A 72,089-nucleotide genomic window follows, 5' to 3' on the forward strand; every position below is an offset into this window, starting at 1 on the left:
CACGGCAGCATCTGAGCACTCTCCTTGTCAAATCTGTCGCATTAGGAAAATAAATCTCCTGTGAACCACACAGTTGCAGCTGCTTTTCTTTCTCCTTGCTTTGAAGTTTTGATAGCATATACTTTATATCTTTGCTAGCTTTTGGTGATGACTTGCACGTTTCCTGGGGCTTGAAAAATAAGTCTTCATAGCCCAAGAATGCCTACAATAGTTCAAAGCGGCAGACCATACACATCTTTGGAAATAGCCAAAGAAATTCTTCCAAGAACTTCTTAGATAGATGAAATAACCTTGGAGACATGATCTTTTCTGAATTCCACCTAGATAACAGTGCTCCTAAAGCATCAGGGTGTGTATCTTTGATCTTTTTTAGCCTTTCCAATGTCATTACCATGGTTCTATTATTCATAAAAATTACAAGCCTTACCATGACTCCTTGGAAGCTCTTGGTTTCTACAAGAAAGAGCTAGACAGATCTGTTCAAACAGAGAGAATAAATTCTAACCTCCACAAAAGCTTTCCAAAAGAATTTTGCTAAGGTTCAAGTACAGATCAAAAATGTAATCTTAACTTTTTTAATAGACCTTAGTATAATGAATAGTGTAAGACAGCATTAGAAATAGTCGGAGATAACAATATCAGTATCAGCTTAGCAAAGCATGAGTAGGAATTGTAAACAGTGTGTGCCTAGCTTAGCTTTATCATGGTAACGGCAAATATGTCTGGAAAGCATCAGTAGTGAGAACACTCAGATTTTTAAAGCTGAATGAGAGCTTTCAATGGGTGAAGGTCAGAATGCAGCTCTGATTGTAAACAAAGCAGAGTTCTGTCCCCTCTGGCACTGAACCTGTATTCATTATTAGATTCCCATCTGCAAAGGCCCTAAAACCTTCTCGAAACTCTGATGCTGAACTGAGGTTACATTAGGTAGAATGCATCCTAAATGTCACACACCTGCAGCAATTTCTAGAATAAATATGCGTCCTTTTTGTTTCTTATTCACACAATTACAAATCTAATACGTTCCTTATTACTGTTATATATGCTAATAACAACTAGCCTCCACTGCATTGCTATTTATTTGCTTATTTAATCATGCACTCGAGATTTTGGACAAAATTATTTTAATCTCTTACTACGTTTCATCCACGACGGATTCTTTGAAACATCTTTGTTTCCAGTTATATCTAGGGTTCAGCACAAGCACTCTCTTGTATCAGTGCAAGACTTTGAGACTGGCTAACACTGCCTCTTGAAAGAGATTTTATCTGCAGTAATGCTCTATATTTCAAATCAGTTTAATAAATTAGAGACGGAACACTAACTCTTCAGTCCTCCAAAACACATTCAATGTGATGATGGCACAGAAAAGTGATAAACAACCCAAGATTTAAGAGTCACTACATCCAACGGAAAAAATGCCTTCGTATTTGAGTTACCCTCACATAAACATTAGCACAAGACAGACATTGAAAAATAGGTACAAAGTAGATGCAGAAATAGTCGTTAAAAAAAATTATTTACAGTGGTTCAAATAGTTACAGACTAATTACTTGGTTTAAATTCAAACTGAAAGAAATAAAGGGGGAATAAAGGCCATATATGTGTGTATTTTAGATCCACTCAGACATATTTCTTCTTCTTTGCTTCAAATACTGCTAAGATGCTCCCATACACACTATTCTTAGGATGAAACTATTATCTTTTGCTATCAGAAAACAATGTAGTTGAAGGCAAAGATCACGTGTACTCGGATTCCCGTGGAGGTCAGCATTGTGGTTCAGCCCCAGTCAGCAGCAAAGCACCACGCAGCCGCTGGCTCACTCCTGCCCTCGGTGGTGGGGTAGGGAGAAGAATCGGAAGAAGAAAAGCAAAACTCATGGACTGGGATAATGGCAGTTTAACATAACAGAAAACAAAGAGAAAAATAGCAATAACAATACTGATAAAACAATATACAAAGCAAGTGATATGCGATGCGATTTCTCACCACCCAGACGTGATGTCCAGCCCGCTCCCGATCAGCGATCCCCCTGCCCTGGCCGGCTCCTCCAGTTATACACCGAGCACGGCATCACACAGTATTGAATATCGCCCTGACCAGCCCGGGTCTGCCATCTGCCTGTGTCCCCTCCCAGCTTCCTGTGAAAACTAACTCTACCCCAGTTGAAACCAGGACAGTCACAGTCAAACTCAAACCTTTACCCCATCACAGATGTCTATGATCTGCGATTTAATCAGATGGATAATTTTGACACTTCTCCTGCAGGGTTATTGGCCCTCCCCATCTAACTTTGAGACTCATTAATGTCCCTTTCAGTTAGCAAGGTGGAGTCATCTCCCAGTAAACAGAAACTTGCTAGGCGTTATTTCTGTATTTAATATAAACAAATCATTAAAACACTGGGGAGACAATGTTCTCTCCTACCTGGTGTTCAAAGAATTCGGCTCTTGGCGTATATATTCTTTACAAATAAAACTCTGTATCTCATGTAAACATCTAAGCTGGCAGCTGTATTTTATATAAGCATATAAATTATAGTGTGAGGTGGCTCATTACATGTTGTTGATTGAGGGTGGACATAACACTAGACAAAGGACTATTAAGAGACAGCAGGTTTGAAGGTTTTCTTAATCTGGATTTTGGAGAATATCATACTGTACTTCACGTTCTCCTATGCCAAGCACTCACGGCTACGGTGATGAGCACTTCTTTCATTCCAAGCCTGGAGAATGTTCTTTATTATATATTTTCTAAGTACAGATTAGCCAGGTGTAACAAATAAGGCCCACAAGCTCCCACAGCAGAATTGCTTCTTTGTTAAAGCTGGATCCCAGGAAAGGCTGAACTGTTCCCAGCTGGCACCGGTTCTCGATTTATATGATCAAAGCTGAAAACACTGCTGTCACCTTGATGTCCTTAGCCTTTTGTTGTCACTGTAAAAATTTGTACTTAGATCAGCAGTTAGAAGTTCTGCTTCATCTGTTGCTGAACTTTACCTGGCTGTGTTCACTGTAGCCTTTACTGAAAACAAAAACTAAATCCATGTAACTTAGACATTCGTTACCTCTAATGGCAAAGCGGTGTAAAATAGTTTATCGCTCCCCTGTTCCCGGACAGTCAGTTCCCTCCTGTGCACACTCCCCCGGCTCCCAGCTCTGCCCACCACGAGGGCTGCCAGGGTGCTCGGGGCTGCTTGGGGCTGGGCGCTGATCACAAGTACCAGAAGGATCAGAGCGATGGGGAACTTTTTCCAAACTACTTTTGAAGAGGGCTTTTGATCATTTCAATGATCCGGTTTGCAACACAGCTCTGCAAACAGTTGTATCAGCACAGCTAAGAAAGTAGTAGGAGAAACACGGCAGAGAGTGGGAACAGGTACAGCAATAGCAAAAATCAGAACCTCTTTATCTGATTTTGCTAATGGGACAAATGTTGCTGGAAAAATGTTACCAGATGAAGTTTTCGGGGTATGGCTTTGATCAGCAGGATGAGCCAAATAATTGTTTTGCTGCAGGAAAAGAGAGAGCCTGCACTGTCTCGCCACGTCTGGGCACCCACGGCTGTCGCTTAGCTTGTGCCAGCTGCGCTCTTTGTCCAGTAGCACGGTGAGACAACCAAGCAGTTTAGGGAATTCAGTTCACTAAAATAATCCTAAAACTCAGTGAAACAAAATAAGTAGGGTTGTTGTGTTTGGGTTGGGTTTTTTTTTCCAAGGGAGTTAGCTTAAAGAGGAAGAGAATGGAATTATGCTTACAAATGGGAAAAGAAAAGAGCAGATGTGGGAAAGACTCAGGGCAGGAAAAGAAAGAAGTGGAGAAGGAAAAGGGTGGAATGAGGTCTGCCCCTTCAGGGGTAGCATTTATTTATTTGGCTTAGCTGTGTCAGGAAAATTTGGCATTACTTTTTGAAAAAATAGGAGCACTAATAAGAAGATAAACATTGCAGCCACGAAAAATCATTCACTTGCAGTCAGGCTTCTTGTTATAAAGACAGAAATGGAGTGTCATTACTGAGCAAAACTCCTCTGTGTAATGTTATTTTCACAGACGTGTGTGTTCACATCGCTGGCACTTCAGCAGGTGGAGACGAGCGGCTGCACCCCACCCTGGCCAGGCAGGACTCTGGAGCGCAGGATAAAACAAAGCTGTAAATGTATTAATTATCTGACATGGTTTTTAAATCCGTCCGAGACGCAACTTTATGTCACTGAGCCACCCTTCAGGGACTCCTCTTTCCCCCAGAACTTCCCAGCATACAACCTACACTGCCTTCAATTCCTCCTAACCCTTGTTTAAGCTAACAGTATTTGTTGCACATGGCTCTGAAGCAAGAGCAAATAGCAGGATGCCATTGCCAGAAATCACTGCAATGCTGCTGTTCAGACAGGTTTTGTCTCCTTTGCATTACCTACACTATTCAAAATACAGGTAGACCAGGCTCTTTCCTTTGCAGTAGTAACAGTCTTGCATAGGACGAAGCAGTAAGAAGCCTGAAGTCACTGACTGCTCACTGCTAAAATGGTGTTATCATTGATAAGTTACTAAAATTCCTGTCTGATACATCCCTACCATTATACGAAAAAACTTTTTTTTCTGATTTTTGCCATTTTCATAGAACAGATTTTTTCTTTATTGGCTTGCTCCATTTCTGCACTGTGTTGCACTGGAGTTAACCCCTGATGGAGCAAACCGTAGTCAAACACACGGTAATTTAGCAGGGCATCTAGAAACCCAAAACAGATGACAGAATCCAGGCAGCTTGAGAAATGAAACCGAAGCTTTGTTTCCACAAAGAAGCAAGGTAGACAGCAGTAGGGCCAGCAAATTACTGTGTCTTTTACTATGACTGTGCAAAATAGCTTTGCCTCTTGGCAAAATTGAGCATGGGTCTGGAGTTCCTTGCCTACAGCTTATTAATGATAAATCCGGGAGTCATTCTCTTAAACACTGCCTCATCCTGCCATTGGGCTTGATTCTGAGAGCATCATCTAATTTTCTACTGACCTCTTTGAACTTGGGGTACTCAGCATTTTTCCGAGCAGGGCCATAAGCTGGATAATGTTCAATGGTTTTACTGCAAACAAGTCTGCCTTCTGGTGGATTATTATTACTATAATTATTATTGTTGTTGTTGTTATTATTATTGTTGTTATTATTAAGATCAGCCTGCATCCTTTAAAAAGATAATTTTCTTCCTGGAAAAAGTAAACAAACCCCAATAATTTCCTTTGTTAGGAAAAATTTCTTTACTCTCTTTTGTCAGCACGCACCTGACTACTGCTGTGGCTGACACCAATAGCATTTATTCTGTTTACTTTAAAGAATAAGCCACCACTGTTTGATTTAGTTTTTAATATTTAATGCATAAGCTCTCTCTTGATCCTGCATTCCAGAGAAAAGGAACAACAATTTCTTTAAATATCATGCAGGGTGCCTCTGAAGCCAGACGTGTGGATGTAAATCTCCCTAGTAAATTTATATAACCGAGATTTATAGGTGGGGAAAAAAAAAAACCAAACATGTAAGCACCAAGTTCCCCTGGGAGCACTAATGTGACAGGTGTACCTCAGCCCAGCCAGTCACTTTTCATTTAACTGTCAGTGCACTTGTTTAACGCTTCTAGCTGCATTGCACCAGTATAGCTTTTTACTCTAAAGGTCAGTCACCTATGCCAAAGTTCAAAAAGACATTCAATGCAAACTAAAAATTAAATCAAGGATGGCTTTCATCAGACCTGACTGGAACTAGCTAGGTAAGATGAGGTTTGTTAATACACACATTCCAAATTTTAAAGAAAAAAATTCTTGTCGGGACTGTATGAATTGCACCATGAGCAAGATATAAAGAGCTATGTTCTTCCTTATGCTTGTATCTGTTTAAAGTACTCTAGCTATCAAAGTTACACAGGAGTGATTTGTATATTTGTATATGGAAAGAAAAAACACTGAAGAATGGGACTTAACATTTCATTCTTAAGGGAGAAATAAAGATCCTGATCTTCTCTCGGGAAACTCAGTGTGGTTGATTAGGGCAGCCAGAAACTGGTTTTAAATTATCAGTTATGAACCTGCAATCCCAGGTCCCCAGTCTTGACGGCACTCTCCAAGGCATCAAACTGGAGATGCCTAATGAAGCCATGATGGCCGCTTCAGCATTTATTATCAAGAGAGTAATGATCAATCCAGAGCCCTGCTATCTGAGGCTGCCAGATCCTTCCCCCACGTCACTGAGAGAGCCAGAAAATGAGCTGGAATGACTAAGTTCGGCATCAATAGAAGATGTCTCTATATGGCTCATATAAATATAGAATCACAGAATGGTTTGCATTGGAAGGGACTTTCAAGATTATCTCATTCCAACCCCCAGCCATGGGCAGGGACACCTTCCACTAGACCAGGCTGCTCAGAGCTCCATCCAACCTGGCCTTGAACACTTCCAGGGAGGGGGCAGCCACAGCTTCTCTGGGCAACCCGTTCCAGTGCCTCGTCACCCTCATAGTGAAGAATTTCTTTCTTCTATCTAATCTAAATCTACTCCCTAATAACGCCAGTCTGGAAGGAAAAAATATCCCTTCCCCTTCTCTCTTCTCTCCTTTCTCATCTGTGGAAGGAGGTGGCTGAGGAAACACAACAGCACTCTCCAAAACCTGGGGATCCCTCTAGGTGGGAATATTCCTTCTCTGGCCAAATTGTCTCATTTTTGTGCTGCCAAATGAACAAAGCAGCCACTATACCCAATAGGATTTGAAACAGGGTAACAAATGTAAAATTAATGAGGTTTTGGGTTTGGTTTGGTTTTGTACAGGACCAAAATGCAGCAAGAGCTGTTCAAGACATAAACACAGTCTTCTTTAGGATGGAGACCACTTATACAAGTTGTTTAAATTGGTGGATCCTCAGCAAGGGAAAGAAGATGCTTCTATAAATCCTACACTTCATCCCAGATAACAACACAGCGACATCTTAATACAAATGACACTGGGCCTAATCTTTCAGAATCTTTGTGTGAAGACTTCCTGATGAATTCCCTGCATCAGAAATAGGTTACTCATCTATTTCTAAGTGCATTCGCCTAATGCAAATATTTACAGATCTTTGTTGGGCAGCTCCAGTCCTTGGGGCCTCTTAACCAATTTCATGATATCCTGCCCATGTGCTGATCCTGGAAACACCTCCAGGGATGTACAGCAATCCCTGACATGTATTTGACTATGCCAAGGTAAAAGGAACAGGTTTTCAGGTGGACTTTAAAGCTTATGCAGTCGTTTACAGTTGCAGAAAGCAGGGACTGCAAACTGTCCTTCCAAAGAAGAACAGTGTGAAAAAACATGAATATTGAACTCAACCACACTGAACACGGGGAATTGGACTCTGTCTCGGCAGTCACCACATCTAATCTTCAAACCATTCAGGCTGGTTTATACACCACAAAGCAGGAAAAACAAACAAACAAAAACTCAACAGATTTTTTTTCCTCTTCATTTTCATGTCATTTTTCAGTTTAGACCTAGGGTCAATTGTCGTCTTTTTTTTTTTTTTTATCCCTAGGTACAAAAAGAGTTCAACTGTAATTTGCTTAATTTTTCATGTTTATTGAGAAAGAAAAAAAATCTTCCAGTTGGAAGCTTGGCTTTGAGGAGTTTCTTGGTTTTCTTCTTGTAGAATGTCAAATGATGTGAAATTTTGCTATCAGTTGAAAAGCCATTTCAAGTGAAAAGCAACATTTGGTGTAAAAATTTCATCAGCTCCCTTTTGAATGCAAATCTTCAGAATGTTTATACAAAAAATTCTGTGCATTTCAAGGTACATTCATACTTCTTCACCTCCTTCAATGCGGCTATGCAGAGGCTTAACCTTAAGTGTTTGTTCAAGTGTTTTGCTGCAGAGGAGCCTCTGAGACCTTGATGGCAGAAGGCTTTGTTGTGGTGATTTCAGACCTCGAGGCAGGAAGCAAATTGCACATGTGGCATCTTGCGAAGGGCAGAAAATAACACTGGCTTTTTCGGAAAACATAAAAGCAGGCTTTTCCTTGGAATCTAAATGCACAAATTAATGGTCATCAGCAAAAGCAAGGAAAGAACAAGAAAAATGATAGAGAAAGCGAATAGCAGAATAATAGATGTCTTTCTTCCTACAGGCTTTACTGAAATGCTTTCAAACAATTGCCTTTGGATCAAGAAGAATTCCTGAATGATTTTGCAAAACAAAGTAGAACTGCAAATGAAAGCAACAGTCTGACAACCAAAGGAGACGTTTCCCACTCAAATACAGTAAAACAAAAGGTCAGGGGGTGGAAGGGGAATGGGGGGGGGGGCAGAGGTGTGGAGTGTGTGACTATAAAAGAAAAGAAATAGAAAGAGGTTTTTAGACGGATGGAAATGGCTGTAAAGATGGGAAAGCACTTTTACTTCCGGACGTTTCAGTGGTACACCTATATTCATGATGTTTCATAACCCTAACATTGACTAGTGTGGTTTCTAAGAGAATTGATATTTTCATCCTACTGCAGCTATTTTGCCTACCAATAAAAGTGTTTTCCTCCAAGTGAAGATATCCATACATCTATCTTATGGAACAAAGCCGGAGGACAAAACCACCCTCCCATTGCTGTACAATCCACCTAAAGTTGTTTACAAAAACCCAAGATCATTTGCAATGCCTTCAAACATCTCCCCTCCATGCACCTGAGATGCCTGCACCTCAGCTGAGCTCCACTGGGCTACCATCCCACCCATCACCCAGCCCGGTTTTGTTGAGAGCTTCTGCCAGCTATGCACTTGTGAACAGGGACTCACTCCTTTGTTATTTTCTTACGCCCTTACCCAGCCCGTATAAAACCCATGGTCCATCCCTAGAGGTAGGGCGTCTGGATTGTTTTTTCATTTGGGATTTCTGAGTGAGCAATTGTGTAATGTTTGGAAGACTTCAATTTTTTGTGCCGAACTGCACATATTTCCACTGAGCACTGGCCATCCTGGACCTTGCCTCATACACGGTTACCTCACTCAGAGGCATTGTGCAAGCAGCTCTAGTCTAACAGTGTGGGGCAAAAGCTGTGCTCTTCCTGCACGTAAACACCATTTACACCAGTAAAGTCAGCGAGTGTCTGAATTGTAACCACCCAAGTACCTGACAAAACCGCCTGTTAATGTGGACCCTTACATTAACCTCATTTTCCTTTTGGAGTGGAAGACCGTGAGAAGAACCACTCAGAGCAGGGCAGCAGGCAGAGCGCCTTTCAGAAGGGCAGTCGTTTCTGCCGCTCTCCGGTTGTCTCCTGCTCACTATGCACGCATAAGTGCACCACGCCGTAGGCTTCGCGCTGGGAAATACCCAAGACCCCAGCAGCCATCACTGCAGGGCACTATGGATTCACTGGGACAATGACGGTCCCAAAATATGTGCCAAAAGATATGCACTGGTCTGTAATATCTCAGTTTGGAGTGCAAGAAAACAGCGTGCAGCCTGACTCAGGCTGGAAAAGACTTGCTGCAATCAAGCATTATTGTACAAACTTCCACAAAAACAATAAAAAAGGCATATATTTATTGCCTGTATTCCAGGAACCTGACTGAATAAGCAATGGACATTTCTTACCGTAGGCCAGAGAACATTCTCTGCCAGATTTTATTCATGGTTTAACTACATTAATTCAAGAGATCCAGACCTGGCACTCAGAGGCTTAAGTTCCACAAACACTTTGGTTTGGCCAAAAGAAGCAGTCCCATTCTCCCATCGCCTTCATTTTCTTCTGACTCAACATTGCCCTCTCCCCTCTTCTGGCATCAGAAGGTGTGTGTGGATGCGGTGGACCAGAGTGGGCAATGGACCCACCGTTGAGCTCGCCAAACCCCTTTTCCTGGCAAGGTTTTCTCCTGGATGGGTTCCCCCACCCAACGCGCTGTGCAGCTGCGCAAAACCTCGCGGTGGCACCAAGGATGGCATGGCGGAGGGTCAAGGGGGAAAGATGGACGGGAGCAAGGAGGAAGCAGGGCTGCTTATTCCAGCGGCAGTGCTGTCTGTTGGCCTAACTTGGTGTGAAGGGCTGCGGAGTCAGAGTCATTATTTCTTGCTGGAGCCTCCAAATTCACTGACCTGTTTTGGAAGTGCATCCTCCACAGTGCCTTGCTGTAAATGGGTAAGAGGAGGTTACTTACACAGGATATTTATTAAAGTGACTGCATACAGCTTACACAAAGAAAATACACAGAACATGCAGAGAGTATGCAGCGTACATATTACACAAGTTTATAAATGGTTTTAACTATGTTAATGCTGAATATCCAAATCTGGAACTCAAAAGCATGCATTTTACAAACACCGGCATAACAGCGTGTGATCCAGAATGGGAATGGGCCTAGGTTGAGACTGAGCATTTAGTTCTCCCATAATCTATGGCTACCAACAGATATAGCAGAACCACTGTTGAAAAAGACCTAGGGAAAAATACATGCCAAAATAATTAATCTGATTTCAACAAAACAGTTAAAATAAAGAATATTTGTTTTTCTCAGCTAAGTTCTGGGTAGTCTTTAATAAGAGGGGGAGAAAAAAAAGAAGCAATATTTTTCTGGGACCAAAAAGCAGCAGTTTGGCTGCTGGCAAGTGTCCCTGTAGAGTACACAGAAGAAGAGTGAGGCATTAGGCTGAGCTATTTTAAAAGGCTGCTTTCATTGACTGGAACTTTATTCACTGGACCGCAGCGCATTAACACCAGGAGACTATTTGACATTTTTTTGCAGTTCTTAGAACTTTCATATTTCCTAGTACTAGTCAGACTAAATATTAAGTATTTCCTCTGTGATGCTGATTGTTCTTCTGTGCTTCTTCCTCTGCCCAGAACAGACTGATCTGGTGACAACCAACTACCTGGGCATACCCTTGGGTTTACACATTGCCATTTGAAACTTTCATGATACAGATACTACCAAATGCCAATGTTGCAGGTGGCCCCAGGTAAGAACAAGGGTACGGTTTCTCCTCATTAATAACTGTTTCCTAGAACATGGGACTTCCCTGGCAGACTTTACTCTGGAGTAGAGACTGAAGGAAGGTAACACCATGAGACCTGCACGTCCAGTGATTTCTCTTCTCCCTGTCTCCTTCTGTTTTGTCCCCACACCTCTTTCTTTCTCTGTCTCACCCCATGGCTTACTGAACTCCCCTCTTCAACCTGGCCTTCTGCTTTTGTCCTTCTACTGGAAGCATGGCCTACCTTACCCCCACCAGTCCCTCTGTGCCTATAGCCCTGGTCCCCATCAAGACTCGTTCTAGCACCCCACAAGACCCTCCTGGAGACCCGTGACAGGGCTGGGGGACAAGTAAGGCCACTCATTTCCAGTTGATCCCCATCATGATGGCGAGGCAGAGGACTGTGCAGGACACGTCTTACACACTCAAAGGTGTAAGACCAAAGGGGATAAGGGTGGGGAGAGAGACACTGAGGGTGGGCCACGTGGCTGGCACACCACAGAGCAGTACACTGGTGTTGCAAAGGCAACACAAGCATCAGCACCTAATAATTTCAGTACTACTTGATACCATGTATGTTTAGAGCTGCAGCATGCTGCCTACCACTTCTGGAAATGGGGGGGGGGGGGAGCATTGTTGCCATTGTTTTTTTATTTTCCCTTGTAGTGAGCAAGTAGAGTGGTTACTGTACAACATAAGGCTGACTATTAACTGACAAGTAGGCACACTAAATCTGCTTCTTGTCCCCTCAGGCAGTAGTCCCTAACTCTTGGCTCAGAGACAACATGTTGAGCACCAGATTCCTCAGCATTACTTGCAGCCATCAGGGAAAGCGGAGCACAGCATCAGACATTACTTGCGGTGCATCACTTCTACAGTACATTAGTGGAAGTTGGGGTTCTCTGCTTGGGCTTAGACATTGGACAAAAGACATCAGAAAGAAAAAAGTAGCAAAACATAGAAGAGGAGTTTGGTGATCACAAAAATAATTTTGCCCAGTACCTGAAAGCTGGTCTTTTCACTGCAGCAAGCCCCAAAAAGAAGACCAGGCAATTCTTTGCTTTCAGTGCCTTCCAAAGACTCCTTCCTTAGGTTCCTGAGCAGAGAGATATCGTCTCTGCACTAGTTACGGGCTCCTGGTGCCACACTGCATTTCGTGGGGTAGCCAGGAAAGCCACGTCTTTGTTTATAACAAAAAGCCCCCAGCCAAAAAAAAAAAAAGTCTGGTAACGTAAGAAAGCAATTCAGATCACACAGAGATATTAACTTGGTTTGGGATGATGATTGTTTTCTTCAGTTTATAAAGAATTGTTTAAAACATTCTGGAGTTCGGACTGGCCCCGCATGACTATATCTGTTTTAAGTTTGAGCAGAAAAGAAAATTATCCATGAAATACTAGTTAGGCTGCAGCATACGGCTGTTCCATAGCCACTGATATGGCAAATTCCCACTGGCCAACTCTGAAACTCTGAAGGTATTTCTGTCCTACATTCAAGTATGATAATGATGATGGAAAGAAGCTACCTGTTCCTCTAATGTAAAGGGCAGCAGCAATAATGCCTATTCAGCAGAAATGAAGGGCTGTCCAAGCAAAGAAGACAGATACACAAGTTGGCCTTGCAGATAAAGTAATCCTGGTCAGCCAGACTTGAAGTGAAACATGCATTTATGGATGGTATTCAGAGCATGCATGTGCCTGCCACTCTCCGGATTTGGATTATGAAGGTTACACACAGACGAGTTAATGCTCTTCACTGCGCAACCCGATTGTGGGGAAGAGAGAGATGATCTATCTTAAGGGATCTTGTCTCTGAATCTCTACTCTGCATCCTGGAACGCTCCCCAGGCAGGGCTAACAATCTTGTATAGATCTCCTACTTGGCAGAGGAGGAGAAATACCTTTACTGGCCTCTTGCAGCTATCTCAGTTGAGTCAATGGCTCTCTTCTCGAGTGTAATGGGCTCCCTCAGGTTCACCCCAGTACACTGACAACATGCTCTCCTTCCCACTGAGTAACTTTTTAATGCCCTGTAAGCTCCACGTGTCTCTCGGTTGTGCTGTGAGCCGCGTACCTGCAGCAGCACAGCTTGCCTTGCAAGTTGCCAAGGCTACCCCGAAAACTCTTCCCTCCTCTTCTCTGCTTCGTGTATCCTTTTCTTGGTACGCAAATGTCAGCAGTTGTAACCTGCTGTAGGGAGGCATCTGGCAGCGATGGCTGCCACAAAGGAGGAGGTTCTTGCTGAAGATGCTCTGCCAGCAGCGTTATGCAGACTCCCCTTCTTGATTCACATTTTCTTGGCACCTACACCCCTGTCTAAATGACTTTTAAAACAGGCAAAGAGTCAACCCAACAGATGGGCCGGGTGGCAGGCAACCGAGATGCTATGAATGTACATTGTCTGGGTGTGGAGAGTCAAATTGCCAGTCAGGAATATCCAAGTAGCTGCCCGTCACACAGCTATGTGACAACAGTGCAGAGATATGCCACGAATAGCCAAGTTTGAACATCTTCTGTAGCAGCAGCCTTCGTAGACAGAAAAAGTACAGTGAAGTGGTGTTGCAGCTGACCACACTTGGGAGGAATCCAGGACGGAATTGCAACGGAGAGGCGAGTCCAATGAAGAAACACTTTCTTCTCATGAAGGGACTGTCGCTGTCCCCTGTCACGATACCTTCCAGCATCATAGGAGCATATTTTTATACAGGGCAAGGCAAGCAGCAGTGAAAGTTTAGCTTTTGTCTTTCAGGAGCCCTTTAAAATTAGCACAAAAATCTAACGCGTTCAATGTTTTTGCTAAACGGCTCGGTAAGCTTTGTACAGTATGCGGTGGCCTCTGCACGCATGGCGTGAGCAGACTAGCCTAGCAAGTCTAGTTACCAAGGAAACACGTTTTAAACTTGAAACATAGGTAGTCAGGATGACAAAGGGATCTTACACTTTTTTGGAATGTGTCTCTCTTCTGAAGAGGGAATTTGGAAGCTGGCTTTCAAACAATCCTCCTCGCTGTGGTCACGGGGCCGGTGGAAAATGGTGCATTGCCGACCCTGACTCACTGATCTAGCAGAAGAGGAAACACAATACATAATGAAAGACCATTATACAGCATCGCCTAATGCTTTACCTTGAAAGAAAGGAAATGGAGGTGTTAATTAGACAAGGGCTTCCTTTCTTGGAGGCAGCCAATCAATCACATTTTTTCTGTCCTGAAATGAGGAGACTTTTTTTTTAACATAAATCCTTTAAGCCCCAGCGCTATGGCTTTATAGGAAGAGGAAACTGATCTCAGCCATTCCCCGACAGAGTGGCACTGAACGTAAAGTGTCTTTCTTCCAGAATGTATTCATTAATTCCTTCTCTCAATCTGACCTTGAATTCATTTGAATAAATGATTAAAATAATTTCATCCCAAACCAACAGTTCATAGGACAAACTTAATTAAGCTCCAGGACTGAGGAACGGAAAAGCGCGTGCTACGTTTCATGCTTTATATGAACTCCTATGCTTAAATAACCACTCGAGGGCCACTGTAAGCCCCTGCGATATGTGGGGTATCCACCCCCCCTGGGCTCCCCACTCTGCCTGACAGCTCTCTGAGCCTGGGCAGCCGCAGGTAACTGCTCACCACCCGCCACGCTGCCCCGGCCACCACTCCCTTCCCTTACAGCAGCAACTCTGCCTGCACTGTAAGCAGAGTCACTCACTAGCGTCTTCCCGTGTCGCTGCCCCTCCAGAACACACAAACCGGCCACGGAGAGCCTGAAAAATCATTTGGTTCAAGTAACAAAAAGGGAAGGACTTCTGCTAATTTCATTGGCATCTCATCATTTAAAAACACAAAAAAAGTCACCCCCTTTGAAGGACAGTGCAGTGAAAGTTGTGAAATTATTACTTTCTCGCCACTTTGTTTGATCAGCCTGTCTACACTGTCAAAAACCTGAATCTGATTTCTCTGCTAAAATAGCACCACTGCTTTTGGCAGCAGTGTAATATTAATGCAGATTGAGATCTTCAGCATTGTTTCTTTTAAATTTCTCAGGTTATATTATCCTGCCACTTTAGAAATACGAGGCTTCATTTGCTAACTTTCACACTGCATCTAGTTCTTTTGCGGGGCCATCGATGCTAGCAGTGGTGGATGTATCACATAAATACACTTAAGGCTTGAGAGAAAATTAGAGCAGGCTTAATACAATGTTCAGTCATAACAGAGAAATTCCACTGACTTCAGTGGGGCTGCATAAAAATAACCGCTAGCAAAACTTGGCTCAGAAACTTAAAAAACAAAGAAGAAATCCTTAAACCACAAACAGTATGTGGTTCATTTTGCAAACAATTACTTAACTCACCAATATATCAATGATAAAAACAAACCTCCCCCATTCCCCAGCCAACAACAAAAAAAAAAAAAAAAGACTAGGGAAGAAAATTGCCTACGCAGGGTAAATGACACACAAATAAACTAGAGCAGGAAAAACATATTAATGAATCTTCTTTTCAGAGGTAAACAAAATGCTGGCTTCTCGCCAAGGAGGCACGCATCAAAATCAAGCAGGGGATCCCAGACAGCGCAGCAAAGCAGCTGATAAAGCCTCTGTAGTGCTGTAAATGAGGCATCCCCAGCACAAGCCATGGCTGAAAGAAGGCAGCTCCAACCCAAGCCATGGCTGAAAGGAGGCAGCTCCAACCAATCCATGGCTGACAGAAGGCAGCCCCAACATGAGCCATGCTGAAACAAGGTGGCCCCAACCGAGCCATGGCTGAAAGGAGGCAGCCCCAGCATGAGCCATGGTGAAACAAGGCAGCCCCAACCAAGCCATGGCTGAAAGGAGGCAGCTCCAACCCGAGCCATGGCTGGAAGGAGGCAGCTCCAACGCGAGCCACGGTGAAACAAGGCAGCCCCAAAGCAAGAGATGGTGAAGCGAGGCATCCCCAGCCCGAGCGATGGCTGCACCACACACAGATGTGCCTTGGAGGGGCGAGTGGGCCTCCCAAGGGGGTGCCGGTGGCCAGGGGCTTCCTCCAGCAGCCTCCCCGGAGGAAGGCGCCAACACACCCGGAGGCCCCCACTCTCACCCTCTCAGTGGGGAGAGCACAATGGCAGAAAGGATCGGCCAGGGCTGAGTTCGATGTTTTTTGGCGTCCCCCACCGGCACAGCTGGCTGGAGCAGAAGAAGCTCGAGTGGCACCTGGCAGGTGATGCATCCATCCCATTAGCTCTCCCCATCCCATTGGCTGGGGGGAGGCTGGTGTCCATTTCTGTGCTGCTTCCATCACGGTGCAGGCTGCGGTGTTTCCTGTGTAATGATGCACACACCACTCTGTGCTTCGCTGGAGGTTTTTATTTCTTCCCTTGAAAGGCTCCTAAAAAACCTCAAATGTGAAAGGTAATGCGAAAAGCCTCCCTTTTCTCTTCCTCGAGTCAGTCATCCTCCAGAGCCACCTTGCAGATCAATGCAGTGAGGCTGGGGTTCAAAAAGCGCTTTGCAGAGCCCTTGCCCTCACCATGGCTCAGTCACACGGATCAATGTGAAGATTTAAATGGATGCGCTACGAGCAGCGCACAGCTGGCCCTTCAGGCCCTGAGGCTGGAAGACAAAGTATTTGGTGGCTGACAGAACTTGCAGGTCGAGTTGAAATTTCTGTTTTCATTCACGGGACAATAGACTTTTGCCTTGTAGATCTTCTGTGCCAGAGGACAAGTAAAATAGTCACCCACTCATCAGCAAACAAACAAACAACATCCTCCAAATACATGTCAATTGGTACGCTGACATCTGTCAAGCTATATTTGAACGCACACAAAACATGAGATTTCTTGTGTAGTATCAAGTATAACTAGGCCTTTATCACAGTATGCATTGATAAAAATGGAGTGCTGCTGCTGCAGAAGAGGAGAACCGGAGCATTTAGCTGAACAGCATGGGAGAACTTCACCCATAGATGATGGACCTCACACACCAAGAAGGTGCATCATTACTTTACATGCAAAATTGAGGAAAATCATAGAATCATAGAACCATAGAAAGCTTTGGGTTGGAAAGGACCCCTAGAGGTCATCTAGTCCAACCCCCCCGCAGCGAGCAGGGACACCACTAACTAGATCAGGTTGCTCAGAGCCCTGTCCAACCTGGTCTTGAATGTTTCCAGGGATGGGGCCTCCACTACCTCTCTGGGCAACCCGTTCCACTGTTTTACCACCCTCATTGTAAAGAATTTCTTCCTTATATCCAGCCTAAACCTACCCTGTTTTAGTTTAAAACCATTACCCCTCGTCCTGTCACTGCTGTTTCTACTAAAACGATTGTCCCCATCTTTCCTATAGGCTTAAGTACTGAAAGGCTGGAATCAGGTCTCCCCGCAGCCTTCTCTTCTCCAGGCTGAACAAGTCCAACTCTCTCAGCCTGTCCTCATAGGAGAGGTGCTCCAGCCCTCGGATCATTTTTGTAGCCCTCCTTTGGACCCACTCCAACAGTTCCATGTCCTTCTTGTGCTGATAGAATCATAGAACCACAGAATAGTTTGGGTTGGAAGTGACCTTTAAAGGTCATCTAGTCCATCCCTAAAATCACAGTGTAGAACAACAGAATTTCTGGAGCTTGTAATTTGTAGCAAGACAGGCAGTTCAGTGGCTGGAGAGTGTAAAGACAAGTCTGAACATAAATGCAGTTCTTCTGACCATGGCCCCTGGATGTTTCTCCTGTTTACATGTCTATAAATGAAGAGCAAAGATCATAGATATAACCCAGCAATTAAGTTCTCCAGGTATATCACATAAGAAGTGGGCTGGTTAAAGAACAAAAGAGCAGGTTTCCAAAATTAAAATTATGCTGTCTTGAATTTCTTTGCAGTACTGCTTTTCTGGTTTTGAAGGCGTTGGACTACAGTTGCCCAATTAGAAATCTCATTTTCTTTATTGCTTTCGAACAGAAAAATCCTGGGGTCTGTTACCTTCTGAGAAATACAGACAAAGTCAATAAAGTAATGAAATGTTTAGATTCTCCAAGTATTTCCTGTGAAATAGTAAAACCGTTATTTGATTAAAATAATATAGAATCCAGCACTGGGATATTAATCATGCTGCATCAAAGGCAGAGATTAAAATATTATTCCTCTTTTGTCAAGCCTGTTACTAAGAAAAGACTCGAAGTAGAAACACTTCAATATTTGTTCTTTAGATAAATAAGATTAAATTTTAACCTTTACTCTTCCGAAACCCTTAGAGAAACATTGATTTATCTGCAGCTGAAATTAATATTGGATTGCTTTATTGATTCATTGGCTAAAGGCACAGACTAGCTGTGGAAAATCCTCTCTGTTTGCATTGCCACATTGAACAGGAACAAAAAAAAGCCATTTAAAAGCAGTTTAGCCTTGAGAGAATGGGCACTTACTGTGAGGTTTGGCATTCTAGCAAAAAAAATAAAAATTCGTCACATAGCCCACTTAAGAATCAACATATCTATATGGAACAGCTTGATAGACATGATGAACAACTGACTATGATTACACTTCTCGAGGTACTGCTCAAAGGCAGTCTTATACCACAACATAGAAAAGCCTTCAGAGGACACAAGGATTGAAAGAATAAATATCAAAAATAAACAACCTCCCAAACGACTCTGAGTCAGAGCTTCAGCTGCAGTAAATCACCATGAATGCAATGGTGGCATATTCCTCATCTGCAGCCACTGAGACCGGGGGCCCAGGGTTTATCTTTGCGCAACAGCTTGTGATATTTAGACTGCAAATTGGCAGCAGTAAAAGGGCAATCGGTCAGTACGTTGTAGGTGATCCGGGTGACCCTGCTAAGGGCAAGCTCAGTGTGAACTCACTTCCCAGTCTCTGTGTTTACACCCTCATCTTGTGGAAAGTTTGAGATAATTTGAGGTAATCATCGCTCCGTAGTGAAGGGCTAAACACCTCACAGCCACCTCTGGGTCAGATTAAGTGAAGCAATAGATCTGGAGATGTAGCTGCTGTATCCTTTACTCCTCCCCTATCCCCGTAGCTTCTTTGAGTTTATACACATTTACAGGAACCATGATAGCTTCACCTAGATTTATCACGCAGCTGAAGGAACGGCAAAGTACACAACCCCCTGCACCTTCTGGTCCTTTTGCAGGATGGCAGCACTTTTCTGAAAGGTTTGATGCAAACTGGCTGCTTTGTCATGCCGACCGGCTTCACACCCTTCACCAAGGAGCAGTGGGAGCATCGAGTGGAGGCTCTGCTCTGCCCGGAGCCTCCCCAGCAGGGAGGAGCTGTCAGTCTCCAGCAACGCATGGGATGGTTCCTCTCCTGATCCATGGGAAGCATTCGTGTCTCCTGATACGAAATGGCACTGCCCGCAACTGTCGGAGAAGTCGATCATGGTGTTGCTTTGTTTTTTCAGATTCATCACATTGAATGAGGAGCTTCATCTGCAGTTAGATAAAAGCACTCTTGAGCAAATGATCTGAGTTTTAACTGAGAGCAACCAGTCTCACCAGTTTCAACATCTGCATCTGAATCAGGTCAATTGCCAGTAAAGGGCCAGTATTACAGAAATTATCATTATTTTTTCCAGGACTAACTGCTCTATCAAATAGGGTTGTAATGCATTGGAGCACCACAAATAAAGACTATGCCTTGGAGACCTCATAGGGATACCGGGGAGACCTCTCCCCAGTCATTAAGTGTACAAACTTGTCTTAAAAGCCCTCATGCCTGGGTGAAAGGAACATTTTTCAAGGAATTAGAAGCATATATTAACTTTACTGTTTCACGGTCAGACTTTTCACACAAAAATATTCTGGTGGAGATGGATGGAAATACATCCTTTTATACAAAAGTTTCATCATTTGATCTGGCATTTTGAATTGGGGGTACACTTCAGTTCACCTTTTTTGGGAAAATCTAAGTTATATTGCGAGATCTAAGTCTGGAACCTTTTGCTGGGGCAAAATTTCAGTGTCGGAGTTTGTCTGAGGTAGAATGGTAGGCCTGGATGTTCACTGCTGCCACACAGCTTACGCAGGTTAATGAATGAATGGGGAAATAGCAACTGCATTGTTGGGAACACCCACATTTTCAGACAGGATCCTTACTTAATGAGAAGGAAAACTATTTTTAGGAGCAGTAACAGAAATTTCAGAGGTTGAGACAGAATAATGTATTAATGTTTAATTCCTGTCAAATGTGGGAGTTCGCTTTGACTGGTCCATCTGCAACAAGCACGTTTCCAAGTAAGGGAATCCCATTCCTTTATCTAGACCCTTCTGATTTTCGTATTAATGAATGTTTCAAGGTGTGTCTAACTCCATCTTCTGCCTCCTGCATTTACAATATGTAAACATAGCCTGATGTTTATATCCTCTTCCTTCTGTAAGAGCTAGTATTTTGGCAGTAGTGCTCCTCACCTTCTAGGCATACCTTCTACATTCAGTTTAGCACTTGCTGACACATTTTTATGATTGTGTTTATTACTCACTTCAAGCAGAGGGGAAAAGATGCAAAGGGGCCCTGTAAAGAAATACTGCAGATCAAGCAGACTTTTCAAAAACTTTTGGCAGCCACATGTTCAACACATGACACTATGTTGCTTAATAATACGAAAAAAATCATGAGGCCATGGCTCATATGAAGCAATGTTATGTGTCATATCCATCCCACAGGCCAAAGATTCCCCATCCCTAGCTTGAACATTGTAAAATATATGGTTAGTCCGATATATAGATTCAACACACCACAACAATAAAAAAAAAAACAAAACCAACAACCCAGGGATCTGTATTTTCAAAAGTGAACAGTGACATTTTCTGTCCCTATTATTCTGGTAGGCCACTGAGATACTTCAGAGAAACACCATTTTCAGAAGTCAGATTCCCCCTAAACGTCACAACTCGTACCCTTAAATATCTATCGTCAACTATGAGTTACGTATTCAGGGCTCCTAAAAAGCAAAAACCCCATTCATTAAATATGATCTCTGTTTGCAGACCCTTTCAGAGATTCTTGCCCCCAGTAAAAGCCAGGTGCAAGTTAGGTGAGTGCTGTAGTGCATCTTGATGTCTCTGCAACTCCCAAGTGCTTTTCCTCACTCAGAAGACACTCAAATGAGTTCAGAATTAGTGTAGCAAAGAACTGAACCATTTCTCCTTCCCATTCCCTTTGAGAACAGAAAGTAAGTTGAACGGTAGGAATAGGTGTTGAAGGCAGCAACTTGCTTGTCCCATGTTCATTACTTGAAGGCTATTGAGAGATGATGCCTTTTATAGTGGTCTCCAGGGCCACTATGAACTGGAGAATTTGGGAACGCTTCTAAGCTTCAGGGCAGGGGTAAGTGCTCAAGGTAACCTCATTCCACACTGGGATGACACCTGGACATTTGTCAACACTTTCCTGAATGCTGTACCACAAAAAGTAAACCAAGGTTCCCAAGAAGGCTGGAAGCCATGGACCACTTTGAGGTGCTCAAGCAGGATAGTCACTGGACAAGGACTTCAAAGGCCTGCTCTCAGGTCAGTGCAAATGTTGCACTGTCTGGATGCAGCAGCCATCACACCAAACTGTGCTGTGGGTGGGCTGAGCATCCAAAGGTTTCCTTTATGCTCCGATTATCAGAAATTGAGCCCACCAGAGAATCCGACACTGGATTTCCAGATGTCTTATCAAATATCTTCTTTTTCTGTGGTGTCATAAGGCACCACTCAAATACCCTCTTGACAGCAGAAAAGGAGAAGATACTTTTGGATAGTCGTATTTCTTCAGAGGGATTTCAAACACTAAAGCAATTGCTCTTTCTCTTCAAAGATGTAGGCACCAGCAGATCCACAATGTCCCATTTTGTCTCCCCTAGCTAAGCCTGCAGCTAAAACGGTCAGGACAGATGAGGCAGAACTGAACGTTCTCTCTTGGGCAGCATATACATTATCTGCGATTTATGTCTGCACTATGTGGCTTAAGTGGGCACTACAGCAGCCACAGGACGATCCTACTGCAGCAGACGGGATTGCTCTTTTCCATTCTTTCAGACAAAGATCCTGAGCTTGCCCCAATGAGCCAGGTTTTGTCCTTTTAAGACAAAGTTGTGTAAGTATGGTCCTTCAACCTTCCCCAAAACATAAGGTAGCCATGGAAGTACCAGCCCACTTGGTGGTAAATGTGGCCACAAGAATATGATGTACATGTCCCAAGATAGGATTTCACTCCCAATGACTTTAAATTTGGTACCCTAGAGATCATGTCTCCTGCACCAGCAAATCCTGCACATGACCGACAACGATGTGCCACTCAGACACTCCTCAGCACAAGCTCTCTTGCTGAGATCTTGCTAAGAACTCAGCAAGACTGCTGTGAAATGGATATCGAGCTTTTTCTGGATCTACCGCTCTCATCCCCTTTCCCTCCTCATCACAGTCCCTGTCATGAGTCAGCGACCCTTGCGCAGGTCATTCACCTGGGCGCAAGGAACATTGAAAAAGGGTCATTTGCACAGATCTAATGCACATTCCCACTCACCAGGAGCAGATCAGGCCCCGGTAACCCCATGACAGCTACGACTGCGCCCCAGAGCCCCTGCATGCAAGCCAGCAGATGAAGATACCTACACAGAGCATGAGCTTCCCGTTCACCTTGTACCAGTATAAGTGACGACAGAGCATGTATAGTGCAAGCCTGTTCCCACTAAATAGGCTGCCAGCAGGACTCCCATAGTTTTCCACTCACTTTTGAAATGGGAATTGACCAAATTCTGGTCCTAGTTATTTCCTCAAATATACAAACTTTGCCTTTATAATATTGATCATCTTATTCTTAAATAAGATTTAAAATGACTTTATGACTTTTCAGGAGTGTCACACGTGTTAAAACAAAAGCAGGGAAGTATGTACGGAGCAGTAAGATTTATTCAGAAAAAGTGTGTTTCCCTTTAAAAGAGACAATAAACTGGTTTTATGTAAACAACCAGAAAAACCACCCCACCCCTAGAGAAAACAGGCACACAAATACTTTACTCCTTTCATAAATAATGTATTTTATTGCATATGGCTATTAAGGAGAGCATCCATGATCAATACAGACTAAATACAATACACTACTCTAGTTCCATTTACTCTGGTCTCCAGCAGCATCACATTTATCCTTATATACAGCGTGTACATTGGAAGACACAGCAAGATAAGTTAAGTCTCTTGTCATATCACAATAGCAAGAAATATATTTAACATCTTGATATCCAGAAACAATACGTACCCAAAAAGAAAACACTGCTTAATAACTGTTAAGGTTATATAGCAAAAAATATTTTAAATTTAAGGTAAGTAAGTCAGGCAAAATGTACAAAGACCCAATATACATTGTGAAGTTTTAGCAAACATAACATTTATACATTTTGGTTCCATTCTGTAAACTAAATTACGAATATAAGTATTGCATATGCCTTGGTGAAATATACAGGATAGAGAAGAATTGACTATATTGTCAAGTTGTTGTTTTGAAGTTGCTGTATGCATTTTAGCCATTTGTTTTAGTGGCATGATTTCTCAATTGGTACAGAGGGCTACTTCAAAATCGAAGTTCAGAACATTGAACTCAGCAGGCACCACACTCAGTGCTGGGGGGCGGGGGGATTTCAGACAGAAAATGGTTTGGGTTTTTTTTGTGGTTTGTTTGTTTGTTTGTTTTTTTAGTTCCAGACTTGAAGAAGCAGCATTTTAGAATGTCTTAGAACCATTTATAGTATTATTATTTAAAAAAAGAACCCTCAAACAGATCGATAAGGTATTTAAATTTACTTTAGATCTAATATTGTATTAGCCTATGCATTGCTGTGATTTAAGACCCCAAAAATTACACTGAAAAATAAAGTGTGTCATGGGGTAGGGAAGGAATTAGTTTACATTCATCTTTGTCTTGTAATACAATCCTCAGTTCTAAAAATTCAGCATGTAAGCAGGAAGACCGCATTGCCATTCATCATATTTGTAAGACATTGACTCTCGTCTTCCTCAGAAAAAAAAATTCCAAAAGATAATTCACTGTTAATAGCGAAGTACAGGTTCCACCTAGCACAATGATTTAAAAAAAGAAGAAAAAAACCAAAGTCTCACATAACTCAAATAACTTAGTAATACTTACACGTCTATCAGAGCAGGCACTGCGGAGGTACCCTTAAAAAGTACACAAACTCTTCAAAAAAATTTATCGAAGAAGCAAGGTGGCATGACATTCTGCTAGTCTGGTGCAACAGCTGTATGTGACACTTGTGACGGCAGCCGCCACATCACTTGGATTTTCCGGCTACAGGCAATGTGATGCACAAGTAGCCTTGGAAAGAACTCAGGACAAGTGACTGCTATGGTTCTGCTTCCCTGTAATAATGCCTGCAGCTGCAACGGTGCTTTCCTGGTAGAAGGCAAATCTCAGGACTTTCTAGATGGCAAGATAATACTGTGTTAATATTAGCGCTTGAATCTGCCCTATACCCATTATCATCCCTGCATTCCTAGCATACCTATGTGGATTTTTGGTTACAAGAAACGCAGCTAAGAAGAGGGTTAGCTGACAAAAGTGAGCTTGTAAATAGGAGAAAAGGCTTTTGCAATCTGAAGTACCTACATAAACACCTACATAGAGAGGATTAAACAAGTGTGTCAAAGGTAAAGAGAGATACCCCCAATACAGTTTGATGTTTCTAACTTACGTTGCTTCAGTTACACATCTTTATATATTTTTCTTTTTAAACTACTCCGTCCAAGTCCGATTCACAGAGTTTCATCCCATTTTAGACTTTCCAGTGCCCTGGTTCAGCTCCATCTGAGAACTAAACCCTGCGGCTAGTGATTCACAACCCAGCAGCAGCAGCAGCAGCTGTACGTGTTGCAAGTTCAGTAAGGCTGACGACCGTTCTTGAGAGAGACTCAGCATAGAGATAAAGGAGGTCCTGTCGTACACCAACACCGCAAATCCGGCTTTACTTTGAACTGAGGTAGTACTGTGGTAGGCTTGAAGTTATGCCAGTAAATACCAGATCTTACTGCTTCAGCAGGTGTTACAGAAACCCCTAATATGCCGAAGAATAAATACAGTTTGTCTTGAAAAAGGAAACGAAGGCATTGGCCATTTGTTAAAGAGGCCGGCAGAAAAGTTCCTACGATCTAAAGAGCATCTCTAACTTCTGTCGAAACAGCAGGAAAATGATACTGTAGATGCCATGGACAGGTAACGAGTTAGGCAGGTTGCTTTCCCTTCCTCCCAGATTTGTTGCACAGTTTTGTCCACAACAGTTAAGTAACTGTCCGGACCAATAACAACAACAACAGCAAAAAGTAAACCTTAAGCAGCTTCAGTTACAAAAAAAAAAAACAAAAAAAAAAACAAAAACAAACCACCAACAAAAAAACTCAAAACAAGACAAAATGTATATGCCGAGCAGCTTCTTTGAATGTTGTACTCTGTTGTTTGAGGTCATGGTGAGAAAACTAACTCCTTCACTCTGAAAAGAAAAATGAAAGAAAGTCAATAAACGCTGCAAAAAATATACCATTTTTATGATTTAAACAACACAAAAGAGAGATTATTCAGAATGGGTTTTCATGGGAAAAAAGCTATGTAACAATTGCTTCTGTATTTGGATACATCATAAGGTATTGCAGAGGCAATACAGGGAGTACTCCCCAATCCAATACCACCTTCTCCTTGTAGAACTTTTTGGCTGTGGCTCTTCAGACCAGCAAACCACGGGAGACAGAACTGGATAGAAAACCCGACACAAAATCCCCCCACTTTGTTGCGACCATCACTGTTTGCATCAGTGGAAAGGAAAAGGGGTTGCAGAAATAGATACAACCTCAACTGGTTTTTTAGTCAGCTGGGTGTTACGAAAAGCTGTCCATTTCCAGACATTAAAAACAAGTTTCTTGAGACTATGCTGTCTTTAGTGAAAGAGTCTTCTAAAAGCTTAAGCAAAGTATAGAAAGCACCTTCTTCTTATTTAATTATCAGATTTACAAAGTAACTATTATTCCAGAAGTAAAAAAGTGGTTAGGTATGCAAATAGAAGGAATCTTCCCCAGATTACCAACTACAAAGCTGTTTTAAATAATCAAGGTGAATCATGCAGCAAAATACAAACTGATTACAATCCCAAATTTTAAAGAATTCAGCTGACTCCTTTCATCTTTTTTCGCTGCACAGAATTAATGGATAGTATGTGCCACTGCCATAAAGGGACTTCACAACATTAACTCACAACATTAAGATGATTTGTTAACATGGTCATTAAAAATCAAAATTGCCTTAGTATATTGCTTATTGTGTAGATTTTTCCTGTTTCCTATACTGGGAAAGCAGCAATACACAAACAGTAGTGATTAAAACACAGAGACATGACAAAACATTGACACCTCATTTTGAACGGCACCAACTAAGTGGTAAATCCCAATACAGCATCAGGCTACAAGATTAGATTCACACTAAGTGCTATTAATAGTGTTTAGCTCATTTAATAGTTTCTAGCAGGTTTTTATGTTGTATATGTTGTCCCCAAGTTTACAAGTTAGATGAAAATTTTAGTTTTAAGATGTACTATGCAAATTTTCCTGAAAATTGAAGTTATTTGGAACATTTGGGGAATTCACATTGTTACTTAGAAAATTCCATAAAGGACATAACCCATTAATTTTGACTGTACTGATACAAGAACTCAGTATTCCTGTGTATTTTTAATTCCTTTGTGACCATAAAACCAAAATCAATTATATATGGAACCTGAATGCTGAAGTAAGCACAGTGCTTATCTGTGCAAGTTTCAATCCACATAAGCCTCTGATAAACCAATACAAAAGTTTTTCCTTCAAGCTTACACAAAAGCAAAGGTTGACATATCTTGGCACGTAAGTGAGAACGGCTAAATTGCCACTGAACCTCTCAGAGCTAAGGTTTACTAAAGGAGTAAGTCCTGCTGAAGTCAATTCAAGCCGCTATACGATCAGATGCTTAGGATTTTATTTCATGACACAGCTTGAGATGAATTAATAGCTTACCCAGACCAGAAGGAAAGCATCTCATTGCCCCCACCCCTTGCCATTTATTTGCTCCCACTTTTAACTTAGTTTCTGACCAGAACTCTACCCATTCCATCTTCAGAAAATGAGCTTCTGTTGTTTGGGCTGGGAGGGTGCTTCAAATTACGAACCTGAACTGGTTTACGATGCAATCAAGAGAGCCCCAAAACTGCCATCACCATCCAGTACAGCTGTGTGAGAGAACGCGTGGCAGGATGGATGTCTCTCCAAAGGGAGCCGAGACCCCTTGTTTGAGGAAGAGGCGCCCGACAAACCACCTGGTTCTGACTTTTGCTCAGGGAAGCAGGATGCATATGCATCACACAGGCAAACAAGTGTTTAAAAACACACGCTTACTCTGTGTTATTGCTTTCCTCCTCCAAATGGAAACAAACCTGACAACTAAACTTAGGTTCCCAAAAGCGGCCACATGACAGCAAAAGCCAGATAAAGTTAAAAAAAAAAAAACCACCATGTGTTCATATAAGGAAATCAGAGGAAGATACTTTTGCACATGCAAAGAACACAAAGAAGTATGTTTCCAGAAGTATGTCAGCCTAGGGCGGTCATCAGGGAGGATTATTAGCAACTGAGTAAACCTGACATTCTTACAGCACAATGGGTACTTTCCAGGCAGAACTAAACTGGAGCAGGTGAAGTGGCCGATGCCTCAAAGCACTTCCAATCTTGGTTCACAGGGCTTTGTAGGCAGACGATGGGATTGTGGGCACAAGCCTAAGAGCCTATGATTCAATAAACACATCATCCAATGAGTCTCTAACGCCGACCTGTAACTCAAAAACTAACCCAAACATAGTCTTCAACAATGAAACAATTTCCTCTGAATCAGGTTTCGAATAAGCTTTGAATCAAGAAAGCAGAAATAACTACTGCTACCATTTGATCTACATAACAGCAATGTCAGATTCAGAGGAAGCTTACTTGCAAGAAGCAAGTTGCAAGTTCCATGCTAAAGTTAAAAAAAAAAAAAAAGAATTACATCAATATCACTGTTAATTTTTACTTCACTGATTAGTATCTTTTACTTATTTCAGGTCTCAGGTCAACATTCCACTTGCACAGCAAGTCACACCAGTATACATGGTCTTTATCCAGGAACTAAACAACATTCCTACAGGACACGAATGTATTCATTGACAACCTCATTCCCCATGGGCACACACAGATCAAAATACAAAGTCCCACACCGTGTCAATACCGAAGTTTCCTCTTGGTTTTGGGCTTTATTAAGAAAAGCATTCCCGATCGCCACTGAGTTTCCAAAACTAAAGCTTACTGATTCTTGGAGAATAAATCAGATAATAAACACACAGAGGAATTGCTAGGAAACTACCAAACACTCCAAGACTTGTTAAATACACTGTGAAGAGAATACAACAGCTAGTCAGTTAAAGAAGATCTAGCCTGCTTATTAGTTTTCAAAGCCAGTATGCAATGAATAAAAACTTTCTTAATCCCTAAAAATAGTTCTCATCTGCTAACGAGCACACAGACAGAAACAGCTACTCATGTGGCTCACGGCAAAACACGTCGCTGGGTATCCAGCACCAGTAAACTCATTCCGCTGGCAGCGCAACCGCCGGAGCGGATCAGCTGTGGGACGCAGAGCCCCCAGCTCCGCCACGGGCTTCCGCGCCGACTCCAGGCAAATCGCTTGGTGGCTTTGTTTCCCCTCCCTGCACTGCCTGCCAAATTGATTAAGGCTCTGATCCCGCTAACTAATTTTTCCTGGAAGAGCAATCCTACCGATACAACCGAACCCGGAGGTGAAGGACACGCAGGTCTGCGGGCACCAGGCCCGGCCATGAGATGGCACAGCGCAAGGCACCGCGTCCCACCCGCGGGGAGATGGCTTCGGCCTCCCCCGGCACTGGGATGAGACACGGGGCCCTGGGCGAGGCAGCCGGCCAGCCAGAGAAGGCAAGGGTCCCTCCCTGCCCTCCAGCCCCAGGCACCGCACCTAGCTGGGCACCCAGCTGGCGATGGGCTTACAGGCATTAGCACGGGTGGTAGCCATGCGCCTCGGCAGCACCTTCGCTCGGCCCAGGGCAGCCAGAGCCGGGTGGCAGGCGGCAGAGGCCGAGGGTGGGAAGGGACAGCATGGGTCCTCATGGGCACCAACAGCGATGGGAGATGGTCTGAACCGCGGTCTCCAAGGGCTTCTTCACGGGAGGGACTGTAGGATGCACACACACTCACACACACACATTGTAAGGTCACAAATTTGGGCCAGCATCCCAATGTGAATGCAGCCTGCCTGCTCCCCACGATGCCACCAGGGAGGTGCACAGAAGGAGCCAAATCGTGACCTGGCTCTGTCTCTCATTAAGCAATTTAATTAATAGTACACTTCAGTATATAGGTAACCCGGCTAAAGATAACAGAACAACTCATGTGCCGAGCCATGGCTCTGCACAAGTAATTCCAGGGAATCTGAGCTCCACTCAGCAGGACTGCTCATACCAAATAAAGCCGAGCTCGGCCATTATCACAGGAAAAGGTTTCAGTCAGAGCTTAAGCATTCGCCTTACCAACACTTCGCAGGAAAACATAAAGTAGTATGCTCTGTTTACAAAGCTCATGAATAACATCCATCCAAAGCAAAACGCCTCCACATGTGATGGGAAAAAAGTTAAAGCATGAAGTTAAAAAGCCATGTTATTATTATTTTTTTAAAAACAAATCATGGTTGATCTTAACTGGAGACGTGCTGCCCCAAGTAACTCTACTCTTTTGGTATGTTAGTCCACTAAGAAACACTACATAGTGTTATTCAGATACATCTTTGTTGTTTCACGAACGTAGAAAAGCAAGCATCAGGTCAACAGATTTTTCACGAGTGATGACAAAAAAAAAATCCTTGTATTCCTTTTAAGTAGTAAAGTGGGGATTTTGCAGCCACAGTTATCTATATTAAAATGAACTTTACAGTACTTTCAACTCTTGTGTCAAATAGTTTAAAATCCTAACATCTTGAATTGCATTAAGATAACCACGGGGAAAGATATTATCTTCTACAGTGGGAACATAATACTAGATTATCTGGAAAAAGATGCTGCATGTCAGCACCTGCAAGAAGTACTTTTTTTTTGTCTTAGCATACACATGAGAGACTAAAATGTTCATCTGATGGCATGGACAAATCCCACCCAATTTATAATGAGTGTCAACTTTTATCCAAAGGTACTAAAATCACAGTAACCTGTATTTCATACCATAAATTTACATGAGTCTACAGTAGAAGTAACAGATGAAGATGAGAGCTACGCTTAGTTGATTTCAGAATTTGATGTAATTTGTGTTTCATACCATTTTGTCAAGGTTCTTAGAGATTCTGTAGTATGAATAACTAAACATTAAAATGTAATTATGTGGAAAATAAAGGATTACATTTACAAATGTCATTATAATGAATTTATAGCTAAAGTCCTGGTGCAGAAATATATTTCCCATACCAATTATAATAAAAATAGGCACCTCAAATTTAAAATTAAGAAACTAGACATGCTTATTTTTCTAGGATTAATTTAATGCAGTTGCTATTATACCTCTTAATTTCAGAGCTACAACCACTGCGTACTATTGAACAAGTTTGGATAGATGCGATTTAATCCCACGATTAGGGATAAATTAGACAAAAACCCTCAACACAGTACTATCTGAAACTTGTTCAATTATCCTCTCCCTTGCAAGCTGGGTATGCAATCGTTCAAAAACATTACATGAAATCAAACAAAATCAACCTGCTTTCTCTGAGCAAATAAAATGCTAGAGGAAAAAAAAGTTTAGTCCTGTTGGACTTCCACTGGCAGTTTGTAAGCGGGACAGAAACACACACAGAGAAGCAGATGTGGAAACTGTATAGAAAATTTGTCTCTGCAAAGATTAGTCTGTGGCGGCCAGCCAAAGAGCCACTCGACAGTTCACATGTACAGAATTTAACCATCATGGAACAACAAGTCACGTTCTGGGCTGATGAGCATTACCGCGCAACTGTAATTGCCTCCCACCTTATAGCCATCACACCATTCCTCTACCAGCGCAGATTCAAAACCCAACACCGCAAACGTGGCCTCAGTTAGGCGGCTGGGCTTGGGTTTTACAGCTCCGTCCACTACGCCAATGAGAAAGCCCAGCTCTTCCCAGGAACAGGCTGACAGCAACACACTAACTCCAGCGACACTACTTTGCACACAAAGTTTCTTCAGAGACAGAATTTTTGCAAAACAACATGCTCACCTTAGAAGTGATGAAGGGCGAGGGAGGAAGGGACTGGTGACTAATACACTGGATTGCCTACCAACCCCACCTTCGGAGACACAACAAAACCCAGCTGAATTAGCGTGTCTGCCCCTACAGAGCACACGAGGCAACACTCGGCTAGCTTCTGCCATCCCTGCGTGGCCCTCTGCGTCTCTGCCCTACTCACCCTATGAGGAGCTAGTCATTCGAGCTCCTTACAGTCAAGAAGGAACAAGCAATTCTAAGCAACAATTCTTCTGCCCAATTTCACGTTAGGCTCGGATGAATAGGAGTTATGAAAGACCTCCAAGACTGTGAGGTGTATGACTCGGTATTCATTTTAGAAGCAGAGACCATCTCCTTTTAAACACCTTTACAACTGCTGGGAAGTTTGCTCAGCTGGGATGTCAAAGGCATATCTGTTCCTCTTCTAATTCCTATCAGTAGTCATTAACAATGGCAACAAGGTCTGACAAGAAAGAAGATCTCTCGTAAGCAGAGCTCGATATTCTCACACACTGCCAACTGAAATGCCATCAGTGTTTGTGGAACTGTTTCAGGCAGGTAATAGTGAGGGGACAAACAAAAGCATAATCAGACTTCTGGTTAGATCCACAAGCAAGAACCTGACTGCCATTCTAGGTATCAATGGCCAATACCAAAATCCAATAGCTTCTTCTAAGTCACTGAGTTACCTCCACCCACATGCCTGAACACACCATGTCAGAGTGCTCTCAAAGAGCTTAAAAGCATGCTTTTTTCTCTCTCTCACTTGGGAGAAAAAGCAATCTTTCCCAGTGATTAAACTGAAGAATTATTCATATTACAAATTTAAATATTCATGGCAACAGGGATAAGGACTCCTGTAAGTCGTGCGAAGTCATGTTCACTCTCCTTTTCCACTACAGTGGACATCTAATTATTCCACGAAAACAGCTTCACTAAGCAAGAACGAAAGCACTCTGCAAAGAATATATGGCTAAGATGCACGAGGGATTGGGTGGGGAGGTGCGAAGAGCGGAGAAGAGGACTGGGATTTTTTTTTCAGCCAGAATGGTACTGGATGCTGGTCGGTCCTTGGCGAGTGCTCTAGCCACGTAAATACCGCAGGCAGGGAAACACGAACACTTCACGCAGGTACTCTTTCAAAGACTGATCCTTGCCTCTATCACTGCCATAGACTTAGGCACCTAGTACCAAAAGAGGTTTGAGATTTACGAAGTCTTTATGGAGACTGGAGCACTCCTCCATCCTAGAGGAAGACATTTATCTTCCAGAGAGCACCATGTTTGAAAACACAAGGCTCTCCAACTTTCACAGTCAACTACCTGCCTGTTTTGCAAACTGACTTTAGGACTGCTTACCAAGGAGACTGAAACACCCTAGTACTACATATATTCATTTATGCACTTAACCTGGCATCTAAACGCACTGGGTGGTCACACAGTAAGCGTTAGGCTGGCTGCTGCAGCTTCTGGACTTTGAGGTCAGGAGATGTGTCCAAAGAGATGCTTCCCCTCACAGACGAGATATATGGGGAGAGAATGGAGAGAAAAGGGAAGCAGGGAAGGGCTAAGAGGAACAAGCCGGCATGCACAGGAGGGCACTCTTTTCCCTACTGCTTTCTGTTGTTGTCACCTCCTCACTTACCATATCCTATGCGTCTGGTGGTAGGACAGAAAAATATTTTAAAGGAGGATTTGCAAATTTTGTCAATGATTTCCTAGAAATCTTGTGTTGACACCACTGTTGGTGTGAATCAGTCAGCAATAGAGGAATGAGGGAAATAAACCTAGGCAGGAAGTTGTAGACTTCACATTCCATGATGAAAAGACACCAGCCCCACCACCAAAGCCTTCAATTAGTGAAATGAGCAATACAGCACCTAACAGCTGTAGTAAAACAGGGTAAATACTCCTCTAGTCCAGCCTCCTCTCACTGACTGCTCAAAAGCAGCTGCTTAAGCAAATTTATAAAAAACATGACAAGCATACAGAGATACTTCCTGAAATTCTCACCTAGCATCTGATGATTTACCTATCAAGGACCTCCTGCAACTTGTTTCCCTTCCTGGAAACCTTCAGTACCCTGCAGCCTGGAGTTTGACACCCAAACTACAGGGTGCAAGAAGAACGGTTTCCTTCTGCGTGTTCTGAACCCGCCACATGTTAGCTTAATGCCCCCAGTAACGCTGAAGTCTTACTTCCCATGTACACCCCATGTATCACCTCATGTTTTCCTTCCTTTACTCTCTATATTGAGAGATGCAGCAAGAGACCCTGCAATTCCCCCACAGGGGTGTTTCCTACCCACACCCTGAGAGTACAATGGAAGCGCTCAAAAGCACGATGCCCAAGCGTTTCTACACAACCCTGCAAATTCAGATGAAAAGCTCCGTACAGCTGGCCAACGCTTTCTGCAGGATTCTCGGGAGAAGAAAAACTATGTTGTAGGTTACCTGACAAGGTTTCTAACACTTTGATGGGAAACCAGTTGTACCATATACATAGACTGCGGTAGAGGCAGGGGAAATGCAACTGCCTATGAGAAGAGAAAAACTATCCACAGATGTCCAGTGTTTCTCAACAAAGCTCACTATTTTGGCCATTCACTTAAAGTTTGCTTTTCAGGACAAGAAAAAAAAAAAAAAAAAAAAGAGGAGAAAAAGAGGTATTCTCTTTTTACATAATTTCCCCTACTAGGTTCTTAGGATTTGACGTGGATAGCTCCTATAATTTATTCTCATTTTAAGCAAACCTTTCCCCGGAGGTTTACACAAAGAAGATTTCCCCCACCACCACTTTTTTTTGAGGCTTGTTCTGTCCAAATTTAAAGACTTTTCTTCCATGAGATCGTCCTTTTTTCACATTGTAGGAAGTATGAGCTGCTGTGTTTTGGCGAATATTGCTTAGAGAAAAAGTAAGAACGGTTTACTTTCTCAATTTTTTATCTTCTGAAGTATCATTTCCAAGCCACTAAACAGCTACATATTTCACTTGAGCTACTAATCTTGTTGCATATAATATTACTCCTGTTCTTTTAAAACTATGCCTTGTAGTTCAGATTGTTAATACAGTAGCACAAATTAGGTTAAGCCCTTAACCTTTTTCATTTATTAATTCCACTTAAACAATAATTCAAGCTTCTATATACAGACTTTTGGAACAAAAAAAAAAAGTAAAATATTTCCATTAATAAAGCCAGAGCCTCCTTATTTTAAAGGCTTTTTTATTCTGTAAACTTTGGGGGTTTTATATTGCTGTTGTTGGAAAACTCTGTTGATGGAGCTTACAGTGTCAACCACTGTACACACATATAGGCACAATATATTTTTCTACTGACCAGAGAAAAGTAACTGAATAGAATTGTGATTATGACTTGAAATACTGAAATGTATTGCTCCTGTTAGTAACATAGAAAAAAACTATTAAAAAAAAAAACAAACAAACACACAAACACTCCAGAGAAGTGTTTGGAAACAACACTGCAAAAATAATTTGGAAGACGAAATTTGCAAGAAAAAGCTATTACACCAAAACCTTGTGAAAAGGCAAACTTCCTCATACTACCGGACCACTCACAAACCTTTCACAACGAGGGGTAGCTAAAACCAAAGCGGAGCGTTACCCACGCATCACACGTTAGGGACATGGCTCCCAGCTGCCGCTCAAGCCATCACCAGCAGGTTTTCTCCAAGCAGGGTGAGCTGTTGCTCATTGCATCACCCCTGAGCATGCTCCTTCCCTCTGTTTGCAACACACCGCGGTACTGACTCTGCTTGCGACACCCAGCCACCAGCGATAGCCAGGCTCAGTATGCTGTCATGGACACGCTACACAACACAAGGATGAGAAACTGCCTATTTTCAGTGAGTAATTGTGTTTTTAAGCCTTAAAAATATTTCTGCAGGAATATTATTTCTGACTGTTTCAGTTACAAGTCTAGCTTATCGCTGGTCAAAAACATTTACAGATCTATTTCTCCTCATTAGAGTATTACAGTTGCTATTACGCAATCAGCTCTGGGTCTTGCTGTATTCAGCCACACTCCTTACCTCTGTGGCATCTGTTAAATGTAATCTATGTAACACATAATGAAAATACATAAGTTCAGTCTTAGAAACAGATTCAGGTAGAGAGAAAACAGTAACAAACTTCAGATACTCAGAAGTGACTATGGCTACACCTGAAACGAGGTAAGAGGGCTCAGCTGACAGCCCCTAAGTCCTGAGCTGTAAGCAAGATTATTATGGGAAGCCACCAGAGATCCCACCACAGTGCTGAGGGACTCCCTCCCCGCCTGGGGCTGGGCTCCCCCCCAGATGAATACCAGGGGACAGGATGGGTGTTGGGGAGATGATGCAGACCTGGGCCTCTGGCTGTCACCTTCCAGGCCACCAGAAAGTGACCGCAGTGTCCGTCCCATGAGCCCAGGGCCTGGAAAATGTCCTGGTCCCAGAGTTCAACCACAGGATTTGGGAGACAGATTCTTTCCAGAACCAAGAGAGTCGAGTTTAAGCAAATACGTTATAATACCTTCACAGAGGACGATTAAAACATCTTACCCTTCTCTCAGGTACACAGTGGGTCTGTGATAATTTCTCCAGGTAACGTTTAGAAAAGTACTCCTAACCAGCTCGTTAATGACCACGAGTCAACCTCTCATTAAATTCCTTGGGACTGCAGGCTTGCAACCCACAGCTACGCTTGGCACAGTGGTTACTGCCTGAAAGCCAGATTCACAAATTTAGTGAGGTGCCCTGTCCCTGTTGAATTCAACACCCTTATCTGTTTCAGCCCTAACACTTACCACTCCACAGCAGTCCACTAAGTGTCCTTGAAAACAGCCGTTCTTTTTCTAACACAGCTCCCCAACAGACTTCCTATTATGGTTTCCTTCAGTAAACAGACAAACCCCCTAGCAATCACAACAAAATCATGTCTCATATAATGTATTTGTAGATTTCTTATTTACACACTGGATTGCATTCTCCTTTGCATCAACTGCATTTCTGAGAAACATCAGAAAAATAAAAACAACCCACATTTTTATATTGCATTTTTAAAACAAACAGGGGCACCTGTAACTTCCTGCTCTGAATTTAATCTCGAGATGAATTAGCATTTCTTTCTGAAGCTGATACAGACTGCATTGCATGCAGAAGCTAGTATTATGTTAAAGACATAGAAGGAGAGAAGGTAATTTTGTTACACAGGCATCATAAATATCCTCCCCATATCACTCCTGGAGGCTGATGCTCTGTTGGAAAGAAGAGGCAAAAAGCTTCGGAAACTGTTTAGAAAAGTAATTTTGGTGGTTAAAATTTATCTTCTAAGAACACCAGTTTCAAAACTGGAACTTGGTTATAAAATAACCTGTGATAGCAGAAAGCATATACAGTAATTACCTCCTCTCTTACTCATATTTTACTCACATTTTTTTTTTCCTCCAGCAAGAAACACAGATTGTATTGAATGAATAAGACTGTTCCCAGCTCCACTGGATGCACCTTGAATCCTCCCCATCTAACAGTTTACTGCAGAAATAAAGTGAAGCAACCCCACATCCATTAGCTCTGCAAGACCAAACAGATGCCAAAGCTTCACTTTCTTAAAAGTCAGATAAAGAAGGTGAACGCAAAATGCCAAGTTTTCCCTACCCTAAAGAACAACAATATCTGAGACAGGCAATCAATCTCATCTTAGAAAACAGCTCTTATTTCATTGTTTTTCAGCCATGAGACCTGCAGTACAAAATGTTACCTTCCCCATGGAAAAAGAAGATTATTTATTTGTTAAAATATGAAAAATACTACACTGCCAGAGCACAGTGTGCTTTCACAGCACTTTTCTCAAAACTTCAGACTTCTAAAAAAGACAGAAAAGTTAGCATAATTTACCTGCAATATTGCTAACTACAGAGCAAGAAGCACTTTCTTCTGTAGTTACAGAAGCTCTCAGTAAACATTTACACAGAGCTGTACTCTACTTTGTTTTTCCTCCTGCCTCAAGTTCTCTCACACAGGTGTCTGTTTTGCTTTGTTTTATGGCTCCCCTGATTTGCTGCCAGTAAATATGTTTATAAGCAACCAATGATGCTTAATTTTTTTAAAAAGGCTCACCAGTACCTCATTCAGCATTTTTGAAAAACAGATTTTACTTATAGAAATATATCTGACCACACTACTATGTAACTGACACCGTCATCTTTTTGAAATTCTATTATGTTGCCAGGACTGTTTCTATAAAACACATTGAAAACCACCTTTGTTACTTCAGATGGGATACTTGAGATTTTGGCTCTAGTCCCACAATGCTCAGCAGAGAATTCCCCTAGACTTCAGGGAGGCTTTCCAGTAGATAAAGACCTGCGTGTATTTTCTCCCATTGCCAGCACCCCAGCTCTTCAAAGCTGCTTAGGACATCTCAAATAGGTGTGATGAACACTTCAGGACATTGCTTTTAAGAACTGTAACTTCCTGTAGGATACCGTGCAGCAGGTGAGACTTTATAAAGCTAAGATGCTGCACTGGAAGAATGTTCTGCAAAGAATGCAAAAGGAAAGACTGCAGACATCATACACAAAGAAATACTTTGCAAAATATCAGTATTTTGCCAGAGGCGTCTGCGCCTTTAAAGCCCAAGTTTGTTTCCAAGAGCAAAGGCCCTGATATCACTGCATACTTCACATATTGTGATTGACCAGGAAATATACTGAAAAGCGCTCAGCCAACAGTGCAGCAGCTGCATAGCTAGAGAAAACACAAATCCCTTTTAATTTCACATTTACTGAACAAGTACAATACATCATCAGCTAACAAGAGTACAGCCTAGGTCAGGCAGGAATACTTAGCTACGCCAGCTGATCCACATATGACTATCGGTCTCATTTCAAGTCCTTCTGCTTAAAATAAGACTCCACACAGCAAGTTTGATTTCCCAAGCCACGGAGCCCTGGAAGTTGTGTGTTCCATTTATGCCAAGCATATAGGCTCCCTCTGTAGTCAACAAAGACAGGCTTGTGCCAGTCTCCAAGTCTGGCTTTGACCAGCCTCTTCAATACCTGAAAGGCACCTGTATTCTTCCAGTTGACTACTTATGGAACTCAGGTCCTCAGATTCAGCAGGCTGCTGATAAGGTGCAAATGAGGCGTCTGCCAACTGGGCCAAACCTCTCTGTTCTACATAAAGAACACTGGATGAAATCACAAGAACATTGGCTGGATGAAAAAAATCCACCATATACATGGAAATCTGAAACAAGAACATGGACCCTTAGGACATACTGGAGACACTTGAGCTGGAATCTGCAACACAGAAGGTGTTAAGCAACTTCACTCCGAACACGTATGTTAAGGTCCCCTAAGATTTTGAAGTCCTGTGGTCATCCTGTGGGCTCAGACAAAAATATTTCTGCCTTATAATTATACTCTTGTGTCCATCAGACTGAAACAGGAGCCCAGCACAACTAAATTCCACAAAAACTGTTAGGAAAAACACCGATAAATGCCCTCTTCTGGAATATCCTCCCTTGGCTTGCAAATAATCCCACCCTGCCTGTGCTAAACAATCCTGTCAAAACTCTACTGCAGCAATCACAAGATGCTGGTTTACAAGGAGGAAAAACCAACCAACCAACCTGGCGCACTAATAAAAGGCACAACAGTGTTGACAGTGTCTTCCACTTTGATGCTTCAGCCTCTCCAATTCTCCTCAAAAAAGTCTCTTCAGTAAAAAAAAAAGCCAGATTCAACCTATGTTTGAGATGAGAGACCACAGACACACTTTCTTGTACAGAAAGAAGACTTGGGCAAAATCATTTAACCATTTCTATAAATACACATATGAAATAAACCCAAAGTGAACAGGTTGTAAGTGACTGGTTCCTCCACATCACAGCTTTCCAAATTACAGTCCATGGACTACTTTATACTGTATCAGAGGTCCTTATTTTCAGTAGCTATTTTTAATTAAAGTACATTGAAAAAATTAATTGAAGTAATTAATTATTACTATTCCAGAAAGATATTATGCGGTCCCAAATGGCCCAAAAAGGGACCTAAGGCAATCCATGAAAGAGAAGAGAAATGGTTCCAAGCCTCCCTATTAATATCTCATTGCTGCTATGAAAAATCTTGGAAAGCTCTGTCAGATTAAAATTTACCACGTAACAGAAGCAGAGGACAAGTTTAAGAAAGCTGCCACCATATACACCAAGACAAACACATACACTAGGAGAAAATAACCTCTGCTAGCATCTGATCCAATAAAGAAACAGAAGTGCAGACTTAAGACAGATAGCAGTGCTGTTCATTCCAACAGCTACAGTCATAGCCCCACTATGTTATATCCTGTACTAACACAAGTACCACTTCTATCCAATGTTTTTCCTAAACTGTATCATGGAATTTGGACAAGTGTCTCCTGCTCCTGGATTAACTGACAATTACTGAATATAATTCTTTTTAGCACATTGCTTATTTTAACTAATGAGACAACTGGCTTTTATGTATGCAATACACTTTATTCCCTTCTTCCAGGTAAGAATTTGCTTTGTTTGCATCTGATGTAAATAACGAGTTCACGTATTTCAAGACATAATAAAATGTGAAATGTTTCTTTGACTACAGAAGCAAAATTAAGATCTTGCTCAGGTACACACGCACAAAAACATAGCTACACTAACGAGTAAGACAAAGCCACTTCACAGTCCAATAAAACAATGAGTTTACATGATAAAAAAATTAAAAGATTGAAACTGCATGTTAAATTTCTTCTTTGCAATAAAAGACTTGTCTAGTCTTTTGCCATCTTCAGCAGAACTTAGTAGAACTTTGTCTCCAGAGTGGATTGAAGAAGAATCGGCTGCTCAGGTAGCCCTTTACAAACGTACGAGTACAAAGAAAGTGGAAAACATCTGCTGAGGAGTGAGAGGAACAGAAAATGTTGCAGTATTTACTCTCAATACGACAACACAGCATTCACATGGCCAGTATGGCAAATTAAAGCTTGCCACGTTCGTGACCGATGAAGCAGACTCAAGACTTCGGGAACAATTTGAGACTCGCAGAAGATTCTCTCAATGACCTCTCGCAATGACTCCATCAAACAGCAGCGTGGTATCTAAACATCCTACATAGTTCATTCACAGCACAGACCAGCTCCCTCTGCGTTCAGGCACACCAGTCTGACCATGCTCACTCAAGCTGCAAGGTCTATTGTTTCCACTTCCTAGCATAGTCAAGCATGCATTTATTAAAATAAAAGTCCATCAACTTATTTCCTGAGGGATTAATTCTAATTCTACTAAAAATCAATAATGAAAAAGTCCAACTATTTCACTACAACCAAGTTCTGACTACTTTTTTTTTTTTTTAAATAATAGATGGACTATCTCATGTGACCGTATCTTACAAAGCTTTTAGTTTACTGTCACTTGAACATTCATACTAACAGAAAAAAATTAAGAGAGGACCTGGACTAGAAATCACTTACAGTGCTGAAATACACTGGTGCATTTGTATCTGGAAATCATCCTACTGGCTAACATTCAACAACTGAGTACTACCAATTTATTTATTTAGAACCCACGCAATCTACTATTTATTTAAAAATACACCAGTTACGGTTAAAGTTAAAAGCTTATCTTGACAGGATTTTCATTTGACGTTTAAAGATTAAAATAGAACAGTGTAATAAGTCACCTTTCTGCAGATATCCAAAAGAAAGCAGTATTATCCTAGCACTCACTGGTGCACGTTAGAATCCCTCGCTAGTACTTGTGAGAATGATTGCTGGACTATGGGGATTACAAAGTCCTAAGTACTAACCATTTTAATTTTATGGCCATTTCTCTCAAGTATTCAGATCATATGTATAATGTTTATTCCTAATGCTCCTCCACACAGTCACTTCTCTATAACTGTTATTGAAGTCATGAGCACTAGTTCTGTAACTTCACCACTGAGGGAATTATGTACCCTTGCATGACGTTACTCAAGTTTGATTCCAAATCCAAAAATAAACGTTCAAAGTTTTACTCTAGATCAAAACTAATTAGTTGTAAATAATTTTATTATAAAGTGACTTTTCATAGTTCACAGCTTTAATATTAATCACCATCACAAATCCTTATCAATAATTTCTGCACAAGTTTGTTACAACAAAAGCGTAACTTTTCTTTTTGTTATGTTAAATAGACATTATTATTATACTTACATTTAATTAACTTTGACAGAAATAATCGCTCAGGACTGAAACCTGTTGTAAAAGATGCAAGTCCACCCTCCTATAAAGTTCTCTAAATGTTTATGTTGCAAAGATGAATGACGTGACAACACAATCTGTCTTACAGAAGAAATTTAACTTTACCTTCCAGATCCAAATCTCATCATTCCCTTGCAAGAAGTCTTTTCTGGGTATCAGTGAAAATTTTGGTTAGACACATCAACTGACATTTGGTCTGCCTTTAAAAGTAAACTAAAAACACTCACTGGAATTTTTGAAAAAAAAACAAACCAACAAACAGTATCAAAGAAACTGGTAAGAAGACTACAGAAGAAATTCACACCATAACTTCCCAGTAATACAAGCACTGGAGAAACCACAGCAGTTGAAGCTGTCAACCTGGTGATGTAAAGGTGTTTTAACCAGAAAACTGATCAGGTTTGCATCCATTTCTCAATTCTATTCTTATTTCTTTTAAACAATGCTAAAATGTAGCATTACCAGTTGTTGCAAATTAACTTTCTATAGCCTCAGTTATCTCCACCAATGAAGGTATACTAAGCCAGCATCATTATTGTTTTCTTGTTCTTGAGGAACTGTTCAACCCTACTGTCTCCTACATGAGAGTTAAGCCTAACTCTCCCCCGTAAGACTGTCAGATGTCTTGTTCAATTAATCTTGTGACTTCTGGTGAGCAAAAGCCTAGATCCAACAAAAAAAATAATCTTCTAAATTCTCATTCCATACATTAGTTCGACAACGCTACCCACTTTAATGAGGGGTTAACTGGACATTAGGACTGTCTTAAACACTGTTTTTAAATAATATACTGCCTGGGAAGACACAACGCAAGAGGGAAATCTAAAACTGTTTAGATCTTCTTTCATCAACGTGATTTCCCCACTGTTACTGGAATGATTTATTGATTTCTCTCTGACTGAAGAGAAGTCAAGTCCTCTGCCTCAAGTTGCACTTAACTGTGTTGCTCTTAGTCTCCTGTAAAGTACCTGTGAAACAGATCTGGAAATTCAGAGCCAATGAAACCATGAGTTTCATACCTTACACTCCTCATCACAGCACGTACCAAACAAATTTTAATAAAGCATCACTTAGAAAAGGATGGCAAATTCTCCACTGTGCTCTACTGTTCTTAAGAAACTTCTCCTGTTTCTGATGTTAGCAAGTTTGCTATTTTGGCATCACACTAAAGCACCCAGTGCCTCCATTTCTGACCCCTTCAAACAAAAAAAAGCTGCTCAACAATGTCTAATCCATGCGTCATGTAATCCTGCTTAATACTCTACAAACTCTGGGTAATATTTGGGTAGTTTTTAAATTTAGCAAAGAACATCCTGGCCTACTTCAAAGATACCCTCGCCTTGGGTAGCGTCTGCTAGAAACATCGCCCACACTCATTTCAGAGAAGAAAAGCAAACACACATAAATGCATAAGAAACAGAAGATAAAATAAGACATCCTGGTCTAAGGACATAATAAAAGCATATAATATTACAAATGACTGAAACGGGAATGCATTACGCAAGCACCAAACACACTACTCACAAACAACTCAAGAGACTTTCCGACACGGCTTCGGCCCCATTTACCAGCACGAGACAGAGCCCTGCGCCAGCACGCCCGACCCCCGGCTGGCCACGAGGGCAGGCCCCGCTGCAGGGGACCGGGGCGCGGCCAGCTACACCACGCAACCCTGCCTGCCCTCCACAGAGCCACTGACACGGGGTCAGCTATCGCTCCGCCGGAGAAACAGAAAATCTCTTCTCTCCGAGACATCGTTCGCTTTCTGCAGCATCGTTATATTAGAAGTGGCTCGCACTGCAAACACTACCAAAGAGGTCTAAATTAAATTCCATTGTAATTCTCCAGTATACTGTCCCAAATGTCCCTCCTGAGATCTCTCAGACCCTCACTGAAGGACAAATATGTTCGTATTTTGTTTAGGCTGTCAGGCAGACAGTCTCCAATCATTAGCCTCTCGTCAACAGTGATGCTGGGGTAGATTACAAGCGCGCAGTGCTTGTAATGGCAGGTGCATGGCCCTGGGGCTGCCATCTGCCAGGAAGGAAGCGTTCTCCTCTAGGATGCTGAGGACATTGACAAATAATGTAAACAAAACACTGAATCTTTCCTAATCTATGGGCTCAAGCTATTGCATTACTCTTCTGCAATGTAGATGTTCCCAACAGAGGTGGGGGCTTAGGTCTGGGGCTTGGGTTGGGGTATTTTTCCTCTTAACTATTTCTGTGATTGATCTACTGAGAAAAAAAACCCACACTAAAATAACTTAAATTTAACTGACACAGGCAAATCTGGATTTGAAAACAAGAAAAAAAAAAACGACCCTAGTATCAAAGATTTTCATTTTGGAAAGTATTTCCCCACTGTTAACTTGTAATGTACCTACTGCCCTTCCCTGTGCGCAAGAACTGGATTTTTTAAATTACTATTTTTGATACACCTATACACAATTTTGGGCCATCATCACCGACAAAAAATTGAGGACACCCATTTTGAAAAAAATATTTCTTGGAAGTAAAAAAACCCAGATTACAGCATAACTCCGAGTACTGTCTTTGGTCTTTTAAATCAATTTCCAAAGGAATTTCTCATGATTGGATTGAACGTCTTTCCTAAACAGTGCTAGTTTAGTGGTCCATGTTTCACTGCAGCTGCCAAGCAAAAACTCCACGCAAGTGTGCACGCACTTACCAGAACGGCCGCTGTGATCACACCTATTCTGCAGGAAAGTTACTCATTACTGTCAAACAGGCAATGCAGCGGAGATTACGTGCTGCTGCTGTCTCTGAGTGAGTCTCAAATGTTACTGTATGTGTTAGCACTTGAACACTTCATGAAGTGTATTTTTCACATGGGCCTCTGTAAAGAAGTAAGCAATCTTCACATTGATTTATCTGTGTTTTGGACCCGGCTTGTAACGCCTAAGCCTTGAAACCTTGCTTTAGATACAAACCCTTACAACCCTACAACTAAAGGATCCATCCTACCTAAATCAGTGTGGAAACTGCAAATACAATCTCAAGCGTTAATCCTGGTTTCCTCCACAGCTGACTGAGGTGCAGGGGAAGATCTGTGCTACTTTATGACTTGCATTTAGAAGATGCGGGAGCAGTCACCCTTTGCTGGTTCTGATTACAGCTGCTGGTTCCTGAGAGCACCTGGGGGACTAACCAAAGATGCACACAAGCTGGACAGCTAAAAGCAGTTGAGACAAACACCAGTGTAAAAAAAAAAAACAACAAACAAACAACAAAACCAAAACCAAAACAAAAACACGAAAGCAAATCAACACCACACAAAACCAAGAAAAGTTTTCCTTTGAAAAGGCTGCAGGAGAACTAGCCTTTTCAACAACCCGCAGCAAGGCGACTGCTCTGCTGAACTTGGCTTTTCAGGGCTGCCACTCTTGACCCCCAACATCCATATACACAAAACCTTTAAAAGTACCTACATGCCAGACAACAGACACACAAACAAAACATAACGGAACTTTGGGGTCACTACACCATCTTCTAAAAACTCGACAGATGCTACTGATTTCCTCCTCTGCACAGATCACATCTAAGCAAACACTGTAACAAAGGACAACAAAAGACAGAGTTGTGAAACCCTCCTAATTACACGCCCTAGTGTATCAAATCAGTTGCTATACTAACTTTAAATTGCTATTACACACACTGCACCAACATAAGGTTAGAACTTCCACAAACTCTGCTGAGGTGTATCGTGACTAATACACAACACACCTAGACACAAAGAGAAAACATGTGGACGACCAGTACAAAGCATCCTATCCATCAACAAACTGGGGAAAAAAGCACCCCCAAATATAGCCACTTGTTTATGTGTCTATTACTCTAAAAAGAAACATAGTAATGGTGCGTTAAGAGAAAATCTGATACAAGCAGAAAATACCTGGATGTACCTATGTTGCCACTAAACTGCTGAATAGGGGGGAAAACTAGATTATGTAAACTAACTAATTTTTCTGTGGATGCTTGCAGTGTTCAACTTTTAAACCACTTCAGCACTCCAGTGTAATTATTGCTATTTAAAAGTAATAGTAAATCAAGTGTAAAAAACCTCATGTTATTCCCTCCTTATTAAAAAAAAAAAACAAAAAACAAAAAAGGCACCATATAAAACACGTCCTAATGCTCTTTCTGTTCAAACATTCCTTTATCCATTTTACTTACAAGCGAACGTTAGTCTCTGTAGCTATCTTGAAAGAAATCAAGTAATCAGAAGCAATCATCAACCTAAGCATTTCCTCTGCCTTGAGCAATGACTGTACTGGTTCATTTCAGAACAAACCCACCATTCAACTTGGTCTATAAGAATTTATCTTAAGTGACTGAAAGTAACCATGACATTCTTTCTGTGAGCAGTATAGCTAAACATAATTTAAAGTATAAAGGAAAAAAAAGTATAATACATGTTGCATGCTTTAATATTCTGTCTGCTTGTAGAAAGCTGAAATCCATGTAATCAACAATTTAAAATATCAAAGGCGTAATTTAATCTTAGATATCCTTCAGTTTACGTTTCCTGTTCCACAAATGGCATTGCTAGGTTCAGACCTAACCACCTCGGTTTGGTCACCTGTAAAATATAACCTGAGCAACAAGAAGTGCGTTTCTAGAGGTGTTAAAAGAAAACCTCAAAATTTTTATTCTAAGCATGAGGTAAAAAAAACCAAAACACCTATGTAAGGTATTAAAAGTAGTTCAGTTCTTTCCACATTAATTTTTACATTCTCACAGAACTTATCAGTAAGAGAAACTATGCTTATAACTGATTTATTCAAAAATAGACTAAAAAGATAAATAGATTTCTAACACAGCATACTGTTTTCTCAATACTTTTAAGAAGTCTTTCAAAAATTAATACAAGTTTTGTAAAACAGACAATTAAACATTCTCACGCTGCTCTAGAATCTAAACTTCATGGCAGTTGGCATATTAGAAGAGAAAAAATCCTTAGTGATATAATTAACTGTGCAAAGTAATCCCAAAGAAGAAGGAAACAAGGGTTATGTCTTCAATAATCTAAAATGCCATTAGAAAGACACAGGAAGACATTTCTTAAGATATGCTTTTTATTGTTTAGGTGCAATCATAAAACCCTCACAGAAGTTAAGAGCTAATTGACAAGGGGGAGGGGGTGTCATTATTATCAAAAATCAACTTATTACGATCTTAAGTAGATGCATTACAGATTATGACTTCTTCAAATAAATCAAGACAAAAGAAACAAACACAGGAGGAAAACAACCTCAGGTTTTTTTTTTGCACCATTACACATAGCATCTGTTCAATTTTAGAAAACTGGACCAACCACTAGAAACATTTACAAGTTACAGAGCATTCTGTTAACGGAAAAGAAAACAAAATCAAAGATAACCCACCCAAGTCTGGTGTTTTCAATTAAGCAAAAATCCCTGCTACACACCCACTAAGTTTAATGGGAATTTTACTTCAGAGTTTCAGGATTACACACAGAGGGTAAAACCTTAACCCCACCGAAACAGAGACAAAACTCCAGTTTGACTTCAATAGAACTAAGATCCACCATAAAAAGTCACACCATTATTGGGTGTAATCTGTCATAAATATACTGGAATAAATAATTTACACTATATGAGAAAAATAAGCATAAATGTCTCATAAATAATGAAAACCATACACAGTTCATACGTTTTTAAGCAAAAAAGCAGTCATAATTTAAGAACAAAGGCTAATTATCAGCAAGTAACAAGTGTTAACCAACCATTAACAGTATTATTTTATTTATACATCAGATGAAGGCAAGTCTTCCTCCAATTCATAAATATTTGCACAGTTTCAGAACACAGTTAAACTGAACGAACTGATAATTTCAAGCAAACATTTTTCTGTTTTGACAACCGCTGTGAATGTATGCGCTTGCTCTGGCCACGCAAGATAATAGGGACAGAGATTTCCAAAAGCACAGCACTCCCTGCAGCAGAGGCAAGTCACTGATAGCAGACAGACAAGCCACAAGTGAAAACCAGCCACCTTTAAATGACACAAATAATTTCCTTTAAAACACATCTAAACACCTGCTACAGACCTCCAGGAAGAATTCAAACTAGGTTTTTTACGTGTATTTTATGCAGATCGAAATATTAATTTACTGAGGAGGTAATTACAAGGAGCTTGTTTGTATACCCTGTATCTCTGGGATTCTCCTGTTCCAAATATTAAATGTATGCAGATTCTCCATTGATTTAAAATTGCTAGAAACCTCTCTAGGGTTTTGGAGACATTTTGGAGAATTAAAACTTCTTGTTTATGCTAATACAGTTAAAAACAAAATTTGAAAAAAGTGCAAACAACTAAGTAAACAATGCTGATTATATGCAAGCCATCTCTTGTGCAAACCGTTAATTTTTACAAAATCAGACTCTCTCAAATCTACCTGAATTACTACTGTGTTAAAATAATCTTGCTTACACTCAAAACACAATTTTCTTTAAATTGCATATAAGTTTGTCTGGAAAACACTAAATTCTTAGCAGTCTCCCAGATCCCAGCGTTTGAAATCTAAATACACTGGCACAATACTTGGTGACCTTTTTAAACACCGGCAGAAGTCATTCCATAAACGAACTTTGGTGTGAAATCCCAATGAAAATCAAAAGACCAACTAGGAAATCTGCAAAAGTTAACGACCTGACCCGCCTTACACCGACAAAATTCCCTTGTGGTCTCCTTCCCCAGGCTAGGGCTTCCCCGGTTCGCCTGCCACAAGCGCAATTAGCCTGACGCCCCGGGGCTCGGTCCCTAACCCCGCACGCCGCTGGCTGACGATGCTCGCGTGCTTTCCTCACGCCTCGTGCGCCGCCTTCCCTTACCGCCGTGGCCCCAAATTGGCCGCAGCTGCCCCCCGCCAGCCCCCGCACGCCCCCAGGGAAGCGGGGCGGTGGAGAAGCCAGCCTCGCCTCCCACGCCGACAGCAAATCCCAACCAGCTTTCCCAGGACGCTTCCAGGGGCGGGTTGCGTTCCGCATCTTACAGAAAAGAGGAAAAATAAACGCGTGTGCAGATTAAATATGAAAATAAGGCAAGCCTACGAACCGCCCCTTCACAAACACACAGCGGAACTGAACGCTCTCCTCTGTACGCCGTGTACCACATTAACACGGCTACGCTCACTGCATTATCCTTTTGTTTACTGGATGGGAAGGACAGCAGTCAGTTCTCCCTGGTTATGTGCTCTTACCGGCTCTTTCATTCCGACTTTCCGCCAGGATGGCGACCGCGCTCCCGTCCACCCCAGGTTTTCCCGGTGCCCGTCCCCCCACCCGCGGGCCAGCAGTCTGGGGAATGCTGTGGAAACAGCTCTTTCCCAACATGGGGCTTGCTTTGCAGATGGGGCCGTAGGTGGCTCAAGAAAAACTCCTCGTTTTCATGAAAAATCTGCTTGCAAAGCAAGGGGTGCAGCCCCAAGGCCAGACAAGGAGGCGGACCCAGGGACCCCAAAAACAAGCGCAGCAAAACCAGCAGCAACCGACAAGTAACGCTCTGCCCGCAGCCCTCCCAGTCACTAGCACAAGCGTTCACCCTTTCAAACTCTGACATTTCAACCAGCAATCCTCTCCTCTTAATTAGGTTCAAAGCTTGCTCCACAAACGGTGGGTCTCTCATCTTTTCCATCTTCCTGTACTTCCTATCAAGAGAGAAAATATTTTCTTTTTCAAAATCAACTAGCTACTAAGAAAGCACAAGAAAAAACTGCAGGTGGCTCTTAGAAACTGCCGCTGTCTGTTCATTATTGATGACCTGTCAGCACGGCGAATGCAGAAGCCACCCCGATTCACCTCCAAGCAACTACTTTTAGGTGGTATCTCGCTCCACCTAGCTAGACCCGCAAACGTGTATTACAGTTACATATGCACGCTGGTTTGAAGCACCAGGCCTTGCATGAATTCGAGAGCAAAGAGAATCCCCTACAGTGTCTCACCAGTACTTTCAAACCTGAACAGAGTGGCTGTTCTGTGCCCTCCTCAGCCAGCCCCGAGTCGCGTACAAAATCTCACTCCCCAAGAGGAGGCGGGCTGTTATTTTGGGGAGGGGAGTATTTCTTTGTCTGTTTCTCTTTCCTTTTTTTGTGTGGGGTTTTTTTTTTTCTTTTTTTTTTTAAACAGCATAACTAGCACCTCAACAAAGGAACAGCTACATAATTAAAACCTGAATTCTCTCTCACCCGAAGTGTCAGATTTCTTCGGTTTGCTTCCGTCTTTGAACACCCAGCATTTGCAATCCCTGTAAGAGCAAGCCAACCAACCAGTCCCTCACGCTGGGACCGAGCTTCTGGAATACAGTTACACACCACCACAGGGTGGGCCTTTAAGTGAGATGTGCAATACAACATGCAGCAGCTCATGCATATAGGGACTTCTGGAAAGAGCTTTTTTTTTTTTAAATCCACATTCCATGGTCACCATGATTTACTGTTAAACTTTTGCAAGAGATAAGCTATTTCAAAATCAAGATATTAAATTTATCCTTCTCATTTTGGTATGACTGACCTTCCAGGCTAGGGAGCCAAGGATTTTTTTGTAATCTGATGTCCTCAGTCCAACAATCCCGGTTTTTAACTCAATCATTTTACATTTTTAAATAGTATTTAGAAGCTGCATTAACACAAACTATTTTGGTCACATTTTCCAAACGCTTTCCAAGATCTTACATAAGAAAACTCCAAAGCGCAGCCCAAACATAGTAACTGTGTAAACATTAGCTCCTATTGGGGTACCCAGAAGTACACATTCGTAATAGCACAGCAGAAATCAAACGTGAAGCAATATCCCCCCAAATCAAACTTTTTCCTCACACAAAGAGCCAGCGAGTTCCTCCGAGGCCGTTTATCACAGGACATGTCGGGGGCAAAGAGATCTTTAAGGAAGCGAGGAGGGACAAGTGCTCTACCCGAGGGAACACAACCCCGCGGTGAGGAACACGCACAGAGCACAAGCACGCGTGGCAGGCACTGGCAGACATAGCTACTCACCTTTCACAGCACTCGCTTCTTTCAGGTTGTGAGACAGAAAGTCTATGCTGGCGTAGGCGCTCATCTCCACCCCGTTGATGCCCCCGTTCAGGACGTGCCTGCCTTTTGACCTGGCTTTGTCACAGCCCGCCAGGGTCCCGTCCACCACGTCGATGGCGATGTAGTTGAGGCCATTCTGGAAGCCAGCCGAGGTCTCCCGGCACATGGGGCTGCTACCCTGCTCCTCCTCCAGGCCTTCGCTTTTCCTGAGGGACACGTTCTCCACCGAGGCCGAGTTGTGCCGTTTGGGGTTGTGTGCGAAGGAGGGGGACACTGGGGTCACAGTGGTGGTGGAGGAGAACGTTTCCGAGCTGTGCCTCCTGCGCCCCTGGGGATCCGCCCGGATGACCTTGGCCCCCCGGTTCGGGTCTGGGAGAGGGCTGGAGAGAATGAAAGCCTCCACCCCAGAGAGGGTGAGCCTCTTCACCCCAGCCGTGGGGCTGGTGACTCGGGCGCTCTCTGGCTTCTGAACGATGGGCTGGGGTGGGGTGGTGGCCATGCCAAAGGTCATCTCGGTGTAATCCCCACCGTCGGACGGGCTGGACAAACAGGCCACCCCCACAGCCGCCTTCAGGTAGCGCCCGTCGGGCTGGCTGGTGCTGGAGGAAGAGCCTGGCGAGAGCGCTTCCAGGGAGCCCACTGAGACCGTGCCCGACTGGGAGGGAGACTGCGACCCGAAGTCGATGTTCATGTAGTCAGAGAGAGGGGAGCGCCTCTGCCCCGTGCCCGAGCCCAGGGAGGAGGCCGGGCTGTCGGCGGGCAGCGAGGGGGGCGAATAGACGGCAGCATCCCCGAAGTCGATGTTGATGTATTCGCCGGGGCTCTTGGGCTCGTCCGGCAGAGGGTGCTCGTTCATGCTGGGCAGCATCGTCCGCAGGGTCTCCAGGGAGAGGCGGCTGGGCCGGGCTGCCCGCTGGCATCGCTGGCTGAGGAAGCTCTCGGTCCGACTGTGCCGCAGGGGCGAAGGCACCGTGTGGCTGGAGGGTGCGAAGGCGCCGGCGGGGGACCGGCCCGCTCCGCACGCCGCCTCCTCCGGGATCATCCTCCCCGGGGAGTTCATGAACACGTACTGGTCGCTGTCCTTCGCCAGGCCCTGGCTCTTGTAGGAGCGGGGCAAGGAGCTGCAGGAGTAGCAGCCAGGCTTGGGGGGCTCGCCGGACCCGTGCCCCGAAGGGGTGAAAAAGAAGTCGGGGGGGGTGAGGGAGGGAGCCTGGGGCCCAGGCTGAGGGTCCCGAGGGGACATGTTGATATAGTCGCCGTTGCTCAGCCTCCCGTCTGAGCTCTCCACGGACAGCTTGGAGCCGCACCACATCCGCATGTACCCGCTGTCGTCAGGGGAGCTCTCCCCGGGTGAGCTGGTCTTGTAGCTGCTCCCGTTCCCGGGAGACCCGCCACCCACCCCCGCCCGGGGCTGCAGGATCTGCTTGGGGGCCGAGACACTGGTGGGGCTCATGGGCACGTAGTCATCGCCGCCCCGGCCTCCCGGCCCTAAGGCTGCGGCCACGCCGGGGGTCATGGGCATGTAGCCGTCATCCTCTCCCCCGCCGCCGCCGCCGCCGCCTCCTCCTCCTCCCCGCCCCGGCGCTGCCGGCGGCCCCAGGTTGGTGCTGCTGCCGCCGGAGCTGCGGTGGGAGCCGATCTCGATGTCCCCGTAGTCCTCGGGGTAGGGGGTGTAGGTGACTTTGGGGGAAGCCCCGGCCTGGCAGGCAGGGAAGAGGCGGCCGGCGCTGCCGGCAAAGGTGGCCCGCATCAGCGTGTACTCGTCGAGGGAGGCGGAGGAGACCTGCGGCGGGGCGGGCCGCTGCCGGGCCGGCGTGGTCAGGGAGTAGGTCCGCTTCCGATGGCCCCGGTCGGCCGCGGCGTCGGGGCACGGCCGGTAGCAGAGGCGGCCGCTCGGGGGCCGCTCCATCGCCACGTAGCCGTAGAGGTCGGCGCCGCCGCCGCCGCCGGGGTCCCGCACCGGCGGGGTCTCGGCTACCGACTCGGGGGTGTTGCTGCGGTTGCTGGCGGTGGAGGAGGAGGAGAAGGGCCGCGGGTCGCCGCCCGGGCTGGAGCCGTACTCGTCGAAGGAGATGAAGCCGGCGTCGCTGGGGGAGCCGGAGACGGAGGCGCTGCCGCTGGATGGGCGCTGCGGGTGGTGCGGGTGGGCGGGCTCGGAGCCGAGCCCGCTGCTGGAGGAGAGGCTGACGGGGCTGGCGGCCGAGGGGGGCGAGTGGGAGGCGGGCATGGACATGGAGCGGCTGCTCGGCAGCCCGCCGCCGGCCAGCACCGGCAGCAGCTTCCCCGCCTGCCGGCCCCCGCCGCTAAGCGTGTGCGAGCGGCTGAGTGGGGTCCGCACGGGGCCCGGGCTCATGGGGCTGCCGGCCACCGAGCCCACCCGGCAGCCGTCGCCCTCGCTGGCCGTCCGCACCCGGCACGGCGCGCACTTGGCGGCGGCGGCGGCCAGGCTGTCGGTGCGGGAGCGGCGGAGGAGGCCGGTCTGGCTGGGGGGCAGGTTGACCAGGTGGTGGTGCCGGCGCCCGGGCACGGTGATGGGGTGGGTGGCGGAGGCGCCGCCGCCGCCGGGCCCGGCGGCCCCCCCGGAGGAGGAGGAGGAGGAGGACTGGCTCTTGCTGCGGGGCCGGAACTCGGACAGCTCCTTCAGCGCCTTCATGGCCTCCAGGATGGTCTCGTGGATGTTCTGGGCCACCACCGAGTCGTCCGCCTGCATCCAGAGCTCGCCGGGGCCGGTGGCCGCCGAGCGCCCCACCTCGATGAAGAAGAAGCTGTCGGAGTGGCCGCAGCGGCGGATGTTCATCAGCTGCAGCGTGACCGAGGGCAGCTCGCAGTTGAGGCGCACGAAGCCGATGGTGCGGGCCGAGAGGCAGAGCCGGTGGACGCCGGTGAGGTTTTTGCTCTGCCCCAAGCCCTTGGGCTTCAGCGTCACCTGCCAGACCTCCCGGTAGGCAGCGGCGGCCGGGGCGAGCAGCCCGTAGCTGAGGTCCTCGCCGGCCAGGGAGGCGGCGGCCGCGCCGCAGGAGGCGGAGAAGGGGGACGCGAGGTGGCGGTGGGGGGACCCCTGCCCGGCCGCCTTGCCCTCGTTGAGCAGGTCGGTGAGAGCCCGGTACCAGCCCTCCTGCTCCTGCTCGTTCTCGGCCGCCACGGCGAAGTACTCGTCCTTGGTGTAGAGGGCGATGAGGTACTTGTGCTTGGCGTCCGCCCGCTTGTTGATGTTGAGGCAGGAGTCCAGGGCGATCACCCGCTTGGGCGCCCCGGACTTGTTCCTCCATTTCTTCTCGCTCTCGTAGTACTCCAGCCGGGCGCCCGCCGCCTCCTCCCCGCCGCCCGGGCCCCGCAGCACGAAGAAGCGCTTGTGGCCGTGCTTCTGCTTGCGCAGGTACCCGCACTTCCTCACGCCCCGGTTGTTGTTGTTGTTGTTGTTCAGGTTGGGGCCGGGCGGGGAGCTCAGCGGGGGCAGCAGCCCCAGCACGGCGGGGCTCGCCATCCCCGGGGCCCCGCGGCGGGAGCGCCGCCCGGCTCCTCTCGCTGCCGCCGCCGAGCGGGGCTGGGGGCCGGCGAAAAAAAAAAAACCCCAGAAGAGCGGCGGCGACGCGGCTGAGGTAAAGCTATTCCTCCGCAGGGAGAGCGCGGCTGCCCGGAGCCGCAGCGGGGTCCTCCGCCGTCGCCTCTAGGCAGCGGGAGCTGCCGGCGGCCGCCCGGCGTCCTCCCCGGCTCGGGTACCGGCGGCGCCGCTGCCGCTCCCCGGCTGCTGCTGCTGCTGGTGGTGGCGGTGGTGGCGATGCCGCCGCGGCTGCTGCCGGCGCCGGCGGGAGTTTCGCCGTAAGTAACACATCGCGCACCGAGTGCCCCAACTAAAGAGCAAAACAACACGTGACCGCCGCCTCACCGAGACGCTCACACACCGAGACGGGGGCGGGGCGCGGCGGCCGCCGGCACCGCCCCGCATTGGCCGCCGCGCCGCGCGAAGGACGGCACCGTCCGCCAATGGGGCGGCGGGGCGGGCCCTCGGGTGCCAGGCGCCGACACACCGTTGGGCGGCGGGAGCCTCGCCCCCCTCCTCCCGCCTTCCCGCCCACCGCCTCCGGCCCCCCTCAGGCGCAGCGGGACCCGCCTCCCCCCCCCCGGTGCTCTCCCCGCACACAGCCGGGAGCGTGCGGGGGGCGGGGGCACGGCGGGGAGAGCCCCGGCGCTGCCCCTCGCCACCCACCGCAGCCCCAGCGGGCGGGCGGGACGCGGGGACGGCCCCGGCGTAAGCGCGCCGCGGCCATCAGGTGCTGCCCACCCGCCTGCCGCGGGTCCCCCGCCCCCGGAGCGGAGCTTCCGGGCGTGCATGTGCGCCAGTCTTCCCCCCCCCCCCCCCCCCCGCACACGCACCCGCTCGCGGGGTGTGCGTCAGCCCTCCTCGCGCACGCACGCACCGCGGCCCCGAGCCCGCCGCACGCGCACTCCTCCACCTGGTGTGTCAGCCCGCGCCCACGCGCCGCGGCGTGCGCGGCCGCCCCCGCGCTTCCCCCCCCCTCCCCCCCGCGAAGTGCTCGTGGAGCCCGCGGCCCCCGCCCCCCGCAGCGGCTGTTTACGAGGAGATGCCACCGGGGCGGGGGGGGGGAGCGCGGTCTCTCGGTTTTAATTAAATAAATTAATTAATCCGGGCGCTCGGCGTTAGAGGGGAGCGAGGGCAGCGCCCGCCTTGCGCTCGGAGAGCGCCGCCGGCCCCGCTGCGGGATCAATGGGCGCCTTTCTCTCCCCGCCGGCGGAGGGAGGCCCATGGCGGCCAGGCGGGCGGGGAAGGGGCCCCGGCCGGGGTGGGCGGCGAGAGGGGCGGGGGCCGCCAGTCCCCGCCGGCTCTCCCGTTGGCGGGAAGGGGGGGGTGCAGGGGGCCCGGGCGGGGGCTGCGGGGCAGGGACGCCCGGCGAGGCGGCGGCGAGGGCCGGGGCACGGAGGGTCAGGCTGCGGCCCCGGGGGCGGGAGGGGGAGGCCGGGGTCCCGCACGCAGCCACCCCCGCTCCTCTTCTACCCCCTCAGCGCCGAGGGCCCCGCTTACGTTTCCCGGCCTGCGACGAAGCCGGAGCGGCCGGGTTTGCGTGTAAAGCCGAGAGGGGAAGAAAAAAAATCACCCAAAAAAAGGAAAAAAAGACGGAAGCGCCACGGGGGCCGGGGCTCGCCGTGTTCCCGGGGGGCGGCGGGGGGGCCGCTCGCCCGCAGCCAGCCCGCCCGCACCCGCCCCGCCCGGCTCCGCTCCGTGCCCGCCCGGTCGCCGAGACTTCTCCGCGGTTTGGGTCATGACAACCCTTTTGGAAACCAACAGCCGTACCCTGGGGGGGGGGTGTTGGAAAAGACCACTTGGCTGTGCGGACCGGTACGCGGCAATGAAGCTGCTTTTGAAAAGGACCGCTCCCTTGGTCTTACGGGGAAATACTGACATACAAGGCAGCAGTTACTTGGTTTTAGTTATTTTTTATTTTATTTAAAAAGGGGTGGTGTTGGGGGTGGGTGTCGGGAGGAGCGCAGCGGCTGGAGGTGCGAGGCGCCGGCCTCCGAGAGCAGCGTGCGGCTGGCTGGGCGCCTGACCTTGGCCAAGGCACCCGCCACCTCCCCGCACCCGAGCGGCTGGCTGCTCGCTGGCATCGGTGCCGACAGCCTTCGCTGGCCTGGTAGCCTTCTTTCGATTGCTGTGTCTGGGAAAAAAGAGCGCGTAGAAGCGGTGGCTGCAAATTGGGATTGCGGGGGGGCGATTGCGTAACAGCTCTCAAGGAGGAAAGTTTCGGATGAAAACTCGGGAACAGCGGATCTTCTGCCTCTGACTGCAGCGGGCCAGGCGACCTGCTGCACCCACGCTGCTGAAGACACGGGGGAATTTAGTTATCTGAACAATTTCTTGCCATTCCGAGCGACCTGGGCCCGTAAACACTGAGAAGAGCCATTCGCCTGGAAACGCCTCGGAAATTTGGAAAGGTTTTTCCAGACGTTTATGAAATATGCTTGGTGACCTTGAGCAAGCATTCTTAGGTCTGACATGTAAAAAAGATTAATATTAATTTGTCTGCTTGGTACTTCCATATGTGTTCTTCAGGACTCTGTGGGCAATACGCATTTGATATGCTGGCTGTAGCAGCAGGACTGAGTTTGCAAACCACTTCTGTGACAAAGGCATCAGGATAGAGTAGAATTCAAGGTTGAAGTTTATACTTCTTATTTCTGTATTGGCATTGATATAAGGAGCATCTTTAGCAGTTCATTTTTAGCAGTGGCCGATTCATAACAAGTATTATTTTTTCCATAGTTTGGTGTTTGTTTTTTAATGCATAACTTGGGTACAGAGCACAAGAAGTGGGACTCAGGTGTGCGTAAAATTCAGGTTAAAAAGTCCTATTGTTTCATGACCGACACTCCAGAACAAATGACCCCGGTTTACATAGGTCTCATTCAAAGTTTTCTCTGAACTCCTCTGAACTGCTTTTCAAAACTATATCCCTTCTGGAAAATTTTCCTGTTCATTTCAATGTAATTACAAGGGTGTTTAATTAAAATAAATGCACTAACACCACTCATCTATCCCACCTCTCAGCTACAGATCACTGTCTCTACAGGCTGGCATGTCTTATGCTTCAGCTATTCCTATGCATTCTGTAGCATATTAGCTTTCATTTCTGAATTAAGTGGGGTTTTGGTGGTACAGCGGGCTGTGAGTTTGGACGGTTGACGCGTAGCACACGCTCTCTTGTTCCACCAAGTAATTTCAGGCAGAACGTAGGAGTGGACTAATAGGGACGGCAGCATCTTCAGTAACTGCAATAGATTTGCCGGAGGATGTTTGTTTAAGTCCTCTCTGTAGAACAATTCCATCATGATGAAATAAAAAATGATCTTGCTTTACCTCTGCCATTCTTTTTCTTCTGACGCCATATTACCCTGCCCATCTGTGTTTCACCACATTTACCTCCTAGTTTGAGGTCTCTACTGGGAATGCTTTGCTAATATACGAAGTAGACCAACCAAATAGTTCTAATATTAGCATCTTTCCTGCCTGCTAAACTATGCTTTCACCAGCATACCTTTCTCCAGCCATCTCCTTCGTCCTCCAAGAAAAAACAACTGTGCTGGGTAATGGTCAGATTTATCAAAATGTACTATCTATGTGAGGGGGCATTTGCCATCAGGTATGTCAGTCCTAAAATGCTATCTCCATCCACCCTAAACTGGCAGAGACATGCCTAGAAAATTATAGACCTTGCTTATGAAAATGATGAAGTTTAGTCTAGATGTAGCAAATACAGTTCTGCCGGCACAGAGCCCTGCTGATTTCTGATTGTTTCTGTGCTTCAAGACCTTGGGGTTCCTTAACTACATGTCAAAAAAAAAAATAGTGTGATTATTTCATTAATGTATTTCAGCTCTGTGTTTTGGTTACAGAACTGTGTGAATGAAAGATAAACAGTGGCCAGCAACACTGTTTGGCAGGCAACGAACTTCTCGAGCCGTCAGTGAATTTTGCTTGGGAAGACTGTTTGCCTGAATAGTCAGATAAAAATATTACCTCTAGGGGCATGCAACTGGTTTTAGCTACGTGTGGAAGCCTGATTCTACAAGCCCAGCACACACGGGATCCAGTTGTTTTTTGTTTGTTTGTTTGTTTTCCCATCGCATTAGGGGGATTGGAGCACCACGCCCTGTGAATATGTAGCTGTGTTTAAATACTGCCCAAAGTCACTGCCAGGCGCCTCACAAAACACTTTCTGAGAGGCTGGATGCATGCACGAGTAGGTTGAATTTCAAAATTTGTCACATCCTTTAAAAATACATTTTTGTTTGTTCTTAGTCTAAATCTCATTTTGATACAGCTTTCAATTTCAGGATAAGGAGTAACAGTTGAAAGGGATGTGCTTGTTGTTTGGCTTGGCTGTTGCCTTCTACCTGTTGCCAGGATCACGGAGCTGGTGGTGGTGAAGCCATGGGAAAAAAGTGTAGAGAAAGATCATGTGCGTCAGCAACGCTTTCTTATACTATCAAGAGTACAGTTATCTGTTCCAACAAAAGAGAGTGATTTATATTTTGATGTCCTTGAACTTCTACATAAACAGGTGAAGTCAGTTTATTCCCTTGTACATTTATTTGCGCACTTCTGATACAGTGTCATTCCGGTTACACATTTCATAACCCGACCATAAGAGGACATGAACTGCCATCGACTTCTTTCTCTCTAACCTTTCTCAGCTCCTTTGAGTGCTAATGTACCATGACTGTGCTACTACCCAGTTGTGAAGTCTGTGTTGTTTGGAAGGGAGGATGGGCCATCTTTCCAGATAGTTTTAGAGAATAGTTTGTTGATACTACTCATTTAGTAATTCCTAACAGCGCGCTTTATCCCTCTACAGCAAGAGTAACGCTGAGGGATACAGTCGCCCTACCCCATTAAACTGGGGCTGCCAATTCCCCCTCCACCCCGGTCCTGTGGAAACAATTATGGGTGGCTTTGTACACGAGGGACAGCTATTCAGAAATCACGGACCCTAAAAATATTTCTTTCCTGAGTAAAGATTACTTGCCGGAGTGGGTATTGCACCCACAGATTTCCAGAGAATTCCATGTTAAATAAATTTGGGTTACAGTTATGCAACTCTGTGCATATTCAGTCATTCCTGAAGCCAAGAATACTTTTATTAATTATACTCCTACTAACACTTTTATTAATTATAACATCTGCTGAAACAATGTAGATGTTGTTGGCTTGTGTGGTCTTATTTGGGAGGGGAATAAAGCGGAGGAAAATCTGGGGTGTGCCCGATTTCCAGTTTGTTATTTTTTGACAGAGTTGGATATTTTGCTGTGTTTAGATGATTTCTCCCCGAAAACTGGCATCGGGAGGGGCGAGCTCGGAGCCCCGTGCGCAGCCCTCACGCAGGCCGGGGCGCGTTGGGGGCCTTGGGGGGAACCCCAGGCGAACGCTCCCGTGGTCTGAGCAGGGAGGCGATTCCCCATCACGCGACAGGCGTACCCCGAAAAGGCCGTTTGGGGAACACGCCTGGGCTCACCAGCGTCTCCCCAGCCGGGCCGGGGCTCGGGGGGGTCCCCGGGACGGCCCCCCCCCGCACCCCCCCCCCGCACCCGGCGCCAGAATTACTCGCGCCGCGCTCACTGGGGTTTTCTTCCCGCAACGTTTTGGTTTTGGTGTTTTTTTTATTTATTTATTTTGCCGGTTGCGGTTTTTATTGCGGTGCGTGGGGGGTTTCGCCGCTCCGCTCCCGCCTCCCACGGGGAGGGCGGCGGGGGGCGCCCCGGGCCGCCAGTAGGGGGCGCCGCGGCGGTGCGAGCAGCCGCCCGCCCCGCCCCGCCCCGCCCCGCTCCTCTCCGCCCCGCCCCGCCCCGCCCCTCCCGGTCCCGGCGGCGGCCCCGGGGCGGGCGGGAAGGAGGCGCGCAGTGCTGGGAGCAGTGGGGGGCGAATCGTTCCCGCCGTGCCTTAGGTCCTCTGGTGAGGGAAGGGCGTCAACAGGCAATTTTAGAATGTTGGGTTTTGTTTGTTTTTTTTTTTTTTGGGGGGGGGCGGGAAATGCTCTCTTTTATTCCTTCTGGAGCGATCACGGGTCTAAAAAAAGTACCATTGCTTATCCGAAGAAGAAAGCCTGATAAAATGTAAGCAGTCCTGTTGTGGAAAAAGAAGGCTTCCTGAAGCAATAGAGAGAAATATTTTCAAACAATGGGTGAAGTCTATGCCCCTTTTGTGCGTGAGAAGTACATGGAGATATCTAAGGATCGTTCAAAACAATGCCCTTTGTTTTTTCATTTATTTTTTAAACAGAGGTTTTGCAATGTACCTTTCTGAGCTGCTTGGACGGCCAGGATCTAGGGTCCTTCAGGGTATTTCTGTTCCAGAAGAGACTGATAATAGCATTCCATCTTTCTCTGAGGCAGTATTTACAGACAATCTGCAAAGGCGTATTTGCCCAAACACAACAGGACTCCAACAGAAGAGGGTGGTGGGTGGATTTTTTTTTTTGTGGTCTGCTTTTTCTGACTCTGTTTCTTCCCAGGTAGCATTCTGGTTGAAAAGCTATTGGTTTCCTTTTCTCCCTAGGCAGGTTACTCCAGCCTCTCGTTCTGTTTGTTTCTGGCTGCTCTCGGAGGCTGCTCCCCAGCAAAACAGCCGCTGGCGTTCAGCTTTCCCCGCTGCCCTACAGTTCTTTTGGCCGCTTGTTTCAGACAGCCTTTGCATCTGCTTTAGGTAGTAACTCTGTTTCTTCTAGCCATTTTTTTTTTTAAACTTCAGAAGGGAGCCTAACTTCCTCCGTCACTTATCTTGACATCGGGATAATTTTCCTAACAGTAGGGGTAATGCAGTCCTGGGGTAGATTGTCAAGGGATTTTTATAGAGTGCCCATCGCTGGAGCACTTGAAGCTGCGCAAATATTTATGGGGAATGACACGAGTACAGTTGTCCTGACTCAGGGCAGTGTGATAGTCTAGATGATCTCATGTTTACTTCCAGTCCTGTTTTATTGGATTTCTGTGATATATACACTTTATAAATAGCCCCAGGATTATTACTGCTGAAAGGGAAAACACAATCTTCTCTCTCTTTTTTTTTTTTTTGTGTGTCTTTTCTGTCTACTTATTTGATTGTGCAAAATAAAAAGTATACAACTACGATTATGAATTGTCACTTACGGCTTGGGATAAGCTACTGGAGCAATTCTTACTCATGCAAAACATTTGCTGGTCTAATCTGCGCGCACTCAAGGCTACCAGGGAGACAGAGACATATTTGGGGAAATGGAGTCACTGCGGAGGAAAATCTTCCCTGCTTGTTGCAGTGTACCCCTGTAGTGGAAGTTTTACGTGAGTGAAACGAGGAAGGCTTGCCCTCGGAATGGCCGACTGCTTTCAAGGAGAATTATCATCTCTCTGCGTTATTGAGACAGCGTCTGGGAAACTCACTGAAGCCTCGGGCTCGCATTGTGCTAGACATTGTGTAGATGAGTAATTAATGGTGGGCCTCCTTCTGTGTCGTTTAATGTACATATTGTACATATGCAGTGAGCTGAGGAAGATGGCTGAAGCGGGAAGTCAAATGGGAGAAAGGCGATTCCGCAGTCCCGTGAGCGGTGTGCCTGACCAGCAGCGGCCGCTCGCCTGACGGATGGACGCCGCAGCCATGCTCAGCATTTAAAGAAGAACAGAAAAGTGTCAACCCTCCGTATGTTGGAGGGCTCACACACATGGGGAAATCACGGAAGGCAACACGTGTGCTGAAGGAAGAGGTGGAATATCTTTTTCAATTTATTTTTGGAAACAGTTTTTTCCAGACATACAGCTTAGGTGCAACTATTAATTTCAGAAAGATTCAGCATCACAACAAAAGGAGTACAAAACTGCTGGCACTAGAAATTTATGCAGCTCCCCGTGCCTACAAGAGAGGTTGAATAAACCCTTCTCCTGGTTGGTGGGCGTCGTGGCTCGAACACCACACCTGCTTGTACAGCCTCGGTCACCGATGGCTGCATTGCGGGGCAGAAGGAGGAAGAGTGGGTATCTCCAAGATATCCCCAGATCCTTGCTGTCGAAAGCACTGCCGTGGTTGGAGGCAATTTATATGTCTAAATCATAATAATAACTTGCTAAAAAAATTACTGTCAAGGAATTTCCACCGAAGGAAAAAAAAAAAGATTCATGCATGTTTTTCTGAGTGCTCACGGACACAAAACAAAATGGTCACTTAATGTTAATAAAATATTCATGTGAGCATTACATTTTCATTACTGAAGTGGCAGACCACAAAATGAAATACAAGTGAAGACTGTGCTTTCAGTTAAACTGCTGATTAAGCAAAGGAACAGCATTTGTAAGAGGAGAGAATGAGGTAATCATGGCAAATGAACATGTTTTTCATTTCATCTGTTGCATTTAATCATACAATAAGGGAACGTTTCTGGGTGCCTCACTTCATTCCTGCGCACTTCTCTTTTTTTCTGATCTTGTCTTTCAGTTCTATTCCTCACTTTGTTATTATTTGCTTCCCAGTGTCTTTATTGATAGGCAGCAAAGGAGGTTTAGAGTATTTTCCCCAAAGCCCAAAGAGAATGGGAAATGTCCCTTGGGTCACTGCATAGCCTATGCAGATCATCTAACAAGGAGAGGTGGGCTGCGTACTGGGGCTTCAGGATACATCTGCGTTTAGAAATTCACTTCTTTCCGTGTCGGGAAATTGTTTTTGGCTAGGCAATTGCTGACTTGTGAAATCCTTCGAGGCTACAGAAGTAAATGTTTTAAAGGTGAATAACTCCAGACGCGGATGTTGCAAGAGCTACTGTCGTCTCTCGAAAGCAGCTGTCATGGAAGTGGATCAGTGAGCTGAGTTTCAGCCCGCTCCCTTATGGTGACCAAACCAAAGCAAACCATTTCTTCAGCTGGAGTTGTGTAAGGACCTGGGAGAAGCCTCAGGAATGGAGCCACCTAGGAGCAGCTGTTCCTTACACCCTCCAGTGAGCGGAAAGGGCCTTTCATCTCTGGTGCGAGGCGTGCCGAGTTTGTTTGCTAACAAAAACTTTTGTCCTAACTAACCTGGTCCTGGTGAGAGATCCTTGGACTGCGCCGTCGTTTGGCCTTTGTTTTACCTTTCCCAGCCGATGTATCTACCCAACAGTCTCCCCTGTAATGATTTCCTGAGAAGAAGTCCCTCTTTGCGACAAAATTACCTTCTTTGCTTTGTTTAGAAAGGCATAAGCACGACAAATGTGCTAAACATGTAAGTGTATTGCAGCGGCATAAATTACACGGGTGCGATTTATTGATTGTGGAAAGATCAGATAGTTTTAAAGTCAATGGTTGGCTGTCAAGTTGTTAATTGAACATTTGCTGCAAAATGCCTATGGGTAAGTGATCTAGATATTCTTGCGGGATAATCAAGTTTAAGAACAACAGTTTGTTTGCCACCCTCCCGTGTCGGCTATATTTAAAGAAATACCAACCAGTTAGAAATTACACTCCCCAAAACATTTGCACACAGACATCCTGATGTTACCAATCCTTTGGATCGATAATACTCAAATAATTTTACAACCCAGTTTAATGACATGTTCATTTTAATCAATTTTTTACTTTCACGTGGGGAAAAGAAAGCAGTTTCTCACTTTTGAAGGCGGTCTATAATTTATTTGCTTTTTCCATGTGCAGGTTCAGCTTTGTAACCATGCTGCACACGCACATCACTTTAAAAATATCTTGCCTCCAGTTGGATTTCAAGAATTTAAAAAATCTTAAAATCTTAGAGACAATTCCGTCTGAGTTGTTTCAGTAAGACTCAGGAACACACAACAATGGATGAAGCACCCTTCTTTTTGAAAACAACCCCACAGAACTGACAATATTTTGTCCCGAGTTCATTAGTTTCAATAAATTAATTTCTGTCCCTCATTATAAATATTTTAATGCTGTATAGAACAGGGGTATTTTACATAAATGCCGGTGCTGTACTCTGCATTTCCAGAAGCGATGTTATATCTATAGAGAACCATCACAATCCACAAGACCTATTTTCTCTCAACAAGCACATTCTATTTTATTGTTTTTCTTGGATATATTTTATGCTTTTTCTCAGGCTTAACGAGTCACTGAAGAATACATATTCACAATTCAAGTTGTATTTGTTATAGCAGCATGGATTTTAAAACAAGTGGTAGAGAGTTCAGTGATCTGATGTCCTCTGCAGCACAAACAACTTGTGATCAGACCAGATTATAATACTTAAGTCTTCCCATACAGGCTTCAAGTGGCCATTAAGTAATATCCAGAAGTGATGGGAGAAGTGAAGAGATGCTGTGAACTTGGCTGGATTAACTCTCCCAGTGTATTTAGTGAGGTGGTGTTCATCTCAGCTAACCATAGCTATCTGAAAGTTGAATGACTAATGCATTTTAGCTTCTAGAGTTCCTCCAGAAGTGACAAGGGAGAGTTATTCATCCTTTATTTAGGTACATCTGAAGCCTAACAGTGAGTGTATTCACAATATAGTGAATCTGGGTTTATATTCCGGTTGATAATGGAGGAGATAATATGTAGACATGTGATATAAGTGTTGAATTGTACAATTGAAGCTACTAATTCAAATTTTTCACAAAGACTTAAGACATTAACTTTGTACCAGGAAGCTTTACCCAATCAGATACCATCCACTCAACTTCATGCCAGTTAGCGCATATTTAGAGCTTCTATAGGCAGCATAAAACCCTAATGCCAGTATGGATTGCTCGTTTAGCAAAAACATTCACTTATCTCAAAAGAAACATTCAAGTTACGTTTATTATCTCTTGTGTTCATTTATGGGCAGCCCTGATATTAATGACCACAAAACAATGGCCTAAAAGAGGTGTGACATATTTCCATTAGAAAATAACTATCCCTCTTTATTTGCTGTAAAGGGACTCCAGAGAAGTAGCTTAGGCTCACCCCCTCTCTCTTTGATGGCCAAGATGAATATATGCATTTGATTGCTTGCCTGTCCGGATGCAATGTGACCACTGTGGAATTTAGTGGAAAACTTCACGAAACATTGAAGGCATTATGGGGCAAAACCCTGATGATTTTGCTGAAAATCAGAAAAATGGGAGACGTGTGTGCCTGAAAGTTGTTCATTGCTCTCTGAGTGCTGTGTGACAGCTGTGGGACAGACGCTTAGCCAGCCAGGGAAGCCCGGGGCGGGCGGGGGGGAGGGGGAAGAAAAGTGGAGACATGTCATTTTTGCCTCTCCCTCCTCACAGGCAGTCTGTTGATAATGGTCGAGAAGGAAGAAAGACACCAGCTGTTGGGTCATTGTTTTAGAAGGGGCAGAATTACAGGCTATTTAGAAGAGGGGTTAAAACCAGAAGCTCGCAGTATCCTTAGTGTGGTGGTGAAGATGCTGAGGGGCAGGGGTGTTATTCGTCAGTGCTTTATTTATAACTTATCCATTTTAACCCTTTTCATCCATATCTATCTTCACATTCCATACGAATGTCAATAATTATTAAATTACTATATATATTTTTTTTTTATTACGTGATTTTTTTGACTCCTGCAGTCTCCCAGCCCCGATACCAACCCTGCCCCACATTTGCTTCTCAGTTCCCAGTCTGCCGAATCTCATGCGCTAATCACGGTATTTTTACACTTGCTCCTGCCTGACGCTTCTCTCCATTTGGCCCATGTCTCACCCGTTGTTGCTGCAGGCTCTTCTGCTCCCTGAGCTGACGTACTAGATGCAGCAGATTGACAAACTCCTGGTTTTACTGATCAGATGTAGGGTCCTGTGTCAGATCAGAGAGGAAAGGCTGCAGGCCATAAGGTATTGAGTCACCAAAGGTGCTTTGCACCCTTAGGTCTGCGGGGTGTACGCCGGTGTTGCAGGGCAACATGAGGGCTGCTGCCTCACAACATGACCTGATGCACCAGTCCGATTTCTGGGCTCCCCACTTCAAGAAAGATGAAGAGCTACTGGAGAGAGTCCAGCGGAGGGCTACGAGGATGGTGAGGGGACTGGAGCATCTCTCCTACGATGAGAGGCTGAGGGAGCTGGGCTTGTTCAGCCTGAAGAAGAGAAGGCTGAGAGGGGACCCAATATATACTTACAAATATCTGAAGGGTGGGTGTCAGGAGGATGGGGCCAAGCTCTTTTCAGTAGTGCCCAGCAACAGGACAAGGGGCAATGGGCACAAAGTGAGGCACAGGAAGTTCCGTGTGAACATGAGGAAGAACTTCTTCCCTCTGAGGGTGACGGAGCACTGGAACAGGCTGCCCAGGGAGGTTGTGGAGTCTCCTTCTCTGGAGATATTCAAGCCCCGCGTGGACAAGGTCCTGTGCAGCCTGCTGTAGACAACCCTGCTTTGGCAGGGGCGTTGGACTAGATGACTCACAGAGGTCCCTTCCAACCCCTACCATTCTGTGATTCCTCATCACATTATCAGCCATTACTACTGACTTATCCACAGGCACTGAGTAAGATCAACAGATCTGCATCTCCCCACTTACTTCTCTTCAGCTTCGTCTCTGCTTCCCTGCAGCAGCCTGCCTAACTCTACCAGGTTAGCAAACCCCAAGCAGTTTCTTCATCCCAAGCTGGGCCTTCAGGTTTGGCTCCGTACGGAAGTGAGACCTAAACATTGAGTGACTCCTTTTCCTGCTCCCTGGTTTCCACCTGAAGCCCTAGCCCTGGAGACTGGACAAGACTCAGAGAGCAGGGCCCTGGGGCTGGCTGCATGCAACCTGGTAAGTACGTGGTACAGCTTCTCAAATTGACATCAGACTGCTTTTGTACATGGTTTCTCCTTCCCAAACTAGAAGAGTGGGGTGAGACCTACAGAGATTCTTTGCCGTCTTGCCCTTTTCAAGTGTTCCAGGAAGGGAAGAAGGAGTGGGAAGTTAGAGTGACTTTCTCTGATGCTCCTGGAGAAGGGAGACAAGGGGTGGGGTGGCAACAGGCAGCTCTGTCCTCCCATGCCAATGATGACTGCCCTGGGGCTGGGACCAGGGGAGCATTCTGCCTCTTAAACATTAAATTCCTGAGGACCAGGAGACAGGAAAATAAGCAGGACACTGTTAGGATAGGCTTCCTGTTTAACATCTCAAAAATTTGAGCACTGTCTAGAGCTTCTTGATTTGCCTGGAGACTTGCTTTGTGCTTACTAAAATCAAAAAAAATCTAAAACAAAACCACCACAAGGTCTAGCAAAGTTGTGCAATCCTATTTACAAATAATGTAGCCGAAATCTTGTTTCCCCAAACACAGCAAGAAAAAGCTCCCTGCTGTTCTTCTGAGCCTTATTTATGCAGATGCACGTAACGTCTGCTAACCATTTCTCCACCCACTGTTTGCAATGTATCCCAGAGAAATTGCTCTGTTCATACAGTCCAAAACAGAGTAATATGTGTTTGTAGGGTGGTAGCTGTCATTGTTTCTGCCTCTTTTTATGAAGAGCTTAATTTGGGCTGACCACCATACCCATTAGAAGACCATCTCTGACCCCTTCCAGAGTAAAACTGTGGATCACATTAGCCAACTTCATGTTATTTTACACTAAAAAACTGACCATCAACCATTGCCTTCCCATTTTTTCAGAGCCATTACACTCCTCAGTCCTGCAAGTGTAATCTATATGTCCTCTTCCCAGAACAGATAGCCTTTAATTGACAATATTAATACCTATATTGTTTCTGCTTAGCTAGAAAGTTGTCTAAATCACTTCCTACTCGTAATCTCTCCTCATAATTTCTCTCCTTCCTTTGTCATTTGTATTACTAGAAATATTACTAAAATTTAGGTTTTTTTAGTTTTATGGTTTTTTCCCGTGTTGTAGGTGAAAGCATTGAATAACTGTGTCTCAGACATGAAAGGATCTCTGTAGCACCACACTGGCAATACTTGGGAAGTTTTAGTTAACAATTATTACACATTGGGTTTCTGACTTATACAGTTTAGTCTCATTTAATATAAGGTTTCTTGGTTTTGTTATGGTGCTAATATTTTAATCAGGGTGTCATGTGGTGTCAATGCTTAACAGAAGTCTGAAAGACATTGTTTAGTCAACATAGCTACCTTTATTAAACAAATCAAATAATCAGAATTCTTATCTCATAAAAGTACTGTGCAGTTTGTTTAACTTAACCTGTTTTGCATAAAGTCATGTTGACTGGCAGTAATTACGTTACCATTTTTTATTTCCTTGTGGATAGGGTCCCATATCAGCTGTTCCATTCTTTTACACGGAACCAAGGTCAAGTTAACTCATCTACAGTTACCCTGGTCATCCTGTTTATGCCGTTGAAATATCGACACAGCATTAGATTTTTCCAGGCCTCTTATACTTCTCCAGTATGCCAAACCTTTTTGTCAATGAGCAGCAGTACAAGATTCCTTTTAAAAGCTTTAAATCAAGTTATCTGGTCTTGCCAATTAAAAACAAATTTAATAGATGCTCTTTACCATCCACTTAGGAGAATGTCAGAATAGATGATACTTTGGCAAAGCAGACCCTATTTTCCTTTCTAAATGCAAAACAGAAATATTCAATGAATGCTTTTTCTTTTCCACAGCTAGCAATGGAACTGTGTCATCACTAGGATTTCTATTGTCCTGAATAGTCCTACAGAAATTCAGAATAAAACAAAGATATGTTCTTAGTGTATTATCATAGATATATTCCATTTGCATACCAATATACTACGTTTATTAATGTATGAAATTTATTAATTTGTATGATTTTTCTGTTGGCTTTCAGTTTTTCTTAACTAGAATTATTACCTATAATTGTCTTCTGAGCGTTTTGTTAGTATGTGTATATACACATACATGCATATATACAGTAATATACTCATGTACTGCTGTATGTGCTGATTATAATACACATACTAATCAGCCCTGAATTCTGTGTGCACTTCTTTAATCAGATCGCTGCTATGTACTTCTTGACAAGGGCCAGTTTTGAGTTTAGTGGGCAGTCACTTTCACAAGTCAGAATGAAGGATATTGCAGTATTATAACCTGTTTTCCATTGTGGTAGAAGTTTCAGTCTAGAAGTTTTAGAGGATCTAGGGCATTGTAGGGAATGCGGAACAAAAGCTTTAGCACATGTCATTGTATTAGAAGCCTTTTTACAGAGGCAAGGTTTCTTTCTTTATAGATATTTGTTCTTGATCATAAAAGTTACATGGAGTGGAAATCATCTCACCTTACTTGATAACATAGATGTCCTTATCTAAGCTAGTGATTCCCTAGGGTGACCACGCCTCTGTCCATAGAGAAAAACAGACATTTCAGAGCTCAATGAATCTGACCTATTTTAGATGCCTACATTAGGATATTCTGAATCATGCCGTAAAGTGCTTTTTCTCTATTTTTTCCCCTTTTTTTTCCCACAGACAATAAAAGAAGCCCAGGGTGATTAGTCCTGATCCAGTTCTTTGCACTGCAGTCTTCTACATCTGGCCACCCATACTGCATTTTTCTTTCCTAACTGAAAAAAATAGATGGTTATATAATCATGAGGAAAAGAAGCAGCTGAGCCTCTGAATCTTCAAGATACATAATCCATTTAAAACTATTCATTTTCTTTACCAAAATTTCACACTAAACTGTGGTTCTATGAGGGGTTTTTATTATTTTTAGTTAAATTTGATGAAAGAACTTAAAGTTCTTAACTAAACAACTTTACATTGAAGTAATGATTATAAGTAGATATTTAAGGTTACTGTATGTTGAATGAATCACACTAAATAAGACAGCATTCTCCAATTCAGGTAACTACTAATTAAATTAATTTAATCTCTTTTTATTTACTTAAATATTATTTTTTATTTTTGCTGCACTTGAAAATGTTAATCTTTAAGTTTTTAAAGATTTAAAATGTGTTCAAAACTTAAAGTTTAAAGTGGATTTGTTTCATTCTACAGTAAAACCACAATGATCCAGAAGAGAGTCATCTGAAGGGATAAGTTGGAGCTAATTTCAAATAACTTGTCTTAACCTACCAATCAATTTGGCAAAAGCTTTCAACATGCTGACTTTGTCCAAATAGCTAGCTGGGTGCACAGATAGCCTTAAAAAGACTTTGGCTGGTGGGTGAAGAATTTCTTCTGCATTTGAAAATTCTGCTCTAGTGACAAAGGAACAGGAAATCCTCAAAGGAAGCTGGGTTTTGTGACACAGGTTTTTAAATTCGCTCTTGGGTTCACCAAAATACTTTTGATAAACATCGATGCAGCTGTCAAGCCTGTGATTTGAACAGAGAGTACTCTTCTTGGATCATCAGGTAGGAGACCTCTAGAGAATAACAATAGATTACAAATTAGTGTTAGAAAATACATTTCCTATTGATGATATTTGCCTATCTGCTCTAGGGACTGAAAAATGTTTCAGATAAAGCAATTTATGTAAGGCATTTGCAATATTGACCATTTTCACTCTTTTTGTGCAGGCTATGCCAACAGAACCTATGGACAATCTAGAACTTTCTCACTATCTGTCACCATAGGTAGGAAATCATGGCATGCCGACCTTTAGATGAGCACCCCAAAGGCTTAACCATGCACAGCATCAGAGGTCCTTGTTCTGAATGTATGTCTAACCGAGGACTTGAAGCAAGCAACAAGTCTGAAGACATGTATCATTTGTTACAAATTGTGTAGCTATGCCAAATGCCTGAATACCTCTGATATCTTTTGAAGCATAAAGCAGTATGGGAAGGGCTACCCACCTATCTGAGGGCTGTTGATCTCAGGAGTAATTGAGTTTGTTGATGCACTTATAAAATACAGAATTTTTTTGCTTATACCGATTCTCTCGGTATTGGTGGTACTTACACTGCAGCCTTCATGTGCTGATCTGGTTATGATCATACTGCCTCTTCCAGTGAGTATGGTAAGAGCTAATACATTTAAGAGTTAATGCATGGCCATGTCTCATAAAAACATATTCCTTTGTATCCAGTCTACACTATTTCTACCATAACAGATGCTTTGTCAAAGGTTACAAAATACATATGCATCACCATTTCACACACAGTCTTCAAGAAGATTTTGGCACATCTGTGTGGCCTCCAGGATTAGCTGAAGTGCTCCTACCTTTCCTAGTTAGAAGCATTGAAGGTGTATTATGTGCATCATGGTATCTGATCACTTTTGGTTCCTTGACCGAAATGACACATTCCTAACTGAGTTGACTGTGGGTAGACTTCACCACACATTCACAGCAGTGAATTTATGTTTCCCAATGGATAGCAAGATGCTCATCCATCTCTGACTCTATAACACATATGGCCTCTGTACTAATGTCATCTTTCTTGAAGAGCTAGTGTCTTACATTGCTATTGGTTAATGGAAGTTGACACTGAATTTTCTTTTTTGAAGAGCCTGTAGTAGAAGCAAAGCACTTAACTTTGGAGCTGAATGCTGAAGTGCCTCATTGTGCAAGACCTCAGTCCCACTTCTTATAAATGTAAAACAACCCTCAGATGAAATCTGCTGAACAGCCCTTCATCACTGTTGTCTTTCTCTCGCATTCTACCATTTACCTCAGAGCCATACATATCCAACCTGGCAGCTCTGTGTGGCCTAACAAGTAGACAGCAAATTTATTGTAACAGCAGGTACAGGATAGAAAAAATGCTAGAATGAATTTTCTGGCTTATTTTCATTATGTGTTCAGCTTTGGACTGAGTTGTTGCAAAATCAATCACCCAGCTCTGACTACATAAATTTTTTTAATAACTATGGAGATTCTAAGTATTTTTTATCTTTGGTAACTGCAGAATCCTGTTACTTTAACAGATGACTTTATAACGACCTACGGGTATTAAAAAGAAATCTTCAGGCAAAGATAATACTCTATTTTGGAATGAATATTGCATGATTAAGGAAAGAGCAATATTTTATTATTCTTGGCTGGGAGGCTATTTCTTGGGCAATGACTACCTGTTCCTTTTTGTAGTTCCCACCTGTGCCCCATTGCAGC

At 44.4% G+C, this 72,089-nt stretch overlaps 1 protein-coding gene across 4 annotated transcripts; it reads right to left on the minus strand.

The window, feature by feature from the left end:
* Nucleotides 1–22,963: 22,963 nt before the first annotated feature.
* IRS2 (insulin receptor substrate 2) lies at nt 22,964–54,495 on the minus strand. Of its 4 annotated transcripts, XM_075424632.1 has the most exons (3): nt 50,582–54,495; nt 49,775–49,833; nt 48,486–49,237 (listed from the first exon to the last, which is right to left on the minus strand). In XM_075424632.1, exons 1-3 carry the CDS (start codon nt 54,102–54,104, stop codon nt 49,172–49,174), a joined length of 3,648 nt encoding a protein of 1,215 aa, XP_075280747.1. In that variant the 5' UTR covers nt 54,105–54,495; the 3' UTR covers nt 48,486–49,171. The 4 variants fall into 4 exon arrangements, with proteins under 4 accessions (XP_075280766.1, XP_075280739.1, XP_075280747.1 ...); XM_075424651.1 differs by lacking the exons at nt 48,486–49,237; nt 49,775–49,833 and adding an exon at nt 22,964–25,448; XM_075424624.1 differs by lacking the exon at nt 49,775–49,833 and having other exon boundaries at nt 46,557–48,578.
* Nucleotides 54,496–72,089: the final 17,594 nt, after the last annotated feature.

Source organism: Opisthocomus hoazin, chromosome 1 (assembly GCF_030867145.1).
Source record: "Opisthocomus hoazin isolate bOpiHoa1 chromosome 1, bOpiHoa1.hap1, whole genome shotgun sequence".
Lineage (NCBI taxonomy): Eukaryota > Metazoa > Chordata > Aves > Opisthocomiformes > Opisthocomidae > Opisthocomus > Opisthocomus hoazin.

Bases quoted from the DNA above. Each gene is read 5' to 3' on its own strand.
- IRS2 (XM_075424624.1), bottom strand. From the start codon at position 54,104: ATGGCGAGCCCCGCCGTGCTGGGGCTGCTGCCCCCGCTGAGCTCCCCG. The intron at 48,579-50,581 runs GTGAGTAGCTAT...CTTTTCTGTAAG, and splicing joins AGAAGCGAGTGCTGTGAAAG to ATGCGGAACGCAACCCGCCC.